At 36.0% G+C, this 72,089-nt stretch overlaps 1 pseudogene; it reads right to left on the bottom strand.

Moving 5' to 3' along the window:
* Nucleotides 1-39,279: 39,279 nt before the first annotated feature.
* Nucleotides 39,280-39,398, bottom strand: LOC112850645 (U4 spliceosomal RNA; annotated as a pseudogene).
* Nucleotides 39,399-72,089: the final 32,691 nt, after the last annotated feature.

Here is a 72,089-nt window from a genome sequence, read left to right as displayed (position 1 = left end):
CAGCACATTCAGTGACTCAAATCTTTCTGGAAAAGTATGACACTAAAAGGATAAGGGAGAATACTATAACCTCATTTTTCTCTCACTATCTAGATATAACGGTATGAAGGGAAACAGTCACTATTAGTGAAACACAATGATAATTTGTGTGGCATGTGAGTAATTAGTTGATCAGAATCTTGTTTCATCAGTTACCTCTGCTTGGGAACTGATACAGTGGAAGGTATCTGAAGTAATTGCCAAACATCACACCAATCAGGAACTTCTACAGCAACCATCTGAATCTTGTAGCATGTCTACCATGAAGGTTTTCCCGTCTTTTTTATGAGGATTAACTCTATCTGTTGGCAGCTCTGCCATATCTGAGCACACATATGCTGAGATAAATCAACACCCTATCTCTAGGCAAAGGCAGAATAGCTATTTAAGAGACATTTGACAGTTACAAAAAAAAAAAATCTTTGGTACCCAGATAAATCTAGTGAGTAGTATGTGCCAGTTCACTCATTTGGAATGGCATTTTTCTCCTAAGAAGTAGACAGAATATTGGCTTCGGAGCTGTAGAGATTTGGGCTTGGATACTGACTAAGCTACTTATGACGTTAGTGACATCAGACAAGTCACTTCAACTCCTTGAAGCACAGTTTTGTCATCCATAAAATGAGACTAATATAACTTATAGGATGTTATGACAACTGAACATAATAACACATGTAAAACATTGAGCAACATATGTGACATATGGTAGATGTTAAATTTTATTTAAAAATAACCTGCAACCAGACAACTGTTTCAACTGGATTACAGATAATCACCTTGGACCTAGAAAGGATCATAGTATAAGGACATGGATTGCTGTCAACTGCTTATCCTCTGCTACTGCTTGGATAACCTGAGGCAGACGGCAGAATATATGCTTAGGGAAACATTTTTGTGTTCTCCTGAAAGCAGAGTGTGAGACAAGAGCTTGGCTGCCCTAAGAAGTAGGAATTAAGGAGTGGAGAGAATGAGACATGGAGGAAAGATAGGCTAAAATTATCAATATCCTGGTGTGTTTTTGAGGTTGCCACTGTGGATATTGGGCACTGATTCCCCAGGATCTCCTAAGAATTGTGGAGAACCCCTCCCACAACAGACCAGCTGCGAGAAAAGGTACCGGGGACATAGGGTAAGGCTGGTCTTGGGAGCTTTAACCCACACTTCTGGGTAGAATTTACATATGAATTGAGGGAGTTCCCATAGCCTTGGAGAAGATGCCTAATAGAAAGTGGAAAGATTCTCAAAGCATCCTTTACAGTGTTCTTCCTGTAAAGCTGTAGAAAGATGTAGATGAGCCTGAACTCTAGCTGACGTCAGATGTTGGCTGAAGGACTGATGTGGGGGAAGCAGAGACATCTACTACATGAAATTAAGGTAGTTTTGTTTAGAATTATATAGGGTCAGCATTTTTCACAATTCTATGGCTACAATAGGTCTACCCTCTTTTCTGTCCAAAATTTCCCAAAGTCACGTTCAAATCGATGAGTATTGCCTTATTTGAAGCATAAACTAAAAGAGAAGTGTATACGTGACTTCATACATTTTATTTTTTTTAAAAAAATTTGTTTTCAACGTTTTTATTTGTTTTTGGGACAGAGAGAGACAGAGCATGAACGGGGGAGGGGCAGAGAGAGAGGGAGACACAGAATCGGAAACAGGCTCCAGGCTCCGAGCCATCAGCCCAGAGCCTGACGCGGGGCTCGAACTCACGGACCGCGAGATCGTGACCTGGCTGAAGCCGGACGCTTAACCGACTGTGCCACCCAGGCGCCCCTATACATTTTAAAGTACGGGCATAATGTCCTAGGCATAATGACCATGCTAATAGATGTTTGTTTTTGGATAATGTAGTCCTTAGACTACCTATAACAGAATTACCAGTAAGTCTTTCTACATTAAAATCTCTCAGAACAAGATATCTTCTTTAATAAGCTCTGTATTGGGAGTCTGGGAATCATTATGCTATATTCTTTTGAGCTTTGGGTTCTCTGGTTTCTTTTACATTCATTGCCTTACAATTTTCTTGTTAATCCCTTGCATGGAAGTAGAATATAATTTGAGTTCTTTTTCTTCCCTTTTTTGGGGAAGGTATGGGGAAATCATTCCGGGACAACATGTTTTGGTTATATTGTGTGCAGAGTGTGGATGAGAATTTTTTCATCTGCCACTTCTACGTCATTAAACATGCCCACCTCAGTGTAGCCCCTGCATACCTTAGAATCATCCCATCTCCCAGGTACAAGAGGGACAGTAAAGTTGACTATATCATTAGAGGAAACAGGGGCTCATAACACTTGAATGTTTTATTTCAGTGCAGGTGCCAAAGCATAGCTCGAGCTGAGATTAGAGCCTTGTACAATGCCCTAATATTGTTAGAGCAGCAGCTGCCTGTCTGGAAAACTGGCAAGGTAAATGGCTCATAGGTTTGCTGTTTCATCTTTAAAAGGAGATAACAACCAAACACATTTTTCAGGACACTCTTTTCTCAGACAAGTATAGTTTTCCTTTCAGACATTTTATAAAACTACTAAATCTTATTGAGCATATAGACAGTGATATCTGGACACAATGAACTGATTTAAGAATAAAGAAAATACTTCAGCGCAGGATTTACTTTCTTGTCAGCTTGTGTCACCAGCTAGTTTCATGTAGGATTTCTAAAAAAAAAAAAAATTCTCTAGCTGGAAATGTGCCATTCAGTGCAGGATGGGCAAAAGTATGAACTGTGACTTCCAAATTCTCTTTTATTAAGTGCCCTCAGAATGTCCTTCTATCACTCCAGGTTCTCAGGACTCAAACAAGTTTGCTAATAAGATCAGAGTGAAAACTTTATTAAATACTGGTTCATTGCAGATTTTATGGTTTTATTATACAGTTTGATGGTACTATCTTAAGACTGCATTGAATAGCTCCCTGAATTCCATGCTTTTGATAGGTTCTCTTTCCAAAAGGGCATCACTATAATGGCAATGTAATGGCAACAGGAGAACTTAATGATTTCAGAACATTATATTTTATAACCATTACCTGTAATAGATAAGACAGGGAATGTTTAGAATTTATTATGTCATAAATGGGTAATCAAATATTTGGGTGGTGGAATATATTGGATAAGTGAGATGAAAGCTATTGGAGCTGAAATTCCTTGGTATTTTTGGGGGTGTACATGTGGCTAGGTGAGGGAGTATGGGATGTGCTTGTGGGTGCGTGAGGGGGTATAAATGACAGCATAGCATTACTTTTTGAGTTCATATACGTGATAACTATAGTTTTTCTACATTTCCTTTCACGGTCAGACTATGAGCAACTACTTCCCTCTGCCTTAATTTCTTTATTGATAAAACAAAGATAATAATAAGAGTTACCTTTTAATAGGATGAAGGCATACACATACACACATACATTTACACACATTATGTATATACATCCTGCCTGACATCTCACTGTTACAGAGTCTACATAATCATTTAGAGGTAATTTGGTAAAATTTCACACACAATGCTAACGATATTGGCCATTTTACTAGTCCTTGGAAAATTTGATTACAGGGGATATTGCTAAATAAACAATTGGAACTGCATCAAACTAAAAAGGTTTTGCACAGTGAAGGAAAATCCCAACAAAATGAAAAGGCAACCTACTGAACGGGAGAAGATATTTGCAAATGATGGAACCTATAAGGGGTTAATATCCAAAATATATAAAGAACTCATACAATTCAACAACAAAAATACCCTCAAATAATCCAATTAAAAATGGGTAGATAACCTGAATAGATGTTTTTCCAAAGACCTACACATGGTCAACAGACACATGAAAAGATACTCACCACTAATCACCGGGGAAAGGCAATTAAAACCATAATGAGATATCACTTCACATCAGTGAGAATGGCTAGTATCAAAAAGACAAAGATAACAAGCATCGATGAGACTGTGGAGAAAAAGGAAGGAACTCTTGTGCATTATTGGTGGAAAATTAAATTGGTACAGCAATTATGGAAAATACTGTGGAATTTCCTCAAAAAATTAATAATAGAAATGCCAAGCAGAAACAGACTCATAAATACGAAGAACAAGCTGTTAGTTACCAGAGGGGAGGAGGTGGGGAAATGAGCAAAATGGGTGAGGAAGAGTGGAAGATACAGTCTTCCAGTTATGGGATGAATGAGTCCTGGACATGAAGGGTACAGAATAGGAAATGTAGTCAATGTTACTGTAATGGCGTTGACTGGTGACAGAATGTAGCTACAGTTGTGGTGAGCATTGCATAATATATAGACTTTGTCAAATCATTGTACACCTGAAACTAATGTAACATTGTATGTCAACTATGCTTCAATTAAAAAAATCGTATGCTATATAAACTAGTAATTCCATTTCTGGGTATTTACCCAAAGAAAATGAAAGACACTAATTCAAAATGATATATGCACCTTTATATTTATTTAGCATTATTTACAATAGCGAAGATATGGAAACAACCCAAGTGAATGAATAAAGATATGGTATATATACACAATGAACAATTACCCATAAAAAGAAATGAAATCTTGCTATTCGTGACAACATGGATGGACCTAGAGGGTATTATGCTAAGTGAAATAAATCAGACAGAGAAAGACAAATACCATATAATTTCACTTACATGTAGAATCTAAAAATAAATTAAAAAAAGAAAGAAAACAGAAAAAAATAAATACAGAGAACAAACTGGTGGTTGCCAGAGGGGAAGGGATGGGAGGTGAATTATACAATTAAGAGGTGCAAATTTCCATTTATGGAATAAATAAATCATGGAGATTAAAAATACAGCATAAAGAATAATCAATAAGATTATAGTAATATTGTACAGTGACAATAACTACTTCATTATGGTGAGCATGTCATAATGTACATAAATATGAAATCACTATGTTGTATACCTGAAATTAACATAATATTGTATTTCAACAGTACTACAATTAAAATTTTCAAAAAGGGGGATATTGATATATAGAGGCTAAACACAACAAGAATTACAATATCATTAAAAATAAAAAATATATAGCTTATAGCTGATACATACATAGTGCTTACTATGGGCCAAACACTATAAATGTTTCACATATAAATTGATTTATTCATCACAGACCCATTATGAAGTAGTTTTATTATCATCTTTATTTTATAGATGAGGAAACTAAGGCAGCAAGAAATGATTGCTCCCAGTGGCAGTAAGAAGAGGCAGAAAAAATATAATTATTTTGTATATTAACTTAAAAAGCAGAAATTTGTAGTTATTTATTTTAGGTTCAAGGAACCTGTCAGTAATCTCTTCAGGCAACATACTATGGCAGCCAAGTAAAATTATGTGGGGTTCATAGAGACAACCCTGAAATACATTAAAGAAAAGAAGTCATTTGCTATGCTCTTTAAGACAAAGAAGTATCTAATCTATTTTAAAATTATTTTCCCCTAAAATAAAATTTTCAAGTTTTGGAAACTAAAAAAAAAAAATTTTTATGGCTCAGAATATAAAGAAAACATCTCTCCTTAATTTTGCCCAAAGTATAAAATGATATTTGTTATAACTTTCATAGGTTAAAAAAAAAAAAGTAAAGACAGGGGCGCCTGGGTGGCGCAGTCGGTTGAGCGTCTGACTTCAGCCAGGTCACGATCTCGCGGTCCGTGAGTTCGAGCCCCGCGTCAGGCTCTGGGCTGATGGCTCGGAGCCTGGAGCCTGTTTCCGATTCTGTGTCTCCCTCTCTCTCTACCCCTCCCCCGTTCATGCTCTGTCTCTCTCTGTCCCAAAAATAAATAAAAAAAAAAAAAAAAAAAAAAAAAAGTAAAGACAAAGAACAGCAACCACCACCCTACCCCACCCCCCCACACACGATATATTGAAATTTAAAGAGATAATCCGGAAATCCTATTTCTAATTAAAAAAATTCTTTTTTTGTCTATTTTTGAGAGAGAGAGACAGAGAGACAAAGTGCTAGCAAGAGAGGGGCAGGGAGAGAAGTAGACACAGAATCCTAAGCAGGCTCCAGGCTCTGAGCTGTCAGCACAGAGCCTGACGCGGGGCTCAAATTCACAAACCTTGAGATCATGACCTGAGCCAATGTCAGATGCATAACCAACTGAGCCACCCAGGCACCCCAAGGGACACCCTGCTTCTAAAACAGGGGTTGTAAGCCCAGTAAAATTTCCTCTTTGTTTTTCAGCCTACTGTACTATGTTAGAACCCTGTTGCTCTGCATCTAGAATACATACAACCATCCAAACCTGTTTCTGTTCATAATGCCATAAGATAATTCATATGTTTATCTAGATTAATATTCACTTTCTTCAAGTGGATGAATAGAAATTTCATAATTTGGAATTAATCTGATCTACTGATGCTGAACATAGAGGAGACACAAGGATAGGCCAAGGATGGTTTTTAAAGCAAAGACCATTTATGCTTCTGAAATGAGGCTTAACACTGAGTTCTCTCAGACTTCTTGATTGTACTCTGACCCTATTAAAAAATGGAAACTTTGATCTCATTGAAATTTAAAAATTTCTGTTTAACAAAAGCCACCATAGAGAAGTATACGGAAGGGTATCAGGAGAGGGTATATGCAATATCAAAATAAGGTATGAGATGTATAGTTATCAAGAATGTTTAAGGAACATTTTTAGCAGTAAGTTATTAGAGTGAAGAGAAAACTTAGAAAATCAACAGTAATTCAGAACCTTGGAAATCAGGAAGACCAGGAAGCATTTGAAGAGATAGATGTTTATTCTTATTATTCATCAGGAAAATACAAGTTAAAGAACACTTTGCATTCTCTAGAATGGCACAAATTAGAAAGTCACATGATATCTAAGCCCACTGGGGATATGGCAAAATGGGAGCCTAAATGCATGATGGTTGGAGGTATAAATATTGTGGTGAAATTTGATTTAGCTAATGATATTAATTTGCCTGTGATCCAGCATTCTCATTTCAGGGTATATTCTTTCAAAAATGTATACATGTGGTGAGATGTTCATATCCACACTGGAGTGATAGCAAGAAAAGGAGGGGATGCATTGACTATCACCACATAAAAATAGGGGGAAAAATAGAATGGTATTAGAAGCACAACACAGTTTAAATAAACACTCACCTGCACTACTACAATATGGTTTCAAGCATATAACAGTATGCAAAAACATGCTTGAAAGATAGATATATGTAATATAGCATATGTAATATAGAGGAACCTATATTACCTACGCTAAAAAGTGCTTTTTTTAAGCATTTATTTATATGAGAGATAGAGAGAGAGAGAGAGAGAGAGAGAGAGAGAGAGAAACACAGGTGCATACGAGTGGGGGAGGAGAAGAGAGAGAGAGGGAGACAGAATCCCAAGCAGGCCCTGCGTTGTCAGCACAGAGCCTGACATGGGGTTCAAATTCATGAACGGTGAGATCATGACTTGTGCTGAAATGAAGAATCAGAAGCTCAACCGACCGAGCCACCCAGGCGCCCTATCAATATGTGTTTTAACGGGGAAGTAGAAACATTAATGAAGGCTACAAGGATCAGGCAATATACAATTTATCTTAACAGAATACTAAAAAGTGCTTTTGTGAGAGTAGTGGCTTGAAAGGGAACAAAAAATTATTTAATAAAAGAAAAGCACATGATCATTATCCAGCTCAATTATTGGATGAGAATGATGAACTCAATTCTGTACATGAGTTTCAAAACAGTAAACAAACAAACAAAACCCCTCTACAGTATAATATTCTCTGTTCATGCAATTTTTCTGTGGATAGGCATGGTGGGCTAAAATTGGGGTGGGTTTTGGAAATAAAAGGAGGAATTCCTGTGGTCTGTAAAAGCCTAGTCCAAAGGTTGTTGGTGCTATTCATAAGTGGCTTTCAGGCCTCAGGGTGTTACTGGCTTCAAAAAAAAAAAAAAAATTAAAATATTCCAAAATACTAAACTAAGATTGGTCTGTTTAAACCTTCTATTACTGTGGTGGCTCCAGCTGCCATGATTTCTGATGAGTAACCACCATCACATGGTACAATGCAGAATAATATACTTTTGAATAATATACTTATTTGAATAATATACTTAACCTGAGGAAGAGGTGGGGATAGTATTGGCCACCAAATGTATTAGAGGTTGATTATAGTCACAGGTTACCAGATGTGTAATTAAATACAGGAAGTTTGTTTGTTTTTAAAGGGTAAAATGTTGCCACCTAGTTTATTTTCTACTAAGTTTGCTCTTGATCATGGCATTTGCAGTTCTAATTTGGAAATGGGTAAACTTAGCAAGTAAAGTAAGCTTAATAAGCATATCTTATAAAGAGAAAAAATGTATTTCTAAAGCACCCCATGAGAAAATTCAAACAGCAATTATATTAATATATTCATTAAGATATTAATATATTAAATATTAATATATTAGAACTTATATTTTTAAATGAAAGTTGTTTTTATTTTCATGAAGCCAAATCTAATTTATTATTGAGGAGAAATGGAAGAGAAATGTATAGATCATGTTGAAACTTTACATGTTTGGTAATTGTGAAAAGATTCTACATAGGTAGGTATACACGAGAAAACTTTTTTTAAAGAAATGCAGTTGCGAAAAAGCTAACATTGAATTACTTAAAAAGACAACATTTATGACACTGTAATATATCAGACTAGTTATGAACTGATGTATAGAATCTTCAGTAAATCAACACTGATGGGAGTTGACAATGAATACAATCAATGACTGAAAATAGGTTATATGAAACTCTTTAGAACAAGTGAATATTATCCACCAAAGGAAGAGAAGCACTGGATATAATCCAAGATGAAATGATTATACTTTCAGAACTAATATTAACCTAAGTTCAAAGATGACTGATGATCCATAATACTGCTTACCATGCAATAGGGCCAACACTTGATTCCTGGACTGTCAGTCTCCCTTACTCGGTGGTCAAGAATCTTTCAAGATCTTTCAAGCTGTGTATTTTATTTTATTGAATAAAAGAATGAATGTACAAATAAAAGTATGAATGTGTGAATATATAGGTGAAATGATGAAAACAAGAAGGAAAGATTTAGAATCATCTTAAGTTGAGAAGACATGATTTACCTAACATAAATTGAAGAATTTAGGCTGCATTGGTATTTGGACATAATTTCACACTAAAATTTTAGCTACCACTACATATAAAGTTCAGAATCTTACTGTAAATATGAAACTTAGAACCAACACATTTCCTAAGATAGAAGTAACAAAATAAAGGAAAACTGTAATAAAAGCTGAGAGCCTTGCAGTAGTGTTCTCATAATTTGTAGTCACTGCCAGAAATAAGCTGTGTGAGGTGAGGGTGAGTGTCAGAAGGGGCTGTAGCTAATTTTTTTTTAAATAATGGTACTGGAAGCATTTATGACATCTATAAAGGTGTTTTATTTTTGACCAGTGACAGAGGTCAAGGTACAGAACAGATTTGGCTATGCTATCCTATTTTGGCTAAACATCAAATGGGAGACCTAGTCTCTTATCATTTATGTAATGCAGCAAAGAATATCAATTTGATCTAATTTGCTCCTTCAGATTGAATATTATGAAAAAATGCTGTTGATAAAATGCTTATGATCCTTAATTTGTATTTCAAATAAATAGGCCATGACAAACATTCTATATTTAATCTTGCACTCTGGAATGTACATCTAAGAAGATATCCAGGGTAAAGATTTTTTAAAGTATTTTTCTGTGATTTGCAACATAGTACATAATTATGAGATTTACTTATAAAAGTTATTCCTTATCTTGTTTTACCAAGTGTTTAAATTCTCTTGCAAAGTGTATGTAATAAAAGATAAAACAAAATTTTAGATTAGAATAAGATGGAGATGGAAAAATAATAAAGCCATGTAAATGCAGACCATTTTGTGTACTTGCTGAAGATAGATTTTAGAATGACTGTCAGAATGACTATGTTTAGTTGCCACAGCAAAAGAAAATATATAAGGTTTTTGTTCATTGGATTAAAAGCATTTAAAAGTAAGGTTAATCTTTAATTGCACAGCTTTGCTTAATATTGAAATCTGATAGGAAATTCCCTCATGACCTCCAAAATGGGACATCATAGTTAATGATATCTCTAAACTTATAGTAAATATCACTGAGTCTGTGTGCACATGTATTCTAAGTCCATCTATACATTACATATATAGATACATATGTAAAATGTAATATATATATATATGTAAAATGCTATAATGGAAATTCTATTGGAGGGACTTGTAAAATTAATTAGTACAGATAGATAGATACTCTGGCCTCTGATAACCTGACTTCTTAATCCAAGGAAATAATTCAGACTCTTTTTACAGGGATTCTTACCCCAAGAGGTGTATTATCATGGGGATTCCTAGTTATGGAATGCAGGGATTTTGTGAACCACCCAAAACTCTATTTAAATAACCACATGCACCTTTTGTACATTTGGTCTACTGCCAGTATCACATAGCATTCTCAAAATCAACTATACCCTCAAAATTTAGAGAACAATTGCATATGATGTGTTTTTTTGAATTATTGTAGCATTCTTTTTGTATAAGTGTGTATGGTTATGCCCTTCAATGATTTGTTATTTGTTCATTTTGTTGTTAGTATTTAAGTGATTCACTATTGATATCAACAATGTCAGAAATGAGGACTCCTCTAGTTTGTGGTATTTAGGATATTTCATTTAAAATGACTGTTTTAGATAATATATATGATCTTCCCCTAGAATCTTTCCTTATAGAGTTTAGCATATGTTTAGAAACTTTTAATTATCAAGATGATACATTTGTTACAATAAAAGCCACCGATGAATTGTTTATGAACCAGTATTTGGATAAGAGTTTTAGTTTTTTAATATTCATATTGTCTCAGTGAATGAAACCCACTGAATCCATCACTTTATGTAAAACCTAGGTCTCTACCTATGTAAATCAGCAATACCAAATAATTCTTAGGGCATTAACTATTTTTTTCTCAGCTCAGAGTTTACACCTGCTACTTTGGGGGTTCTGGGATCTTAATCCACATACAATCCTGGAGGGAATGTGGGATGACAGCAGTGGAGGATGAGGACAATTGCTATCAGGTGAGGTCACTGCAAATCATCAGGGTAGGCAGAACTTCTGTCACTAGACAGCCAAAACACTTTTCCTGCTCTTAAAGAGACTTTTTGTGATTTGTGGGTTAAAGTCCTTATATTCATCATAATTCATCCAAATGCCCCATTCCACTTTTGTGAGTCCTAGTCAATCCCTTAAATTTTGTGAGATCTGGCAGGGCTGATAAATCCATTTATGTTACAGTTTAAGCAACCTGTAAGAGAAGTTTCTGCTCTGCTTTTCAGTTTCAGCAGCTCGACCTGTATCTTCAAGAGCTATGATGAGATTCTTTTAGGATAAACATGGGAACTTGCTTTCTTTCTTATTACTTAAGCTAAGAATTTAAAACTTTGAACTTACCTTTTTTTTAATTAAAAATCTCCAATGCTATCAGAATAGCCACCCCTCTCCACATTTTGTATTACTCAGCCTCATCATAACAATATGTCCCAGCAGCCAGCTGGTCTGCAAGAGGTGGCCTTCTTTTTTTAACTTTTAATTTATTTTTCAGGCTTATTTATTTATCTTGAGAGAGGTAGAGAGAGCACAAGCATGGAAGGGACAGAGAGGGGGCAGGGTGTGGGGGAGAAGAGAGAATCCCAAACAAGCTGTCAGCACAGAGCCTGATACTCAAACTCGCAAACTGCGAGATCATGACCTGAGCCCAAATCAAGAGTTGGATGCTTAACCGACTGAGCCATCCAGGCGCCCCTAGAGATGGCCTTCAATGAGCATTCTATTCCAGGGATTTACAGAATAATAATTTATGCAACTATTTAGGCACACATCTGTGGATAGTGCCCCATTTCCCGAATTTCAAAACAACCAAGTCAAATAAACCAATTCTGTGAGTCATTTTCCTGCAACTTCTCCAGTTATCTAATACTCTCTCAGGCAAAGTTCTAGGTATTTTAAACAGAGAGGGATTTAATTCAGGTAATTTGGTGGCCAAATATCACCAGAAGTGTTCAGTTAAAGGACAGTTAAAAAAGAATCACTAGGGGCGCCTGGGTGGCGCAGTCGGTTAAGCGTCCGACTTCAGCCAGGTCACGATCTCGCGGTCCGTGAGTTCGAGCCCCGCGTCGGGCTCTGGGCTGATGGCTCGGAGCCTGGAGCCTGTTTCCGATTCTGTGTCTCCCTCTCTCTCTGCCCCTCCCCCGTTCATGCTCTGTCTCTCTCTGTCCCAAAAATAAATAAAAAAGTTGAAAAAAAAAATTAAAAAAAAAAAAAAAAAAAAAAGAATCACTAAACCTTGATTTAAAGGCTAAATTATTTTAGCTGCAATCCAGAAGTTGCAATCCAGCTGCTGCTGTTAGCAACGTTGCTACCTGCACAATTACCTTTTGTTCATGACACTGGTAACTAGATACCAGAACAGGAAGCTTTACAAACGCTCATGCATTTTAGAACCTGTTTAAGAACTGTAGAGAGATGACTTCTATTTCCGTTCCTGCCTTTCAAATCTTGCATACATCTCAATGGCAAACACTAAATTGTACCCAGCACTTTAGCCACTAAAGGGTATAAGAAAAGACCTTTTAGGCCTTGCAGCACAGGGTGGGTGGCACATGGGAGGGTTTTGTTTTCCTCAGCCTTTTTGGTATACTTTACATAGTTTAGTTTTTTCTTTCTTTCTATTTTTCTTTTTCTTTTTTTAATGTTTATTTATTTTTGAGAGAGAGAGAGAGAAAGCAAGTGTGAGCAGGGGAGGGGCAGAGAGAAAGAGAGGATCCAAAGTAGGCTCCAAGCTGTGAGCACAGCTGGATGTGGGGCTTGAACTCACCACTGGGAGACCATGACTTGAGTCTAAATCAAGAGTAGGCCACTTAAAGGGCTGAGCCACCCAGACACCCCAATTTTTTTCTTAGAGAACTTCTCTTGCTTTCCATATAATGATATTTTTTCCCTTTTTTTTCTTTTCTCCTCATGCATTGCCTTCTGTCTTTAAGGACCCTTTTCTGAATGAAGAAAAATGGTAACAGATGGATAGGTCCATTATCTCTGATATGAAAGCCCAGAAGACTTCTCTGAATAGGTGCCATTTAAATGGAAACTAGAATTCTCTGTGTGTGTGTGTGCATGTGGAAGTTTAGAAAGGTGGGGTAGTTTTTAGGCATAACACCAACTTTTTTTGTTGTTTTTCCTTCTTTTCTCTCTTCTTTCTCTTCTGTGGCCCCCGTGGAGACCATATGCTGAAGGTAACAGCATCACAAGAGGAAATTCCTTGGCATCCTTGTGTAAGTTCGTCAGAGGAGGCCACACAAAAGAAAGCAACCCTATTATGAAGAACTGTACTGATTGTTGTATGAAAATCAAATAATTTTCACATTGTTTTAAGCCACAAAACAAAAGAGAACATTTGGCCTGCAGGTTCCATGAAGATTTGGGGTTTATCAGAAAGTAGTGCTAGATGGAGAGAAGAAAAATGCGGGCATGTCCTAGAAAGGAATTATCAGGATGGACAATGAATTTTAGGTTGAATAAGAACAGATGGCATTGAGGGGCACCTGGGTGGCTCAGTTGTTAAGCGTCCCACTCTTGACATCAGCTCAGGGCATGGTTTCACAGTTCATGAGTTTGAGCCCGGCATCGGGTTCTGCGCTGATAGCATGGAGCCTGCGTGAGATTCTCCCTCTCTCCCTCTCTCTCTGCCCCTCCTCCACTGTCTCTCTCTCTCTCTCTCTCAAAATAAATAAACTTAAAAAAAGAACAGAAGGAATTGATGGGTGGTTAGAAAGTGCTAGTTTCCATATATTTACAACATTGACAAGTACAAAGATTGTGAAGCTATTTGAACAGGGGAGAAAAGTATGGAATGTTATTGTATTTATTTACTTATTTTTAATTTTTTTAACGTTTATTCATTTTTGAGCGATGGAGAGGGACAGAGTGCAAGCAGGGGTGGGGCAGGGAAAGGGAGACACAGAATCCGAAGCAGGCTCCAGGCTCTGAGCTGTCAGCACAGAGCAAGAGGTGGGGCTCGAAATGCGAGATCATGACTTGAGCAAAAGGCTTAACCTGACTGAGCCACCCAGGCGCCCCTGGAATGCTATTTTAAGGTGTATTTTTGATAACAAGAATTGATGGGATGTTCGTTTCCTTGTGATCTCAAGATGGACGGTGTGATCATAGAAGTGAAAGACTGAGGAGATAAAAGGTCAATAAACTGAGAGGCCAAAGGTGTGTGGAGCACCGTTTGAAAGACATTTAATTTACCCATTGCAATATTTTAAATATTCTAGTTTTGTTAATAGATGAGGCCAAAACTGCAGAAGACTGGAACTGCAGTACTGGAATTCTCTGGACCCTTTTCTCTTTACACTTTACGGAATTCTCTTTGGTGAGACAAAGACAGTGTTGCATATAAAAACATGGCTTATTGGTGTCAGACTGTTCGCCTTCTGTTTCTGGTTTAATCACTCACTTGTTAGGGGGCTTGGCAGCTGGCTCACTCTTAAAAACTAATTTTTTTTTTCCCGGTGAAAAAGAAAATCTGAAGATTAAATAAAGTCAATGATTTTGAATGTCTTGGCTATTAAATTATTGTCATTATTGTGAAATATGGCTTGTAATTTTGCTTGATGACCTGGCATTAAAATTCACTACAAAGGGGCGCCTGGCTGGCTCAGTTAGGTTAAGTGTCTGGTTTTGGCTCAAGTTATGATCTCATGGCTGCGTGGGTTCAGGCCCTGCATCCGGCTCTGTGCTGGCAGCATAAAGCTTGCTTAGGATTCTTTCTTCTCTCTCTTCTCTGTCTGCACCTCCCCCACTTGTGCTATTTCTGTCTCTCAAAATAAACAAACTTAAAAAAAAATACTCACTACTAAATTTACTGTAGGGACATTGGCGAGGACAATATCCAAGATATCATTTCTTGTTACCCACATAACTCCTTATTTTACACACACAAAAAAACCCAAAACAAAAACAGAAAAAGCCTTCCAGATTGATATGCCAGGAGAAATTTGCCTCCATGGAGAAGCTGTTTGTGTATTTTCAAATTCCCCACAACTCATGTAATGGAAGATTAATCCCTTTTAGCTTAGGTGCCTAGGTATTTAGAGTCAAAAGTAAGGCTTAACTTTAATACAGGGAAGAGTTCTGTGAATACCATAACCATACCCTCTTCCCTGCACTAATTATAACATTTTAATTTACATTTAACATTTGTTCATTTTTTTATTTTACAAGTCACCTCAGTCCCTTTACGTGTGTATGTGTGTGTCAGGGTAAATTCCTCAATATCCTCAATTCTGAAACCACAAGCTGTTGAAGAAAAACAGAGGTCTAGAAGAAGATTTCTACTGCTATAGAGAGGTGTTTTTGTTTTTGTTTTCCTTCTAATAGTGAAGGGTTTCCCATTTTGGAACTAGGATGAAGCAATTCTTTTGTGAAGTATGGCTTGAGCCTGTGTTCCAATATACCCTTTTCTACAAGGCTTATTTTGATATAAAAGTTTAGTTGTGCATCATCTATTGGCTTTACATTGCAACTGCTAGAGTCTAAGGAGAGCTTTAGAACTCTTTCCTCAGTTACATTTATGTGGTTAGGTTAGTGGTAAAGTGAAATCAAAAAGGTGAGGTATTATTACCTACTATACCATTGAATCAAACAGATACCATTTTAATGATGTCCTATTTCCATACCTGCCAAATGAAGCTTGCTGCACTGTGGCTGAGACACCACGTTAAGTAGGACAACTCTGAGCCTCTTTGAGAAATTGCTCAGAGTTTAAATGTTTCTTATTTTTCATACCGGCAAATGATTTCATCTTTGACCTGTAATTTGACATTCTAAGCATAGGATGTTCTGTGTTTTAGTATCAAGTGTGATTAAGCCAATTGGATTTCTTCCAATCTCCTACTTATGTTGACACAGGGAAGGCTGAAGATACATCATTGAATTTCAACCCTACATAACTTTCAACGAAGGCAAATACACAAGAAACAAATGAGGAAAGTGCAGTTGCTATTAGTACTGACAATAGCTCTGCTAAGTCTGGAACATGATAAACCACATAGCATGCTCATAAACAGCTCTTTTCTGGATAGATTTATATTTAATTTTAGGAGATACTTGTTGTGTAACTACTGTGTGGAAAATGCTAGGTTCTTAAAAGACAGGGAATGAAAACAAAATTGCTCAGGCTTTAAGGAGTAGCTCTTGATTGCAGGGTATGGACCAAGTTCAGAGAAAAAAAAAATGTGTTCCTTATAATGTGTACCCAATGAAACAGCTTTTTGGAAATTTATAAGTAACAGAAAACTACAGGTATATAACACTTGGCACTAAGTTAACTTTAGAAAATAAGAGGTCTAGGGCTGAGGAAGCCTATGTCAGGTCCAAATTCCCAACTCATTTGCTTGATATTTGAGTTCTCCAAAGCTTGCCCCTATTTTATATTATTCAATCTGATTTTCCACTGTGCTTACACAGCTTCTGCTTTATTTAGGCTGATATCATTTGATTTACTTTCTAAAAATGTGTTGAAATCAAAGAATTAAATAAATCCTGAGGTATTCCATGTTCATTGATAGGAAGACTCAATATCAAGATTCCAATTCTTCCCAACTCAATCTACAATTTATTGCAAGCCCAATAAAAATCCTAGCAAGTTATTTTTTTTAGATATTGACAAACTGATTCTAAAGTTTAAACGGAGAGGTAGAGAATCCAGAATAGCCAACTTGGTGTTGAAAGAGAACAAAGTTGGAGGACTACTCTTTAACTTCAAGACATACTATAAAGGTACCGTAATTAAGGCAGCCTGGTGTTAGCAAAGGAATACACAAATAGATCAATGAAACAGAATAGAGAGTCCAGAAACAGACCTCCATAAATATAGTCATCTGATCTTTGACAAAGGAGCAAAAGCAATACAATGGAGAAATAAAATCTTTTTAGCAAAAGATTCTGGAATCATTAGACATCCATATTAAGAAAAAAAAAAGGAATGTAGACATAGATATTACAACTTTCATAAAAATTAACTCAAAATTACAGACCTAAATGAAAAGGCAAAATTATAAAACTAGAAGATGACATAGGAGAAAGCCTAGTTGACTGTGTTTGGTGATGACTTTTGAGATACAACACCAAAGACAAGATCCAGGAAGAAGAATTGATAAGCTGGACTTCATTAAAATCAAACATTTCTGGTGTGTGAAATATATTGTCGAGGGAATGAAAAGACTCATTGCTGACTGGGGGAAAATATTTACAAAAGACACATTTTTTGAAAGGCTATTACTCAAAATATACAAGAAGCTCTTTAAACTCAACAATAAGAAAATAACTCAATAAACAATTAGGCAAAAACTTTAACAAACACTTCAATGAAAAAGATGTACTGATACTATATAAGCATACGAAAAGATGCTGCACATCATACATCTATCACCCGAGAAATGCAAATTAAAACAACAGTGTAATACCACTACAATCCTATCCGAATGGCCAAAAACCAGAACAGTGAAAACACCAAATGCCAGCAAAGATGTGGAAAAGGAACTCTCTTCATCGCTGGTGGAAATGCAAATGGCATAGCCAGCTTGGAAAGATACTTTGGCAGTTTCTTACAAAACTAAATATACTCTTTCAATATGATCCAGCAGTAGTGCTTCTTGGTATTTACTCAAAGGAGTTGAAAATTTATGTCCACACAGAAACCTGTACAAGGATGTTTATAGCAACTTATTCATCATGGCCAAAACTTGGAAGCAACCAAGATAACCTCAGTAAGTGAATGGGTAAATAAACTGTGATATATCCAGTCAATTCATATAGTCCAAGAGTGTGATTTAGCACTAAAAAGAAGAGCTATCGAATTGTAGAAAAAAACATGGAGGGACGTTAAATATCTATCACTAAGTGAAAGAAGCAAACTAGAAAGGCCACAAACTACATGATTCTATTTGACATTCTGGAAAAAGCCAAACTACGGAGAAGGTAAAAAGATTAGTGGTTTCCAGGGACAAGGGTGGAAGAAGGGATACATAGGCAAAGCACAGAGGATTTTCAGGGTGGTAAAATTATTCTGTATGATACTATCATAGTGGATACATGTCACTATACATTTATAAAAGGCCATAGAATACACAACACCAAGACTTAACCTAGTAAACTATGGAATTCGGGTGATGACATACCAATATAGGTTGTTCAATTGTAGCACATGTACAAACTCTAGTACAGGGCATTGATAGTGCTGGAGGCTGGGAGTGTGTGGGGCACTCTCTGTATTTTATGTTAGATTTTGCTGTGGACCTAAAGCCATTCTAGAAAAATAATGTCTGTTTAAAAAGAAAAAGATACAATAGCAAAATAAGCAAAGTAATAAAAGCAGATGATAAATATATAAGAAGAAATTCATGAACTGGGAAACATTCAATTGAGAAAACTAAGAAAGCCAAAAATTGGTTCTGTATGAAACCTAATTAACCCATTATAGCAGAAATACAAAATATCAGTGTAAGTAATGCTGAAGAAGAGTTATACTGACTGACAGTCATTGCAAATAGAAGGCAAGACTGTTAAAAGTGAGCTTACGTGAATAAATTAAAAAATTTAGATGAAATGGACAATTCCTAGAGAAGTACAACTTAGCAGAATTATCATAATGAAGATAATTTTTTTAAAATAAATCCTATTCTTTGAAGAAAATTTAATCCATAATGTAAAGCTTTTCCTCAAAGAAATTCCTAACCCACATACTTTTCAGTTTTGGTGGTGTCTGTTAAGTTGCCCTTAAGCTCAGGAAATCTTTCCTCAGTTGTATCCACTCTATCAATAATTCCGCCAAAGGCATTCTTCATTTCTCTTGCTTTTGTTTTCTTTATCTCTAGCATTTCTGTTTGGTTCTTTGTTAGAATTTCCATCTCTTTGCTTACCTTGTCTATCTGTTTTTCCTTATTGTACTTTATCCACTGGAGCCAACTTAAATTCTTTTATTTTTTCTTATTTTTTTTAAGTTTATTTGTTTATTTTGAGAGAGAGAGAGAGAAAGAGAGAGAGAGAGAGAGAGAGAGAGAGAGAGAGAGAGAGAGAATCTCAAGCAGGCTCCACATGGTCAGTGTGGAGCCAGGCTCAGGGCTTGAACCGATGAACAATGAGATCATGACCTGAGCTGAAAACAGGAGTCAGATGCTTAACTGACTGAATCACCCATGCGCCACCCCCCCCCCCACCCCCTTCACATTGTTTTAAATTGCTGGTCTGATAATTCCCACATCCATGCCATATCTTAGTGTCATTCTGATGCTTGCCATTTCTCTTTAAACTTTGGTGTTTGATTTTTGGTATGTCTTGTAATTTTATCTTAATAGCTAAACATGATGTACTGAGTAAAAAGAACTGTTGTAATTAGCCCCTTTGTGGAAAGGGATGGGAAGTGTTCCATAGTCTTATAAGTAGGTCTCAGTCTTTTTATTTTTTTATTTTTTTATTTTTTTAAAGTTTATTTATGTGTTTTGAGAGAAAAGGAGAGAGAGAGAGAGAGAGAGAGAGAGAGAGAGAGAAAGAGTTCAGGCCAGGAGCAGAGAGAGGGAGAGAGAGAATCCCAAGCAGGCTCCATATTGTCAGTGCAGACGTGGGGCTTGAACCCATGAATTGTGAGATCATGATTTGAGCCAAAACTAAGAGTCAGATGCTTAACTGACTGAGCCACCCAGGTACCCCGATCTCAGTCTTTCAGTGACCCTGAACCACTGAACTGTGAACTTCACACATGCTTCTCAGTTTTTGTCTCCCTTCTTTGGGACAGGGTGGCTAGAACGGACTGGCGTTGGGCATATCCCTTCTTCCATATTGAAGGAGTGGGGGCAGGAGTCAGGTTTTCTCTTCCCTCAGGTCAATTAAGTTTTGATTAATCCCAGGAGGTTAGTCTGTAGTGAAACAGTTTCACCTGATGGCAGACATTTTAAAGGATGCAATGCTCTGGTGTATTTCAACAGATTCCACTCTCCCCCTGTGAGAAGCACAAGAGGATTTTCCTCCACGTTTCCCTATAAGAACCTGGTCCAGCTCCAGGAGGAAAGACACCTAAATGTGTGAATCCCCTTGTATTAATGGCCACAGACAGCCTTTTTACTTCAGTGTCCTGTTTTTCCTTTTTACAGATAACCGGAGATGCAGGTAAGTTTTGTTTCCTATTTCTTTTATATGAAGGATTTCCTTTAGTGTGTTGTAGTAAATAGTATCAAATTCTGTTTTTGTCTGTAGAAGTTGTTATTTAGCTTTCCTTTTTGAAAAATATTTTTACTTGTTACAGATTTTTTTGGGTTGAAGGTTTTCTTTCAGAACTTGAAAGATGCCATTCAGTTGTCTCTTGGCTTGCATGAAAATTGAGCTGAGTTGTGAGTTTCCTTGTAGCTGTCCTTACCCTTCTTTTTCTAATTCAAATTCCTTTAGTGTTACCTATGCATCCGGTACAAGTTACATTGGCAGAAGGATTTTTCTCCCTGTTCCTCTTCTGTGATTACATTCACACATCCCCTATGTGCTTCCACATCAGACTGGGTCTCTCTCCATGCCCTCACCCTAGGAACAGACAGCAGCAACTTGCTAGGGGGTGCAGGAGACTGGTGGTGGGGACAGGGAGGGCATTCTCTGTTGTTCTGGTTCAGTTTTGTCTTAGTTTGGCTTGGTGTTCCTGGTTCGTGGGGATGGGGCTTTCTCTGTGATCCTGTTAGATGCTCCTGCCAGATGTAGGATACCTCTAATAGCCAGGGTCTGAAGAGCCTCTAACCCTCCTTTCAAGGTTAGGAAGTTTTGTTTTTGTCTTGTTTTTTAATTTCTTCCCTATCTGCGGCTATTTGGTCCTCCCCACCCCAACCAATGGCTCAAGAATTTTGTTTGTTTGTGTTGTTTTTCCTGTAGAGGAGAGTTTCCAGGTAGAACTCTGCTTTCCTGCAGTGGCTGCTGCTTTTCTTGTAGAGGCTTGCACCACAAACGGGGCCTTGTGCAGTCTCTCACCCTTGCCACAATTGTCCTTTTTACCTTGTGGGGAAAACTCCCCGACTGAGTATAAAACCCCTGGAGTCTGTGGCTCTTAGGAGTTCTACAGTCTCAAACTATCTCATACTTGCACTTTACCAATTTATTTACAAACCTGAGCTGAGATTTTCTTAATGGCTTGTAGGACAGCCCAGTTTTCCTCCTGTCCTGCCCCAGACAATCACCACTCACATTTCCTTGAAGGTACCTTTCCTTAAGTTTTAGCCTATTTGTTTCCCTTGTGACCTCAGCTGTCTGGTTATCTAACAACACAGTATAACTTTGTAGACTGTTTGTCTTTCTCTTGTTGTCTGAGATGGAGCAACGCTCTTTCTCCCTTTCTTTATACCAATTAGAAGTCAAATCTTTCTGGGGAAGGGTGTTCAGGTGAAAACCATTAAATCTGGTGCCTGCTTCCTATTGCAGAGTTGCTCACACTTGTGTTGGGCTATTGGGATTATTACTTCTATTACCAATTGTGTTGGCATCCCCCTTTGAAAACTTTGTTTTTAAAAAGGCCAGAGCAGAATTTTTCTATGACCAAAGTATGTATGTAACATACTGTAAATGTGATGCCTCTGGCATATCGTTAGTAAACTGTAGGCTTTGCATTGCTATTGATTTAACTTTTTACTAGTAAAAAGATTAAACGGATGTTGATAAATATATACATAGAAATATCAGAAATCAGGAAAATGACTATTTTAACAATCTCACAGTAAGCTTATTTTATTACCTGTTCTTTAAAAATTTTGGAAAGTTTTATTTATCTTTGGAAGACTGCAATATTTTAGTACAGTGCTTCCTTAGACAATCAAGCACTTAATTTTGTACCTCAGAATTCTTAATTCTCATGTATTACATCATTTCTATTAAATTTCATTTCATCACTCTTCCCATTATCCCATCTTAACAGTGTGAAAACTACTTCTAAGTACAGTGTAAATAAAAGATGTTAATAGACTCTTGACTTGCAATGAATAGGGTAGTAATCTAATGCACTCAGAAAAATGTTTTTTCAGAGCGGTTATGAGTAATAGATAAGAAGTGTTCTGTATTTACTCAGATCAAAAAGCTAGAAGCAGAGTGACACTGCAAAATATAAATAATGGTTGTTTATCATGAATGTGTTAGGGCCTGACATTATCTTCTTATACTGTCATTGTCAATAACTGGATGAAAAACTGGGAGTAATGTAAAATCAGTTTAACCATGTGGCCTTTATTTTTGAGTTAGATGTTCATTAATTCCATAAAAGTTCATTGAGCGGCTATTATATGGCAAGTGCTGGATTGGATTAAAGGAACTGTGGATTTAGCATCAGCCATCAGAAAGAATGAAATCTTGCCATTTACAACTGATGTGGATGGAGCAAGAAGGTATTCTGCTAAGTGAAATAAGTCAAAGAGAGAAAGACAAATACTATTTGATTTCACTCATGGAATTTAAGAAACAAAACAGAGGAACATACAGGAGGAGGGGGGGCCGGAGAGAGGGGAAACAAACCATAAGAGACTCTCAACTATAAAGAACAAGCAGGGTGGATGGAGGGATGTGGGTGGGGGATGGCCAGATGGGTGACGGGTATTAAGGAGGGCACTTGTGATAAGCACTGGGTGTTGTATGTAAGTGATGAATCACTGAATTCTACTCTTGAAACCAATATTGCACTGTATGTTGGCTAACTACAATTAAAAAAAAAAGAACAAGCCCCGCTTTATGTATAACTCTCCACCTTTTTCAACAGAATTATAAGTACTTACTGCACCTTTTATGTTAACCTTCCTGATAAGATCCTCAGTGGGTGGCTTCAGTTTGCATATTGTTAATAAGTTTTAGCGGTTGACTGCAAATTCAACCATGATGTCATTTGTCTATCACACATAATGCTTTTTGTTTTCATTTGAACAATTTATATATATATATATATATATATATATATATATATATATATATATATATAAAATGTATTTTCATGAAGGTTGTCAATAAAACTGAAAAATTAAGATAGAACACAAAACATTTGGTTCTAATTTAAGGGAAGTTTGCAAAGTGTCATTCACTGATTTTTCTTTTTTTGGATGTAAGATACCAGTGTGTCTCTTCTCAGCACCCTTTATGCATGAGATGATACTAGGTTCTTGGCAGTCTTAGCAATGTAAGGAACAGGAATTTCTTTACCAAGTCTAGAATTAAGGTTGCATATACACTGTATTGGTTATTGCTTGTCCTGTGGTGCACTGGAGCCAGATCTTGTTAGCTTTGTGAAAGCCAATTGTTAAATTTTCAGGAGTTTGGAGACCATTGTTTTTGTTTTTGTTTTTGTTTTTTTTAACAGTTGGTGGCTTAAAATCTGACACAGTGGAGTATTTTATGAAGATGGAGGCATTTTATTGTGTTTGGGGGTCCCCAATACCATCCCCATGTTAAGACATTTCCTAAAATGACTCATGAGACTTAAATCTTAGGAGTAAAGCTATATTACCTAGAAGTAGTTAGGTTAGAGCTAGATCATAATGGAAAAAGAGGAAAGTAGAGTGTGGATAAATCCTCTGCAGGCTTCCTTAATGTCTCTTCCCCTCATGAAGTGTCACACGGAGCTCACTACTCCCCAGCTATGAAGAGGCAGCATCATGCATGCAATGTGTTTTTTTGTGTTGTTTTTGTTTGGGTTCTCTGGAAGCTGATGAGAGACAAATGGCCAAGGTTTTTACTGGGAGCTGGTCACCTAGGCACCCTCTGCCAAGCACATACCAAAATCCCAGACTCCCAGAAGGAAAGCAGATATAGAATTCAATCAAGTTTCTAATGATCTATGTACGTGTATTATAATAACCAGGTTAGAATAATCAGATCCCACTAACCAGGCTATCTTACCTTCAGCATTCTACTTCAGTTCTGATAACTAGATCTCTCTACTGCCTCCTTTGTGCTCATCCCATTATTCATTTTATGCATTTGCTCCTTCAATAAACATTCACTGTTCTATATACCATCAACATAACTCAAAATAAATAGCACAGAATAGTATAAAAGTTTTTCTGTAAAGGAACTTCTACTTGCATGTGGTGAGTATGTGTAATCAGAGTCCAGGGATTGCCAACTTAGGCTAAATACTAGGGAAACAATGTAAGGGGGATAGAGAGTGACAGCAGAATTTGAACTAGTTTATATGTTGTTTTCAAGAAAGGACTCTCTGGTAGGAGACATTTGAACAGAGAAGCGAAAGAAATAAGGGTATCAATTACACAGATACTGAAAGAAATTCCTTCCAAACAGAATCCCATGTTCCAGAGGCAGGAAGTGATAGAACAGGACAAGTAAACAAGATAGAGAGTTAGCTAATAGATGACCCCAAAGAGTCAGGACAAGAATGGAAAACTGATATTTTAGTGACTTGTAGTTCCTGTTAAAATCTTTACTTTCCCTTCTGAATGAGAAGGGATCTGGAGGGATTTTGGTAAGAGGAGTGATATGATCTTGTGGATATTTAAGAAGTCGGAGCAAAGAATAGGTTTAATGGGCAAGGGTGGAAGCAGAGAGAATATTAGTATATTAAAAATAATCCAGGAGAGAAAAAAAAAAAAGATGTTGGTGAGGACCAGAATAGTAACAATGGGTAGAAATGGTAAAAAGATTTGGGCTGGGTATGTTTTGATATCAGGGCCACTAAGAACAGGACAGAACAAAGAGTATCTTCTTTTGGATGGTACTTTAAGATTTGTGGTCTGAGTAACTGGATGGGAGGTGTTGATATTAACTGAAATGAGGAAAACTGAGAAAGAAGCATGGTTGGAGCAGGTATCCAGAATTGACGTATGGCTGTGTTCTGTTTGGGATATGTATGTGATGACTAAGTGAAGCTGCTGAGTACAGAGTTGGATATACAAGTCTGAAGATAAGAATTTGGGAGGCACGGGGAGCCTGGGTGGCTCAGTGGGTTGAGTGTGCGACTTCCGCTCAGGTCGTGATCTCTCACACTGTGAGTTTGAGCCCCATGTTGGGCTCTGTGCTGACAGCTCGGAGCCTGGGGCCTGCTTTGGATTCTGTGTCTCCTTCTCTCTCTGTCCCTCTGCCTCTCATGCTCTGTCTGTCTGTCTGTCTGTCTCTCTCTCTCTTTCAAAAATAAACATGAAAACAAACAAACAAAAACCTTGGGAGTTGGGGCACCTGGGTGGCCCAGTGGGTTAAGCTGCTGACTTTTGATTTTGACTCAAGTCATGATCTCATGGTTTGTGAGTTCGAGCCCTGTATCCGGCTCTGTGATCACAGATCCTCTGTCTCCCTCTTTCTTTTCCTCCCCCTCTGCCCCTTCCCTCTCTCCAATATAAATAAATGTTTAAAAAATTAAAGAAATCTTTAGGAGCCAACAAGTTAAAGATGATATTTAAAGCTATGGGAATGGAAGATACCACAACACGTAGGAAAAAAACTGTTACGAGGGCAAAGTCATGGGGTATTTTAATTGTTATAAGTCTGGAAGATGAATGGATATCTGAAGAGGAAGCTGAAAGTAGTTAATGAGGTAAAAGAACCAAGAACAAGTGGTTTCCAGAATCAATATGAAGAACATCTTTCAAGAAGGAGGAAGTAATGGGGCACCTGAGTGGCTCAGTTGATTCATTGTCCAACTCTTGATACCCACTCAGGTCTTGATCTTGTGGTTGGGAGAAGGAGCCCTGTGTCAGGCTCTGTGCTGAGCATGGGGCCTGCTTAAAGCTCCCCCTCTCCCCCTCTCCCCCTCTCCCCCTCAAAATAAATATCAAAAAAAAGTGATCCACAGTATCAAATGTTGATGACTGTTTGCATTAGATGAAGTTTGAGAATTGACTAAATTTGTTAAAATGGATGCTCCTGGTGATACAGCCAAGAGCAAATGATATAAATTATATTATCCTAATGATATGTTAGTATGGGTTCAAGAGAGAATAGGAGAAATGAAAAAATGGCCTGTGAGTACAGATGGTAGTTTGAGAAGAATTGGAGGGGTCAAGAGAATCTTTTCATAGGTAGTAATATAGCATATTTGATTATAATGAAAATTATTCAAGAGAAAAAAAACTGATAATGCACAAAGAGCACAGTATCCTGATTAAGTGAGATAGGATGAAATCTAGTGCATAATTGTAGGGATTCACTTTGGGTAGGAATACTGATACAAGCAACAGCAGGAGAGAAAGCAGAGTATATGAGAAAAAAAAGTATGTGGGTTGATGAATGGCAGATTAGGTGCTTCCAAATGCTTTTATTTTGTCAGTGAAATATATTGAAAAGAAGGAATGCCCTAGAGCGGGGAAGGTGGGGCAGTAGGAGGAAAGGTTTTGGTAATTTGAGGAGAGCAGAAAATGGATACACTAGTTATCCAGAAGGGCAAGTGACTGAATGGACTAAGGAAATACAATGTAATTGAAACGAAGAACAGATTTTGCCTGAGATTTATGGTGAGGATTTAAGTTAATGAATCAGTTCAGGTCCTTCAGGAAGAGGATGTCAAGTTGGTATTAGACATGCAAGAAATTTTAGGGGGAAATGCCTGTGAAAGGTAGAGGGGAGAGTCAGGCATAGGTGAGAAGAATCTTCAGATGGTGATGCAGGTCTGATGGCTGTGAAATGAAAGACAGGAAAAGTGGGTAAGAGCTTCAGACTGCAGTGCAGATCTAAGCATGTCCTGGCCAGGCCAATGTGAGTTCCCCCAGCGATGATGGACTGCTGGGAGGGTCCCGTATTAGGCAGCAATTTAACTATTGGCTGGAGGTGTCCTAGGGGGAGCTCAGCTTTGGATGAGAGTCTTAGAGAAGTGGTTGGTGCTGCCACTGGGGGCGTGCAGTCAACTGTGCTCACTGCAGCAAGTTCTCCTGAAGGGAGACCCGAGCTATGTGTGTGCATGGCTAGCATGTGCGACGTGGCCATACATTTTAGTCCAGCAATGTTTAGATACTCTGATGAATTTGAGGAAAAAGTGGAATGTTATATTTAAATAGATCTGAGAATTTCTGAGGTCATAATATGAAGGGAAAGAGGAATAATAAAAAAAGTGAAGTATAAGCAAGCAGGTAAAGAAACATAGATTTTAAGCTGGTTATGGAAATGAATACCCCAGGGTGCTATAGTTCTACCTATGCAAACAAACTAAAAGTCCTCTTATGAAGGTAAAAATATTTAATTCTTTAACTTTCTTTGCAAATTTGATTATAAAAATATAAAAGACATAATGTCATATGCATGTATTTAGAGAGAAAAATTTTCAAATGTTATCAATTTAATCATACACCTATGACTTAGATGTGAAAGATCAGAATTTGTTGCTTCCTAGGTAGATTTAAAATTTCTGTATGTTCCTTATATTCTTAACCACACTGAGTTAGGTTTTAATTTTATATATCCATTGCAACATTGGTCTCAAATTCCATTGAACTGCTTCATCATGTGCTCAAATGAAGAGGAGAGATTAAATGCATGGGGCTTGTGATATTGGGAGATGATACCCAGTTTTACAAAGCACTATCTTGCTGTGAGAATTTGAAGGACACTTTGGACTTTAGGGAATTTAAGGTTTATTGGCTGGCTTTAGGATTTAACCCCAGTCACAGCTATGCTCAATACCTGCATGGACTCCCTCTTAACTTTCCTCTACTTGTCTGTTTAGAGACTCTACACCCTGAATGAATGTTGTAAAATTAGAAAATCCCTATTCATGGGGTGCCTGGGTGGCTCAGTTGGTTAAGCATTTGACTTTGACTCAGGTCATGATCTCACGGTTCATGAGTTTGAGCCCTGCATTGGGCTCTCTGCTGTCAGGGCACAGAGCCCGCTTCAGATCCTCTCTCTCTGTTCCTCCCCTGCTTGCTGTCTCTGTCTCTGTCTCTCTTTCTCAAAAATAAACTTTTAAAACAAAGAAAATCCCTAGTCATCTGTGACTTTGCTCACCAGATGCTATTTTTTAAAGTTTGTCTTATTTATCTTGAGAGAAATAGCAAGGGGGGTGGGCAGAGAGAGAGGGAGAGAGAGAGAATCCCAGGCAGTCTCCATGCTGTTAGCACAGAGCGCAATGCGGCTTGAACTGTGAGATCATGACTTGAGCTGAAATAAAGAGTTGTTTGCTTACCAACTGAGCCACCCCCGTGTCACTACTTTATTTATTTTTTTTTTAATTTTCGAGAGCACACATGCACACACACACAGAGAATCTTAAGCAGGCTCCATGCTCTGTGGAGAGCCCAGTGCAGGGCTTGATCCTATGACCCTGGGATCATGACCCAAGCCTAAATCAAGCCATCACCCTTAATTCTCAACCTACTGAGCCACTGAGCTGCCCCAATATACTAAATTCTAACTGCAAGAGTGGAATTTACTCCCATCTGTCATCAAGTCCCTCCCCCCAGTTCTTTTCATACTTCAGGCAGGTCTGGTTTCAGGTCTGAATCTTCAGGAAATCTTATAATACTCCAGATAACAAAGGCTGGCTATATCAGGTATATTAATAAGTGAAGAATAATTTCAATCATGACCACTGTCATTATTAAGTGTGTGGAAGTAAGTCCTGTTCTGAAAGCCTTAAGAAATACTCACATTCAAACCTTATAACAATACTGTATTTTATTATTATTGTTATCTCTATTTGGAGATAAGAAAAGTGCAGGTAATGTAACTTGCTGAAATTTATACAACAAATTGTGGAGCCACAGAAAAACCAAGCTGACTTTTTAAAATCACTATTATGTACCTTTAGTGCTCAACATAAGTGTCTGATAGTTCCCATTTTCAATACATCCACAGATTTATCTCCTTTTGAAGTTATTTATATTAATAGATACAGAAACCATACTGTCTACTTACAGGAAGAATAATAATCCTATGTCTATACAAGGCCATCATTAGACACTTGTTGATTTCTTTCAGACCCTGAACACATGGCTTAGTGCTTACATTTATTGATGCTTCAGGGTAACTGTTTTTGGTTATAGCTATAATCATAACCCTCAAATAGAAGTGTGTGTAATTTTTTTCCTTACAGTTTCAAGTCCTCTTTTTATCAGAATCATTGCTTTGGGCTTGAGGCTTTTCAGATCATAAAACTGGTCTCCTAAATCAGAAACAGAAAGGACTCTTCCACAGGATGATAGATGATTCCAGATGTGCATGTCAAAATAAAGCAATATCCTTGTTAAAGGATGATTTTACCTATTTCTCTTTCTTGGCCTAAGAGTTGCTTTCCAAAAGCATATTGGAAAATTAATTACCTAAAAGTGCAATGGCTAAAAAGCAAATTGAAATTTTAGTAAAGTCAATGACAGTTTTTTACTACTGAAGTAAACCAATTACCTGTTGGAAACATTGTTCTGTTTCTTTAAAAGTTTTCTGTCCATCAATCGTAGCCTCTGTTTCTGAATGTTGTCGGGAAATGGGTTATAGCATTTAAGTCAAGGATTTCATTTTAAATAGAGGATTTTATTTGGTAAAATTAAACCTAGCCTTTTTCTTGCTTTTCTTCTTAGTCTTTGCCACAACTGAGGGTCTGTTTTGCTCTACACAGAAGAATTTTATCCCACTGAATTAAACATAGTATATTACGAGTATTCATTTCACTGGCAAACTGTTGAAAAATTCAAAGCATCACATGAATGTTTCTGTTACATAGGAATCTACATAAAGCAATTTGAGCAAATCATGTTTGGCATAGTTTAGGAATTATTTTTGTAGAAACAATAAACACCTTAAACTTTAATATTTCTTATAGTATATATACTTTTTACAAACACCTTTAAATTTGATATGAATAGTCTAAGTAGGGAGAAATAACAATTAAATGGGGGGAAAACTTTAATATTTGTATTCTATGTCCCTTACATATGTACCTGCTCTTAAATTGGAAAAATAAGCAAAAAAGGAAGATGGAATTGATAATTCATATAATATAGGCATACTCAAAAGTAACTGCACTGTTGGGAAGATAGTTTTACTTCCTATATACAATAAATTGTCAATAGGATCTCCCTTTATAGTCCTTCATATGTGTTTCTTCCTTTACATTATTAATATCAACTTAGTCAGACTTTGATAGCATTGCATTGATAAAACTTGAACAGGCTTATGATTATATTTACTGCCACCAAACTCTTGCTACTTTCAAACTGCTCCCAGGTGGGTAGTTGAAACACACCCCATCCCTTGGTTGTCCCTGTTTTAAGTTATTTATCCCTTAGTACTCTTACTTGATTGTTCTGTGCCCCATACGTGTCAGCAACACCAGGTTGCCTGTGGATAACCGCAGATATTCTGACCAGTTTACTTGTTACTGTTTAGCTGTTCCTCAAATGAGCCAAATGCTGCCTTTGCTTTTTGTCCAACATTGAGTGTATCCATTTTACTCCATAAAGTCTCACCCAGTTGATTTGTCTCTGCTATGATTTTCTCTGTTCTGAATTCTTAAACCCATCTTCGTTGAATAGTCCCAAAATAGACTCTAGCTTATATTGTTTCCTGGTCACTTGCTATATTCTCCAAGTAGGTTATCTTAAAATGTTCCCTAACAAGGCTTGTTGAACACTAAGAAACAAATAGGTATTTAGTAATTATAAAACATTCTAATACAGGATCTACCACAGTAGTAGTAGCATAGTGTTAGTAGATAACACTTGTTGAAATCCAGTAGCATGTGGCTTAAATGTTTAAGAAGGTATCCACAATTTTTTGAAGACCATCTCCTTCTAGAATGATATACATGAAATTAGCCCCATCTTATTCTCAAGTTTCTTCCAGGTACAAATTGGCAAGACAGCATCCTGAATAAAACCTCAAAAAGGTTTACACATCACATGTCTAAAATCTTATAAGCTGATTAAAATATTTTCAACAATAATTTTTAATTATGTTAATCAAATAAAAATATAGCTTTTATTTTTTTTATGTTTTATATATAATGTGAGAACATGACAGTAAATTATGGACCTGCCCATTATTTTCTCTCCAAATATAGTATACATAAACACAATAATTTCATGATATTTGCTTTGGTTTGTATTGGAAATAGATTTCCTTTGTAAAAAGTATAAAGTCGGTTTGAAAATAATATTGCCATACTCTAAGTTTGAAATGAAAGTAATGGCTTCCTTAAAAACAATAAATGCAAATTGGACAAGTAAAACCCAAAGGAGGAAAGTTAATTTTGTTTAAAAATACATTTAAATGAGCCACTGTGGAAAATAGTATGGAGGTTCCTGAAAAAATTAACAATAGAAATACCATATACCCACTAATTCCACTACTAGGTATTTACCCAAAGAAAAACACTCTAATTGGAAAGCATATGTACACTATATATTCATTGCAACATTATTTATAAAAGCCAAGATATGGAAGCAACCTAAGTGTCCATTGATAGTTGAAGGGTTAAATCACACACACACACACACACACACACACACACACACACACACACACTCACATGCACACGCAAATATTTCACAGCCATAACAAAAGATGAACTTGTGCCAATTCTAACAGCATGGATGGACCTAGAAGGTATTAGGTAAGTGAAGTCAGACTGGGAAAGACCAATGCCATATGCTTTTATTCATGTGCGGAATGCTTAAATGAATAAACAAAAAGCAGAATCAGACCTATAAATACAGAGAACAAACATTCTAGAGTGAGGGTGAAAGGGGGATGGGAAAAAGGGGTGAAGGTGAGTGGGAAGGTACAGGCTTCCAGTTATACATGGGAATAAAAGGACCAACATAGGATATATAGTCAATGGTATTGTAATAGTGTTGTATGGTGACAGATGATAGATACACTTGTGGTGAGCGCAGCATAATGTATAAACTTGCCAAATCACTATGTTGTACACCTTAAACTAATGTAACATTGTGTGCTGACTACACCCAAATAGAAATATATATGTATATTTTTAATGAGTAAATTGCTGGTATTTGACTTGAATGAGAAGTTGGTCTTCTGATTTGACTTGGACGTGGCAAAGCTCATGTCATCTTTAATATCCATTTGAACTTATAAACGTTTCATTTTGGTGATAATAAAAGTTGGTGATCTGATAATAAAAGTTCAGAATCTGATTCTGAAACATGTCAAATCAGAATTTCTATAGTTTATGTCGCCAATAAGGTTAGCTTATGTTAAGGAATTCTTGATTTGTTTTTTTCAAGGTTGTCTCAGATTAATTTTAGATTAATTATTTTTCAAATAAATGAGGTCTGTGTGTGTGTGTGTGTATAATGCAATGTGGCATTACTTATGCTACTTTAAAAGGAAAATATCTAAATCTATAATCTTAAAATGTTATGAGAATTAAACTTCAAAAATCCTGCAGTATTTTCTCTATTTTCAGACTTCTGCTTATTAAGAAACTGACAACACTGATTTCTAATTTTATCCCAGAGAAGTCCCTCTCCCAATCCTGCAGAGTTCAAGTAGTTATTTCTGTTAGATCTTTACTAATATTAATAAAGAGATTATTTGCCTCTTTCATTCTCATTTTTACTTGTCACCTCAATATTTCCTTGGTAGCATCGACAATCAAAAGGACGGCAATAAAAGCTAAACCCATCAGGAGAATGGGCTTTCCAGAGATTTGTCTGTATGGTGATGGCATCAGATACAAACAATGAGAAGAAGTCAGGGTTTCATTGCCACCTGGTCTATTCATTTTTACAATAACCATTTTATCTGAAATATTGACAGATGACAAAAGCCATTAAAATATTTTTTACTGGCAACTCCTATACATCACTTTATAAAATCTTGTTCTTTCTGTGATTATAAAAGATCAAACTTAAGACTTATGGAAGTGGTATCATGTAGTTTGGTTTAAGTCCAGCTTTTTTTTTTTTTTTTTTGGCCCTGCTCTGTGGTCACACAATCATAAATGTGCAACCTCCTCTCTAACTCACTCCTCCAGAATAAATTATTGATCAAACATGCTGTCTTAAGTCCACTAACTTTGCACAAATCATTTCTGACACATTATAACATATGGTTTGCCTAAAATATACTTAATAAAATAGAATTTCTTTATGATCAAATGTACCCAAAAAAATGTTCTGCTCATATGTCCATGTACTTACTTAAATTTCCATTATCCCTATTTAAAGCTCACCTTTATTTTCTTACATTCTTCTTTTCTTACAAATATTTCCCATCAATGTCCTTATAAATACTCCTCTATTTTAGCCAAAGATTTTCTGAAGCATCAATAAAGATGACAGCTGAACCTTGTTTTGAAAGATTTACCTCATTTCAATGGCAAATTTATCTGCCATTTATAGCCAGCCAGTCGACAAATGTGCTTTTCTCTGATAGATTATTTTGAGAGTTAACTTTTGTATTCTTTCAAAAATATTAAGCTCCATGCTGTGGCAGCTGAATGTGGGTTCAGGAAACTTGCTTCTATAGGATCAGTCGTACCCAGCTCTGAAATCCACTGGCATTGAATGAAACAGTGATTCCTAAGGCATTGTCCAGGGGCTCCTTGGCCTTCCCTGATACGCTTTCAGTGAGTCTACGATATGAAAACAATTTTCACAGTAATGCTGAGATACCATTTGCCTCTTTAACTCTCATTTTCTGACGAACGAAGAGTGCAGTTTTCCAGAGGCTATATAGTTTGGTATTGAAACAGAATGAATGCAGAAGCAGGTGGGAAAATTCAGCTATTTCCACTAAGACCTTAAGGAGAGCTGTAAAATGTAAACACTGACCCTCTTCACTCTAAGTTTGTGTTGCTTTTCCAAGTATAGGTATCTTTGTATGAAGCATATAATTTGTTAAAATGTAATGGCTTTATTGTTTTTAAACAAGGATTTTTTAAATTTATATATGAAATTTATTGTCAAATTGGTTTCCATACAACACCCAGTGCTCATCCCAAAAGGTGCCCTCCTCAATACCCATCACCCACCCTCTCCTCCCTCCCACCCCCCATCAACCCTTAGTTTAAACAAGGATTTTTAAAAAGGTCTCCGTTTTAATTATTATACAGTAATACAGTAATTACATAAATTACAGACGTGCATAAACAAAAGCTGTTTGGGATTCTCAATATCTTTTAAGAGTGTAAAAGGGTCCTGAAGTCAAATGTTACAGAAACACTACGGTAGAGGCTGTCTACTCTTTTCTCAAATCTTTAAGCGTGTCTTCTGGATACAAATAGGAAACAGCCTGTAAAGCCAGCTCTGGTCAGTACCAGATCTCCTGTTTGTCCAGGACCTATGGCTAGCTGGGTTTCTTAATCATCTGATCTACATTCTTACTTTCCTTGACTTGTGACCTTGGTTGAATCCCATGTGGTTTGAAAACTCATTAGTGTGCCCTTCTTGATCCTTGCTTTCTAGTTTGACTCTCTTGAATCCATTGTTAGCAAGGTTTCAGAAGGAGCATACTCCTTGTACCAAAGAAAACCTCAGGAACTCTTAACTGGTTTCAGCTAAGAAGATTATACACATCTGTGCCTGTATTTGTACCGTAGGTGTTTGGAGTAATTGGTACTGCCACTGATTATTATATCTACAAATGTCAGATATACAAAATTGATAATTCCCCACCAACAGTATCCCTGTTGTGTTTGACTCTCATTTTCCCCTCCTGTCCAGGTTCCCACATGCCTCTAAGATTGAGGTCCTTCCTTGGCTTCCTTCTTCAACTCCTTCTTTGTTTGCCCTCATTTTCCAGCACTTTGACTGATTGGTGTCCTGCCTCCAGTGTCTAGTCCTTGCGACAGAAACTCATCCCCTATAATGGGATGTCCTTGATGGTCCCTTGCTTAGCCCTCTCTCATTCCAGCCTACTACTGAAACACCTAATCAATTCACCTGGATTTCTTTGGTTGCAATTTTTAAAAATAGTTTTATTTATTTTTAAGTAAGCCCTATACTCAACATGGGGCTTGAACTCCTGAACCAGAGATCAAGAGTCACATGCTCTACCTACTGAGCCAGCCAGGCACCCCTCTTTGGTTGCAATTTTTAAAAATTTTCAAGTATAATATACATTATTTATGTACACATGTTATAGTCACTTAGGATAATAGATTTTCATAAAATGAGCTTATTAAAACAAAAATCTAGATCAAGAAACAGAACAATGCTTGCATTCCAGGATCCTACTTTGTCTACTTCTGGTCACTATTCCAAAAAAACCCCACAACTTTCTTCTCTATATATACATGTATATGTATGTGTGTGTATGTGCATATACTCACATATATATCATCTCTGGATCAAACAATATACATTCTCTTCTATATAGCTTCTTTAACTTTTATCATTTGTGAGTTACCCATATTTTTGTATATAATTACAGTCTTCATTCTCATTGCTGCATAGAATTTCATTGTGAGAAAAGACTGCAATTTATTTCACCATTCTGACATTTTTCAGCTTATTGGTGTTCTTTGAATAGTGCTGCCACAAACACTTTAATATTTCTTTTTCATGAACGTATCATGTATTTCCATTGGTTGTACGTTTAGGAATACAATTGTTAGATCCTAGGATATGCTTATGTTCAGCTACAATAAATTCTATCCCCAGCATTTCAAAGTGTTCACAAACATGAATTTGTGTTCCCATAAGTACTAAAAGAATTCTGATTGCCATATCCTTCCCAACTTGCTGTTTTCTGTCTTTTTTTTATTTACTGTAGTGATAAATTATGATATAATTTGCATTTCTCTGAATAATTATATTGAGTGTCTTTTTAAATATATTAGCCATTCAGATACCCTTTTTTGTACTTGTCCAAGTATTTTGTCCATTTTTTCTTCTATTGCCATGTCATTTTCTTACTGATTTATAATGCTTTATATATTCTGGGCATAAGGCTTTTGTTATGTATGTGTTAGAAATACTTAGTCTCATCATATGATATACCCTTTCATTCTTATGAGCCTATTTTTTATTGAATGAAAACTTTTAATTTTCCTATTGTCTAGTCTATTATTTACCTTTAAATTAGGTCCCTGTTTTAGAAATCTTATTCAAGGGCCAAAAAGATGGGTTTTTTGTTCATGTTCTTAACATTGTTGTTTTACTTTTTACTTTGTTTTCAGTAAATTTTAAAACTTACTAAAATTTTATCTTCCTGTTCTTTCAAAAATTTATTAGATTTTAATCTGTGTGGAATTGATGTTTGTATATGGCATGAGATAAAGGTCAAGATAACTTTTCACTGTATGGAAATATAATTAAAACAGCAATGTTTATTTTAAAGATAATTGTTTCCATTGTTTTATAGTATCTATTTTGTTATAAACTGGTTGACTTTGATTTCAAACTTTTTTCTATTTCATTATCCTATGTGTCTATCCTTGTGCTAATCCCATACTGTTTTACTAATACAACTTTTAAATAGGTTGTTATAATAGGTAGTATTCTTATAGTTTTGCTCTTGTTTTTCTTCCCTTTGTTTTTTTTTAATTTTATTTATTTATTTATTTATTTATTTATTTATTTATTTATTTATTTATTTATTTATTATTTTACATGAAGTTAGTTAGCATATACTGCAATAAGGATTTCAGGAGTAGATTCCAGTGATTCATCCCCTATGTATAACACCCAGTGCTCATCCCATCAGGTGTCTTCCTTAATGCCCCTTACCCTTCCTTAATGCCCCTTATCCCCCCTCACAACCCCTCCAGTAATCCTGTTTATTCTCTGTATTTAACAGTCTCTTACGTTTTGTCCCCCTCCTTGTTTTTATATTATTTTTGCTTCCCCCCCTTAAGCTCATCTGTTTTGTATCTTAAATTCCTCATATGAGTGAAGTCATATGATATTTGTCTTTCTCTAATTTCGCTTAGCATAATAACCTCAAGTTCCATCCATGTAGTTGCAAATGGCAAGCTTTCCCTCTTTTTGATTGCCGAGTAATACTCCACTGTGTGTGTGTGTGTGTGTGTGTGTGTGTGTGTGTGTGTGTGTACACACACACACACACACACACACACACACACACCACGTCTTCTTTATCCATTCATCCATTGATGGACATTTCAGCCCTTTCCACACTTTGGCTGTTGTTGATAGTGCTACTATAAACATTGAGTGCATGTGCCCCTTTGAAATGGCACACCTGTATCCCTTGGATAAATAACTAGTAGTGAAATTACTGGGTCATAGGGTAGTTCTGTTTTTAATTTTTTGAGGAACCTCCACACTGTTTTCCATAGTGACTGCACCAGTTTGCATTCCCACCAGCAGTGCAAAAGAGATCCTCTTTTTCTGTATCCTCGCCAATATCTGTTGTTGCCTGAGTTGTTAATGTTACCCATTCTGATGGGTGTGAGGTGGTATTTCATTGTGGTTTTGATTTGTATTTCCCTGATGATGAGTGATGTTGAGCCTTTTTTCATGTATTGGCCATCTGGGTGTCTTCTTTGGAGAAGTGTCTATTCATGTCTTTTGCCCATTTCTTCACTGGATTATTTGTTTTTTGTTCAGTTGGATAAGTTCTTTACAGATCTTTGGATACTAACTGTCTAATATGTCATGTGAAAATATTTTCTCCAATTCCATTGGTTACCTTTTAGTTTTGCTGATTGTTTCCTTTGCTGGGCAGAGGCAGGTCCCAATAGTTCATTTTTCCTTTGGTTTCCCTTGCCGCCTGAGACTTGTTGGGTAAGAAGTTGCTGTGGCCGAGATCAAAGAGGTTTTTGCCTGCTTTCTTCTCTTGGATTTTAATAGTTTCCTGTCTTACTTTTAGGTCTTTGATCCATTTTGAGTTTATTTTTGTGCATGGTATAAGGAAGTGGTCCAGGTTCATTTTTCTGCATGTCGCTGTCCAGTTTTCCTAGCACCATTTACTGAAGAGACTCTTTAGTCCATTGGATATTCTTTCCTGCTTTGCCACAGATTAGTTGGCCATATGTTTGTGGGTCCATTTCTGGGTTCTCTATTCTATTCCACTGATCAATGTGTGTGTTTTTGTGCCAGTACCATACTGTCTTGATGATTACAGCTTTGTAGTACATCTCTAGATGCAGGTTTGCGATGCCTCCAGCTTTGGTTTTCTTCTTCAGGATTGCTTTGGCTATTTGGGGTCTTTTCTGGTTCCACACAAATTTTAGGATTGTTTTTTCTAGCTCTGTATAGAACGCTGATGTTATTTGGATAGGGATTGCATTGAAAGGGTAGATTGTTTTGTCTAGTGTTTACATTTTAACAATATTTGTTCTTCCAATCCAGGAGCATGGAATACTTTTACGTTTTATCATGTGTCTTCTTCATTTTCTTTCATAAGCTTTTTATAGTTTTCAGTGTATAGATTTTTCACATCTTTGGTTAGGTTTATTCCTAGGTAATTTATGGGTTTTGTGCAATTGTAAATGGGATCGATTCCTTTATTTCTCTTTCTGTTGCTTCATTATTGATGTATAGGAATGCAACTGATTTCTGTACATTTATCCTGTGACTTTGCTGAACTTATGGATCAGTTCTAGAAGTTTTTGGTGGAATCTTTTGGGTTTTCCATATAGAGGATCATGTCATCTGAGAAGAAAGTTTGACTTCCTCCTTGCTGATTTGGATGCCTTTTATTCCTTTGTGTTGTCTGATTGCTGAGGCTAAGATTTCCAATACAATGTTGAATAATAGTGGTGAAAGTGGACATTCCTGTCTTGTTCCTCACCTTAGGGGCAAAGCTATCAGTTTTTACCCATTGAGGATGATATTCGTGGTGGATCTTTCATATATGGTTTTTATGATCTTGAGGTATGATCCTTCTATCCCTACTTTCTTGAGGGTTTTTTATCAAGAAAGGATGCTGTATTTTGTCAAATGCTTTCTCTGCAACTATTGAGAGGATAATGTGGTTTTTGTCCTTTCTTCCATTGATGTGATGTATCACATTGATTGTTTTTGCAGATAATGAATCAGCTCTGCACCCCAGGTATAAATCCCACTTGGTCATGGTGAATCATTTTTTTAACGTATTGTTGGATCTGGTTGGATAATATCTTGTTGAGGATTTTTGTATCCATGTTCATCAGGGAAATTGGTCTATAGTTCTCCTTTTTAGTGGGGTATTTGGCTGGTTTTTGAAACAAAGTAATGCTGAATTCATAGAATGAGTTTAGAAGTTTTCCTTCCATTTCTATTTTGGAACAGTTTCAAAAGAATAGGTGTTAACTCTTCTTTAGGAAAAGTTTTCAATTAGCAATAATCGCGCCTCGGATAAACCTCATTGGCTACGATACTGCCACTGCGCAAAGCTAACTCTTCTTTAAATGATTGGTAGAATTCCCCTGGAAAGCCATTTGGCCCTGGACTCTTGTTTTTTGGGAGATTTTTGATTACTAATTTGATTTCTTTACTGGTTATGGGTCTGTTCAAATCTTCCATTTCTTTCTGTTTCAGTTTTGGTGGTGTATATGTTTCTAGGAATTTGTTCATTTCTTCCAGATTGCCCATTTTATTGGCATATAATTGGTCATAATATTCTCTTATTATTGTTTTTATTTCTGCTGTGTTGGTTGTGATCTCTCCTCTTTCATTCTTGATTTTATTTATTTGGGTCCTTTCCTTTTTTCTTTTTGATCAAATTGGCTCTTGGTTTATCAATTTTGTTAATTCTTTCAAAGAACCACCTTCTGGTTTCATTGATCTGTTCTACTGTTTTGTTTTGTTTTGTTTTTTTGGTTTCCATAGCATTAATTTCTTCTCTAATCTTCATTATTTCCTGTCTTCTGCTGGTTTTGGGTTTTATTCACTGTTCTTTTTCCAGCTTTTTAAGGAGTAAGGTTAGGTTGTGTATCTGAGATCTTTCTTCCTTCTTTAGGAAGGTCTGAATTACTATATACTTTCCTCTTATACTGCCTTTCCTGCATCCCAGTGGTTTGGGGTTGTGGTGTTATCATTTTCATTGGCTTCCATGAACTTTTTAATTTCCTATCTAACTTCTCGAAAACTTTCTACCCCTTTTCTCTCTTTATCTTCTGGGACCCGTTATGATTCAGATGTTATTCCTTTTTAATGTGTTCTCTAATTCTTATATCATGCTCTTCTGCCTTAGTTTCCCTCTTTTTTTTTCCTGCTTCATTATTCTCCATAAATTTTTCCTCTTTATCACTGATTGCCTGCTCTGCTTCATCCATCCTTGCCACTGTGGCATCCATTTGAGATTGCAGCTCAGTTATAGCATTTTTAATTTTGCCCTGACTAGATTTTACTCCTTTTATCTCTACTGAAAGGGATTCTATGCTTTTTTTCAACCCCAGCTAGTATTCTAATTGTGATTCTAAATTCTTATTCAGACATCTTGCTTGTATCTAAGTCCCTGGCTGTCATTTATTCCTGTTTTTTCTTTTGGGGTGAATTCCTTCATTTCATCATTTTTAAGGAAGAAAAATAATTAATAAAACAATAAACAAAAATTGAAAAATTAAAACACACAAAAAATTAAAGGATTCTAGATCCTAGGTGTGTTTTGGTCTGGTTGTTTCAACATGGGGTGCCTTGGTGGCTCGGTCAGTTAAACATCCGACTTTGGCTCATGTCATGATCTCATGGTTTGTGAGTTTGAGCCCTGCATCGGGCTCTGTGCTGACAGCTCAGAGCCTGGAGCCTGCTTCAGATTCTGTGTCTCCCTCTCTCTCTGCCCCTCCCCTGCTTGCTCTCCATCTGTCTTTCCCTCTCCAAAATAAAATTAAAAAAAAACATTAAAAAATATTTTTAAAAAAGAAGCTTAACAGAATAAAGGTGGAAAGAAAAGAAAAAAAGGAAAAAAGAAAATGTTTGAAAATTTAAAAAGTGAACACAATAAAATAGAATAAAATGAAATGATGAACGTAAAATACAATTTAAGAATTCACAAAAAATTAAAAAATATACTTGAAAAATTAAAAATCTTTTCTATAGAAATGGAAAATAAAAGTAATTTTTTTGTGTTTCTGTATTTAAGAATAAAAAAAGAAAATTAATTGAATGGATGGACCAGTGAACAGAAGGAAATATGATTGAAATTACATCCAGTTTTCCCTAGAATTCAAACTATGAAACACTTTGTAGTCCGTAAACTAAGCAGGTGGATAAACTTGTGGTGTTCCTCTAGAGCATAATTGGTTCAGTTGGACCAGACATGGTGTAATGGCTTCATTCTCCAGTAGACATTGCTGCTTTGTTTACTGAGGTTGATTATTATGACACATGTAGGCATGTATATGTGGAAGGGGTGAAAATGGAGTCACCCAGCTACCTGCTCTCTAGTGTCAGAAATCTGTGCTCTTGCTTACTGGTAATCAATCAAGCACCCCTCTTTTGTCTCTGGCTTCCATCCACTCCCCACTTCTACACCCTCCATGACCAACCTGTCAGCCTGCCAGGCAGCACCTCCCAGCTGAGTTTTATCTCAGATGGAGCTGTGTTCCCAAACCCCTCACTTTTGAGGGCCCTGTAGCTTTGACCTGCTCATATCCTCTGGGGGAGAGTCTCCCTGAGCAATGGCTGGTGCTGGCCCACCCCCAGGAATGTTTGCATGACCATGCTGCTGCAGATGCCCAGAGACGGTGGCCAGGTGCCAGCCCACCCTTGAAAAAGTTTGTGCGATTGTATAGCAGTAGTGTTTCAGGGATTATGGTAAATCACAACACACATCTGGCACCAGGCTTCACCCTTAATATCCTTATTCCAACACCAGCAAATGTGGCTGTTCTCTGGAGTCTGCTGGGACCTTTGTCTATGGGGAGGCCACACAGTCTCTACCAAACATCCCCCCCAGAAGAGGAACCGCCTCTCCCCATATGGCCCTTGGATCCCTAGTACATTGCTGTATTCTCCTAGGGATTTGGCCTTCCCACCAGAGCTCTGCCAGGTATTGAGCTGTGGAGTTTCAGACTCTGTGCTCTCCTGTTTATAGAGTCATTAGTAGTATCTAAACCCTCTCCTTTCTCCTTTCTCCCTTTTTTGTTCAGTCCCTTGCAGGCGTTTCCGCTCTTTCTTTTTCTCTCCAGCTGCTTTTGCGGGGAGTGCTTTTCCTGTACTCTCCCCTCTCTCTACATCCTCTCTCCACAAGCAAAAACAGCTTCCAACACTCCAAGGCTTCTCTCTTCTCCAGTTCACCTCTCCGTGCCACATACCTGCTGAATTCTGTGGTCAAGTTGTACATATTGTTAATCCAAAAATCAGTTTTCTAGGTGTGCAAGATGGTTTGGTGTTGACCTAGTTGCATTTCAGGGATGAGAGAGGCAAACAACAACAACAACAAACTTCCATGCTGCTCCGCCATCTTGGCCCCTCTGTTCTTTGTTTTTGCTTTATGTATTCTTGACCCTTCATATTTCTGTAAAGATTTAGAATGATCTTGACAATTATCATAGAAACAAATGCTATTTGTAATTTTGCTTGGCATCATTACAGATTAATTTGGAGAGATTTGGCATATGTAAAATATTAAGTATCTGAAGCCATGAATCTAAGGAAATTCTATTTTACTCCAAGTTTGATAAAATGCCTTATAGATGAGTAATACATTTTAATTCTGCATATGTTTAGAAGTCCATTAGACATTAGATTTATTATTTATGTTCAGTATGTATGTATATCTGCCTGTCCATTTGCCCTTTGTGGTATTCTTCATTCCTTCCATTTAGTATTTTTTTTTTCAGTGCAGACCTGCCTGCAACAGATTCTCTCAAACTATTTTTCTACAAGTGTCTTTATTCAGTCCTTTATTTTTGAAAGATGTCTTTTTTTGTGTATAGAATTATATGTTCCTTTTTATTGTTTTCAAAGATTCATTCCACTGCCATCTTTCTTTCAAAAATTTAAATCTTAATGTTTCACCCTGTAAGTCCATCAACCTAATTATAGGGTTAATACACTGGACCATAGGGAGTTGATTAGTATTAATTCCCTGCTTTCTTTATTTCTTTTAACAAAAGTTTTTCTACTGCCTTCTATGCCTTCTATATTCCTAAAAGCATTTATCAGAAAAGGTGGTTGAGGAAATTGTAATATTTCTCATTTTACATTTCTAATAAATATTAGACAAAGTTGACACAGCTATTACTCACACATACAATTATATACTTTTATTAGGATGGTGTTACCCAATGGTGTATTTATCTTGTTTCCTATTTCTCCTTTTATCATTAGCTAGCTGTTTTTACCTCTGTGTTTCCATAAATATTCAGCTTTACCTGGGGCTCTGTAGTGTGCCGTGGGGTCATTGGTACAGATAACCTTGCATGGAGTTCTTTCATCAACAAACCAAGGACAAACTTTTTCTACTTCTACCACATGAGGGGCATGCAACCTTGGATTTTCTACCAGGTTTACAGGAAAGTTCCTAGCCTTAAATTATGCACTTCAATTATTTTCTGATGGAAATGATTTCTGTAGCATGTTCTAGTAGTCTTTTCCTGATTCTTTTTCTGATTTGCATGTTTTAGACTTATTTGTTTTAGACTTATTTGTTCACTTACATGAACTCACTTACGTGAATTCAGTTATGTAAATTCATGTGAATTCACTTATATATACTTATACTTACTTATTTATATTTATTTATTTAGACTTAGTCTTATTTATACTAGGATCAATACCTGGGTGGTGTCCTTTTAGGAGGAATGATGATGAAGTAGATATATTTTTGCCTTCTACACTTTAATGATAACATTGGACCACCAAGTCTTTTTTAATAACTCTGTTTTCATACATTTTTAATCTTTTTACCAATATTAACATTAGGCTGAGAAATGATTTTTCCCCGTGTACTCCTTTTCGGAATTTTTTACCAGCCATAATCCAAATGTGAAGTAATAAATGAATCTGGACTGAGGTATGGATGCTTTCTTGTCTTCCAAGTGGGAGCACAAAGAATGATGTATAATTACTGTATCTACCATATCTGGGTTAGTGGCACACTGGAGGAGACTGTTTTGATTATCATATAATCCGTTCTAAGCCATTGTTACAATATCTAATGTTTTAGTGTTGCATACCATATTATTGTGGCAGAGAGAAGGGAAAATTTCTCCTGTTTATATTTATCTTTCACTGATATTTACTGAACCTAAGAAGATACTACATTCAAGCTGTTACTGGATTCAATACCAAAGAATTCACCTAATTGTGAATCAGCACCCATAACTAACATTCTCAACTGAATGATATAACAGTTGAATGGGATTTTCTCCAGGTAATTAAAAGAGCAGTGGGCTGACAATGTGAGTCAGAACTTGTTATAAAAACAGGCCACAACTTCTCTAGTCAGTCTCCCTCCTCCTTGCTTAATAGATTCACTATTTCCAAAGCTGTTATCAGGTTTTTATTTTTTTCCCCCCAGTTTTCCTCACTTTTTCATACAGTAGCTGTTGATAAGATTAGTTTCCTGTTTCATGATACAAAACTTTTGCTAGACCAAAGTATGGATAGGTCAGCAACCATTTGAATATCAAAATTTCAGCAGTTTTTCTTTGTTCATACTTTTTTGGAACCAAGACTGTATGTGTGTGTGTGTACACTGATATTATTATTGTTATTTATGGACTCAAGGGTCTTTATCTTGATTATACTTCAATAAAACCAGTCTGCTTGCTACAGGAGCTATGACTCAATGTCAGTTCAGCCTAAGTATGAAACTGATGGAAAGACTCATGAGAAACACTATGTTCCCACCATTGGTTTAATACGTTTTCTTGCATTAGATGTTTTTTTTTTTTTTTAATGCTTTGTTTTTCAGATTCACAGCAAAACCAGTAGATACAGAGATTTCCCATATAGTTCCCCCCTCCACTCTCCCTGCCCAATAACATCCTTTACCAGAGCACAGGAGAAGTGTATTAGTTCAAATTAGCAAACTGACATTATCCAAAATCCATAGTTTACGTTTGGGATCACTTTAAGTGTTGCACATTCTGTGGCTTTGAATAAATGTATAATGATGTATCCACCATTGTAGTATTATATAGAATAGTTTGGCTAAAAATCCTCTGTGTTTCACCTATTCATCCCTCCTCCTCTCCTAACCACTGACAATCAATGATCTTTTTACCTTCTCCATAGTTTTGCTTTTTCCAGAATTTCAGATAGTTGGAATCACAGTATACAGTCTTTTTAGAATGACTTCTTTCATTTAGTAATATGCATTTAAGTTTCCTCTATTTTTCTAATGGCTTCATAACTCATTTCTTTTAGTGACAAATAATATTGCATTGTTTGGATGTGTTCCACTCACCTAGTAAAGCATATTTAGGTTTGCTCCCATGTTTTGGCAATGATGAATAAAGCTACTGTAAACATCCATGTGCAAGTTTCTTTGTAGGTCTAAATTTTCAATTCCTTTTGGTAAACACTCAAGTATGGAATTGCTGGATCATATGGTAATTGTTTAATTTTGTAAGATGTTGTCAAACTATCTTCCAAAGTAGCTGTACCATTCAACATTCCTATCAGTAATGAATGGAGTTTGTGTTTTTCTGCATCCTCACCAGGATCTGATGTTGTCAGTGTTTTGGATTTTGGCCATTCTAACAGGTGTATAGTGTTATCTTACTGTTGTTTTAGTTTGCATTTCTCTGTTGACAAATGACATGAAACATCGTTTCATGTGTTTATTTGACATCCACGTATCTTCTTGGTGAGATTTCTACTCAGGTCTTTTGCCCATTTTTTAATTGGGTTATTTGTTTTCTTATTCAGTTTGAAGAGTTCTTTGTATATTTAGGATAATAGTCCTTTATCACATAGGTCTTTTATAAACATTTCTCCCTATCCACGGCTTGTCTTTTCATTCTTTGGATAGTGTATTTTACAGAGCACAGGTTTTCATTTTTAAGGAATTCCACCTCCCTGTCTTTTGTGTTGTATCTAAAAAGTCATTGCCAAGCCCAAGATCATCCAGATTTTTTCCTATGTTCCAAAAGTTTTCTAGTGTTGCACTTATATTTAGATACATGATCCATTTTGAGTTACTTTTTGTTATTGTATTTGATTTTTGCATTTAATTGGCTAAGTTGTAAGAGATAAAATTTGAGCATGGATGAAAAATATCAAACTGGTGAAATTAATGCCTCTATTTCTTAAGGTCTTAGTCCAGCCATTGTATCTGTAACTTATACATTAGGGGTTTCACAATAAGCCATTAGGATGCTTGGACATCATGGCATACAGATAGTATTCCTCATTTATCTGAAGCCACTGCATTTCAGAATTGTCAGTTTTTAAATTCAGGGTCATATTCATACATGTCCTTTATCAGGATACAAGTTCAAACCCTGTGTTGACCTTTTCTCTGAGCATCTCATTTAGTATTTTATTTTTTGAAGCTGTTTTATGTTTTAAAAGGCTGATAGTGCTTGTTTTTTATTTCAGAGGCTTACAGCTCTGTGTCTTACCCCAGCTGCGTATTTTTCTAATAGATATTGAAATAGGCATTTTCTTCATTTCCTTTAAGGATATTCTATAATATAACTCACCTAGGATATTCAAGAATAATATATTTAAAAACTTCAAACCCAATTTCCATTCAATTCAATATGCCAGCTGATAAATATTTATTTTGAAAAATACCATCTAATATTATTTTAACTGGCTAAAACAGTGCTTTTTGTTTCTTCCACAAACCAGTGTGCATATGAGTCAACAATGTGCTCGTGGAGATGCATTGTGATAGTAAGGTTTTACTTGGTCCTACCAGTCTTTTGCTTACTTGTGAACATTCAGTCACTCATCCAGTAGGTGCTGCACAAGGCTTCATCAATGTGGCTGAGGAGGGTGGATATGGAAAAATGCAAGAGCACATATCTAAAGAAACAGAATACATTTGCCCTAGAGACCGTTTTAGACTATTGCGAATGTCTTTGCAATGCACATAGAAATAACCTAGGAATGTGTTCTGAATAAAAACACTTACTTTTCATTAAAATATTAATATCCTTCTTTGGTAAAGGGGAAGGAGACAAGTATTTTCTACCTTCACCAGGTTAGACATCATATCAAACATTTTACATAGAGTATAATATTTACTTATAATTCTCTCTATAGGTGTAATTTTAGTGATGACTGTAAGTATAATTTTAGAACTGAGTTCAAGGTTACAGGTCCAGAAAAGCTGTCGAGCTATTACTTATTCTCAGATCTAACTTAACTCAAAGCTTGCGTTCTTTATACTATAGGAAAAGGCCAAAAGTTATTCAATCACATTGTGAAAAAAGACAAAAGTCTTTTAATATACATTTATACTTGCATATTTAGTATACATATATATTTAATATACATATGTATTGCTAACAGTGATATGAGCTGAGAAGAATTATTGGAAATGGAAATATGTATTCAATGTACATATGAAGACATTTAAAAACAAGGCCAAATCACCAAGGTTACACTCAAAAAATAGACATAGATAAGTCTTATTTTTCAAATAGTAAAGCCAAAAATACACCAAGCCATTTTACAATTTTTTGAAAATTTTTTAGCATATTTATAGGATTACTCAATTAGTTTGCATCAAAGATAATTTTAATCTTAAGTTTACTGAGTTTATCACTAAACAGTTAAATACGTAAACTTTGAAGAACCAAATATGCACCAATTAAAGTGCTCTGCAAAATCCTTCAGACATGTTACTGAAAATATAACAATTAGCTCAGTGCTTGGGTCAAGATTTACCTTTAAGTTTTGAACTCAATTGTAGGAATCACATAAATATAATTTCCCCCCGATTCCAAAATCTATCGAAGAACTTTACTAAATAAAACTCTCCAACCAGGATGTAAAATCCATAAAAGGAAAAATTAAACCTTGTTGATTTTCTTTTTATTTCCATAGCATAGCACATTTATTTTTTTCGATAGCACATTTATTTTTTTTTCCCCTTAAGAGCGATTTTGGAATTTAATCTATGCTATTTGGGTCTTTTCATCCCACAGACATCTAGTTGACTAGTTTGATGGAACCATTTTTTAAAAAGTCATTTCTAATGGCTTTCATGGAGGTTGAAATCTATACATAATAACCATTTGGTAAAGAATTTGATGCAATAACCTTTGGTAGTTGACCTCAAAAATACTCCTCCTGCAGATACTCTTTGCAAGGAAAGGAGCACAAAACTCCTATTCTTTTGTGCAGCCCAAATTCTTTTTATTTAATAAAAAGTTCAGGATTTTAGGAGAAGTTAGAAGATATCCTCCTGGAGACAAAGGCGTATATGTAATTTGTCTCATTAAGGAAGCCAATGCAAAATCCGAATGGGTAACCTGAAGCAAAATAGGATACTGAAATGAGATTATGTTAAATATTCATTTGTTTTATTTATTCATGCTCTGTGTTTTACAAAGAAAACAGAAAATGTGAAAATATGAAGAATGGGTCTGGAGATTTCAGTTGGACAAACATTTATTGTTTGGCCTATGGGCTGTCAAGTTGCCTCATGACAGACTTTTCAACAATTTTGTTACATGTAGTTACAGTATATGAATCTCCTTTGAATATAGAATCTGCATGGATTTTAAATTGAAGTCTATTGCTTTTGGGAAGAAAAATCATTTTAAGTAGTAAATAACAAAGCATCACGGAGAAGAATCACCTCTGATTGAGCTGCCACATATAAGATGCTGATCTTAATTTTAAAGTAGATGCAGAAATCATGGACAAGGGTATTTCTAAGAAGTAACAGAACCAAGAAAAACAACTTTGATGTATTCATTCTTCTGATTTTTCGATTGGCAAATTGGTTTTCTGTCCTTGTTTTTTGTTTGCTTAAGTTGTAAAGCCAGATGATTAAAATATTCATTAAAAATGAACTAGAATTCGTTAAAAAAAAAAAGGGGGGGGGGTGGTGCCTGGGTGGCTTGGTCGGTTAAGCATCTGACTTCCGCTCAGGTCATGATCGCACGGTCCGTGAGTTCGAGCCCCGCGTTGGGCTCTGTGCTGACCGCTCACACCCTGCAGCCTGTTTCAGATTCTATGTCTCCCTCTCTCTCTGCCACTTCCCTGTTCATGCTCTGTCTCTCTCTGTCTCAAAAATAAATAAACGTTAAAAAAAAATAAAAAAAAATGAACTAGAATTACATAAATATACTTATCCTTATTAAAAAGTTTAAGGTACGTATGTGTCTATGAGCCTGGTGAATACTTGAGTAACCTGATACATCATTTGAATGGAATCTCAGTGGCACAATTAATTCCCTTTGAATGAATAACCGAGAAGGAAAAGAATTGTTCCAGGAAATGACAGTCTACCATTGGCAACTTGCATCAAATTGCATAGTCTTTTGGAAACTTTCTTCTCTTTGATTATTACATGAGCATGTTACAGCCAATTTGAAAAAGAAAAAACAAAAATTACACTTCACTGCCCTAACTTAAATTGTCCACAAATTTGCGGTGGCACTCACTGCTGCACAAGGAAGACCACACAGGAAAGTTTACTTGTGTAAAAATGTAATAATCAGGAGCACCTGGACGGCTCAGTGGTCTTCAGCATCTGACTTTGGCTTAGGTCATGGTCTAGTGGTTAATGAGTTTGAGCCCCACATCGGGCTCCATGCTGACAGCTCAGAGCCTGGAGCCTGCTTCAGATTCTGTGTCTCCATCTCTCTCCGCCTCTCCCCTATTTGCATTCTGTCTCTTTCTCTCTCTCAAAAAATAAATAAACATTAAAAATGTTTTTTTAATAATATTCATATCTATATTCATGGAAGTAGCCTATAAGCCACCCAATGATAAAACAGATTTTTTTTTCCTTAACTCTTCTTATGAATGGATTTAGGCTTTAGATAACCTGTGTAAACCATCTTAAATTCATTGCTTTATTTAATTCACCTGCATAGACTATAAACATTATTGAAGAAAAATAGAAGCCAATAGGCACAGAAATGTTATTGAGTATAAATACCAAATTTTTAGTAAAAGGGTTCCAAATGTATTCTGTGGGATTTAGGCTGTCTTTTGTTTTCAGATTATTCTCCATTATATTGTTGGTTACCTATTTATATTTACTCATTTGGCCATAATGGATCTTCTGTTATTTAAAATGAAATTTATATCCTGCCCATCCTTATATTCCTGCTCTCCCACATCAGTAATAACATAACTAGAAGAATGGCTTTTATACCATAAGTGCTCAATCAGTGTATTTCACGTAGAGATGAATTTCAATATAAATGAACATGTCGAATTTTGTTTTAGGCTTTATGTTGAAAAAAATTTTTGTAATACAGTTGCAGTGAAAGGGGTAACATAAAACATAGGACGGTAATATAATTTAGTATCAAGTATAATTCAATATCAAATCAAAACAACAGCAGAAATTTTATAGAGCAAAAAGAAAAATTTAACAGGGCAGTGTTTCTGGCAAATAGAAGAAAAAAATATTAAGGTGTTCTCAGATTTAGCTAAGAACATTCTGTTCTGTTATTTATCATTGATAAATGGTTAAAATTTGATGTTCACAGGAAGCAACTTACCTATTTGCGTTTCAAATAGTTATTTGACACCTCTTTTTCCATCTCACATGAATTTTCAGTGTATCCATAATGAAGACAGCTATTAATAATTTTCTTATGGAGTCAAATAACCTAGAAGTTGATTGTCTATTTCCATTTTGGTGACAAAACCCATAATTCAGGCATGCTGAACAAGTCCTGCAACATGTGGCTATTTTGTACTTTGTATTGCCAACAACTTTCTGGGCATATTCTGCTGGAGCTTTCTGACTGCCTCGGTTAAAAAACAAACAAAAAAGCCATTATGAGCAGGAGTAATGTTGATGCATTTGGAAATGCTGAAATGAAGACTTGCTGAAGGATAGCTTATGTGGGCACAGCTTGCAGAACAGCTCTCTAGAGTAGTATTAGAAAAGATGGAAACTCGGGCAATTTCTCCTATAAATGTTTTAATACTAATGAAAAACAATCTTGAAATGTGTCTGATATTTCCTGAGCAGTAGTCATAAGTACGGCACATAAGAGAACATAATTCAAGAAACTGTCAACATAAATTATGTTACCATAACCCTAAACTCATGATTGGATAGAAATCTAGTCTTAAATTGTGAAGAAAATGACTTTTATTTTATAAAATGTATCTCTGTTAAAGAGGTAAATTTCAAAGTGTGAAACACCATGAAATCAGGGACTTAAAATTTACAACAAAAAAAGCCTTTTTTTGCATTATCATGAATTATTATAACATAATATTCCTCTGCTTTTATTCCCTGTATGATGAAGTATTTTCTATACCTGCTCCTAGTAATATAGTCATCATCTGTCTTTTCACCCAGGCTAGTAGACTGGGCATAATTTTTTACTCCCCTCCCCTCAATCCTCAAATCTAACTTAATAAATATATATCTTATTTTCCCTTTAAATTATTTCTCAAATTTTCTTTCTTATTATCTTCCTGACTTATCAAGTCCCTTTCAACTTGTATGTATAATACTACAGCTGTCTCTGCTTTTTCTCTTCTTTTGTGAGATGTAATTGACATAAAACAATCGTTTCAGATGTACATAATGACTTGCTATTTGTATACATTGTGAAATAATCACAATAAGCCTAGTTAAAATTTGTCACCATACATAGTTAAAAAAAAAGTTTTTTTTCTTGTTATAACGACTTATAAGATCTACTCTTAGCAACTTTCAACTATGTAGTACATTATTAACCATAGTCTCTATTTTGTATGTTACACCCCATGACTTATTTTAGAACTGGAAATTTGTACCCTTTGACTCCAACCATTTCATCCACCCTACCTTCCTACACTTCACTTCTACCTCTGGCAACCACCAATTTGTTCTCTGTATCTATGAGGTGGATGTTTTGGCTTTGTTTTTTTCTTGTTGTTGTTGTTGTTGTTATTCAATTCTACACATAAATGATGACATATGGTATTTGAGCATGAATGTCTTCAAAATCCATCCATGTTGTTGCAGATGGCAGTATTTCTTCTTTTTTATGGCTGAATAATGTTCCACTTTATATACATATATGCCACATCTTTATCCATTAATCTGTTGATGAACACTAAGGTTGTTTCCATATCTTGGCTGTTGAAAATAATGGCAAACGAACATGGGTATGTATGTGTGTGTGTGTGTGTATATATATATATATATATATATATATATATATATATATATATATATTTTTTTTTTTTTTTTTTTTTTTAACTAGTGTGTTCATTTTCTTAGGATAGTCCCCAGAAGTAGAATTTCTGGATCATATGGTAGTTCTATTTTAATTTTTTTAGGAACCTCCATACTGATTTCCATAGTGGCTGAACCTATTTCCATTCCCAGCAACAGTATACAAGGGGTCCCTTCTCCACATGTTCACCAACACTTATTTCTTTTTGATCATCTCCATTCTAACAAGTATGAAGTGATCTTGTATCTTGTATACTTTATGTAGGCTATTAGTTGCCTTTCCAATTGTTTTTCCTCTTTGAATCTTGCCTCCATCAATGAACAAAATATTCCCTTTTGATTGTTCTGATTCAGTGTTTCTCAAAATTAAATGTGCATAGAAATCACCAGGTAATCATTAAAAAAGCAGATGCAGATTCCACAGATCTGGAATGGAACTTTGAGACTTTGCATTTACAGGCTCATATATGATGCTGAAAACATTCTGCAGCTCACACTTTTAAATGCCGTCAACTTAAGCATAGAATACAAAGTTACTCAAGTTCTTCATCATCCTATCCTTGATATACAACCACTTTTAAGCTCTCCTCTTTCTCAGTTACAAGTTTTTTTTAAAATGTTTTTATTTATTTTTGACAGAGACAGAGCATGAGCAGGGTAGGGGCAGAGAGAGAGGGAGACACATAATCTGAAGCAGGCTCCAGGCCCTGAGCTGTCAGCAGAGAGCCCCATGTGGGGCTTGAACTTACTGAGAGATCATGACCTGAGCTGAAGTCAGATGCTCAACCAACTGAGCCACCCAGGAGCCCCTCTCAGTCACAAGTTTAACTATGTAATCAATATACAATTTGAGTAGTTTCTCCCAAAATGAAGTTGGGTCATATTTATATGACTATTGACTTACACTCTTGTCCCATGCAGATGCTTTCATTGCCATTATCTCTTGTCCTTCAAGATCCACTTTGTTACATTTTTTTTTTGGTTTTACCTTTATTTCTATTGTTACCACAAGCCTTTATTGGCAATCTGAAACTTGGGTTGACTATTCTTATGCTCATTTACTACTCTAGGCTATTATAACAGCACATAAGATTGTCTGAAATTATTCAAAAGTATTTATCACATTGGTTTGCTAATTTGGAGGCAATGGTATTTCCATCTTCATGTCTCACAGGCTTACTCACAGTATTGATGCATAATTGCTAATAAATATTTGCCTAAAAACTGAAGTTATGTGAGATCACTTCTGAAATTTGTCCAAATTATACATCTAACTGAAAAAGTGCTGGAGCAAGCAGGACATTTCATAAGTATTTTTCAGAACATTAAAATTTCCATTTTCTGTTTCTTTTTTTTTTTTTAGTGGTCTTTAGTAATAGCCTTTTATTCCTGATTATTGGCTATCTGGTGTTGTTGTTGTTGTTGTTTCCCAGGAGTATCCATTCAATTAGTATATCTCCTGGGTCTGTAGTTCACCTTTGTTGTTTTCTACAAAAAAATGTTAATTTCTACAGTGGGGCAATGTTGATTTTTTTCTTTTGAAATAAAGTAGCCTATGCCCTGACCTTGAATATTGTAAATCAATAGGTTTGAAATGTGCCTCAAGTGTGTATATTTAGCCAAAGACTCTTCTGGTAATTCCAATGAAACTCTAATGATCACTGCTATTGATAATTTAATTGTGGAAAGGATTCACTGTTTGATCTTTTAAGTAACAGAGTACTTGGCACACAACAAGTACTCAATTATTTAACTAATAAAGAACACTCTATTGATTTATTAACATGTATTTTATAATCAGCCACCTTAATGTTTTTCCAGAAGCAGTTATTGTAATTAATTTTCTCCTTTCTATTTGCTTTTATACTTTGCTATTTAATTTTATTATGAAATTACATTTACTAAGAATTCCAGAACAAAGGTAAATTATATTAACATGAGTACATTTTTACCTTGTTTCTTACATTATTTTTCATCTATTTTCAGTATTTTATATTTTTCTCACTTCTATTGAGATAATTGGCATATAACATTGGGTAAATTTAAGCTGTACAACATGATGATTTGATATATGTATGTAATGCAAAATGATTATCACAATAAACCTTACATAGTTACTATTTGTGCGTGTGTGTGTGTGTGTGTGTGTGTGTGTGTGTGTGTGTGTGTGGTGAGACCTTTAACAATTTACTCTTAGCTGCTTTCAAGTAAACAGCTTGATGGTATTATTAACTATAATCACCATGCTGTACATTACTCCCCTTGAATTCATTCATTTTATATCTGGAAATTTGTATACTTTGACCTCCTTTACCCATTTCCTCTACCACCCAGCCACTGCTATTGTTGCTGTGAGTTCAGGTTTTTTTTAGATTCTACATAAAAGTGATAATCATGCAGTATTTGTCTTTCTTTGACTAGTTTCACTTAGCATAATGTACTCAAGTTTCATGCAATTTGTTATAAATGACAGGATTTCTTCTTTCTCATGGCTGAATATTTCATATATGTCACATTTTTTCATCCATTTATCCATTGAAGGCTACTGAATTTGTTTCCATGTCTTAGCTGTTGTAAATAATACTGCAGTGAATTTTGGGGCAGGGAAGTGCAGATATTTGAGATAGTGCCTTCATTTCCTTTAGATATATGCTCAAGTGGAATTGCTGGATTATATGGTAGTTCTATTTTTAATTTTTTGAGGAATCTTCATGCTGTTTTCCACAATGCACAAAGGTTCCCTTATCTCCACATCCTAGCCAACATTTGCTGTCTCTTAACTTTTTAATGATAGCCATCCTAACAGGTGTGAGGTAATATTGTAGTTTGTTTTAGCATTTCTTTTATGATTAGTAAAGTTGAGTACCTTTTCGTATACACATTGGGAATTTGAATATCCTCTCTGAAAAAATGTCTAATCAAGCCCTTCACCCATTTTTCAGTTGGATTATTGGGGCTTTTGCTCTTGAGTTGTTTCAGTTCCTTAAATATTTTTAATGTTTATTTATTTTGAGGGGGGGAGGGAAGGGGGCAGAGAGAGATGGAGAGAGAGAGAGAGAAAGTAGGAGAGTGAGGGGCAGAGAGAGAGGGAGAGAGGGGATCTGAAGCAGGCTGTGCACGGTCAGCACACAGCCCTATGTGGGCTTGATCTCACTAACCCTGAGATCATGACCTAGGCCAGAATTAAGAGTCGGTGGCTTAACTGAGCCACCCAGACACCCCCAATTCCTTAAACATTTTGGATAATAACCCCTTATCAGATATATGGATTACAAAATATTTTCTCTAATTCCATAGGTTGTCTAAGTTTGTTCATTTATTTTACTATGCAGAAACTTTTTAGTTTGATATAGTCCACTTATTGATTTTTATTTTTGTTGCTTGTGCTTTTTGTGAAATATACAAAGTCATTGGCAAGACCAATGTCAAGGAGCTATTTCCCTGTGTGTAGGTATAGCAACTGCTATACCTGCTTTCTTTTGGTGGTCATTTGCTTGAAATACTTTTACTTTTTCTTTTTTAATGTTTGTTTATTTTTGAGAGAGAGGGCAAGTGAGTAAGTGCCAGTAGAGGAGAAGCAGAGAGACAGAGAGAGAGAGAGAATCCGAAGCAGGCTCCAGGCTCTGAGCTGTCAGCACAGAGCCTAATGCAGGGCTTGAAACACAGGAACCGCAAGATCTTGACCTGAGCCAAAGTCAGACGCTTAACCCTCTGAGCCACCCAGGCACCTTTTGGAATACTTTTACTGTCACTTCTCTCTCAATCTATATAGGTCCTTAAAGGTAAAGTGAGTTTTTTGTAGGCAGTGTATTGTTAGATCTTGTGGGGGTTTTTGTTTTGTTTTTGTTGTTTATTCTTATCCATTTGGCTATTCTATATCTTCTCATGGGACAATTTAATCCATTTTTACCTTTAAAGAAATTATTGATGGATAAGGACTTTTGTCATTTTAATTATTTTCTGAGTGTTCTATAAATCCTTTGCTTTTTTTGATTCTCCTCTTTCTGTCTTCTGTGATTTTGTTACATTTTTGGTGTGTGCTTTTACTCCTTGAATTTATTATAGGTCTTACATGAAATAACATAGTTTAAGCTGGTGACTTTCATAGCAGAGATTTACTCTTTTACCTTCCCCTTTTCTCATATTTTAGGTTACTGATGTACATTTACATTTTAGGTTACTGATGTACATTTACTGATGTACATTACTGATGTACATTTACCTCTTTATATTGTGCATCCAAAAATAAATTAGTTATGGTTGTTAATATGTTTAAATTTAAAACTATAGTTGTGATTTATGTGCCACCAATAAAATATTAGAGAATCTACTTGGATTGTAATTTATCTTTACCAATGAGTATATCTTTTAGTTTCCTTTGGTTCCATGTTTACCTGATACTTAGTGATTCTTGTATCTTTGCATTGGTATCTGTACATTTGAGGAAGCAGTCTTTTCTTCCAGACTTGACAGATTCACTTCTGCAAGGAAAGACCATCACAAGTCAGATCAGCTTGGGATATTGAATGGGTCAGCTGGTAGTTTCTAGGCAGGCAGGTTTGCTATTGGGGTTTCTAGTTGGGCAATCCCACTACCTTTGTTTTGATATCTGGGAGGGGTACTGTTGCCTGGGCTTTGCAGTCAAGTAAACCAGCTGGCTGGGCTGCTGGTTCAAGCAGGCGCCTTTGTGGGCTCCCCAATTGGTTGTGACTGCTGGCTAGACTGTATGATTAGAGGGGGCCCACTTGCTCTGCTCTGCATTTATTTCTGGTTGGGCAGGGTCTGAATCCAGGTAGGATTCAGAATTCACTGGTTGAATTCTGCATTTGAGGAGTACTGAGGGCTGGGCTCTGCAGTTGTTCCTGACAGGGTGAGGCCTCAAAAACTGTGTTCAGCAGGGCCATAGATAGGGCTTTGTGGTCATTAAGAGTCTCAGGCTATGCTCTGTAATCTGATGGGGCCACAGGCTGTGCCCTGAAGTTGGGCAGGATCCAGAGGCTGCGCTTCATGATCATGTAGGCTGCTGGCTGTGTTTTATTGTTAGGTATGGTTGCTTGCTGGTAGGGTGCAGCCTCCTACTGTATCCTGATGTTGGCTGGGGTTAGAGACAGTGCTCAGTGGTTGGGCATAGCCATTGGCTGGGCTCGCTTCCTGGTCTAAGCCACAGCCTGTGTCCAGTCATCAGTCAGGCCTGCAGGATGTGCTCAGAGGCTGCCTAGGGTCACTGTTGAGACTCCCTGGTAATGAAAGGCCAGATGCAATGCACAACACCTTGGCAAGGCTCCTGGCTTGGTTCACTGCCCAATGGGGCTTTATAATGTGTTCTGCTGCTATCCAGGTTCTCTGGCCAGGTTTCCTGATCCAGTGGGATGGGAGGCTATGCTCAGCAGTTAAATGAGGCTATGAATTTGCTTCCCTGACCTGGTGCAGACTTAGAATAGTCTCTGTGGCTGGTATGGCCTACTGGCTGAGAATCCAAATCAAGCAGAACTGCCACCTAAATCCTCTATCCAGCCTGGGCCACCAGCTGCAGAGCTGTTGTGCAGAGCTGCTGGCTTAGATCGCTGCTTGGGCACAGCTGCAAGCAGTAATGCAGTCCACCAGGATCTGAATGCTGGGTGATATAAGGCTCTCCCTCCTTTTCATCTATCTGATCCCTAGTGGTTAAGTCCTGCAGATTCACCTGGGGATCCCCATGAGGCAAGACTTGCGTGGACCTCCAGAAGTGTTTCACAATACTGGGAGGGAGCTCGAGGTCCACCTTGGGCTCTCCTTACCGTTGGAGAAAGCCCTCTTGATGCAGCACTGTTCTGACTTGGGAGAGAGGTGGTGTGGTAAAAATGGAACTTTTCCTCTTAACCTTCCTAATGCCATCCTTCTTGGTCCAGGGAAGTGCTTCATACTCATCTCTGAGTTCTGGGGTTTTCACAGTAGTGTCTTGTCTGGATAGTTGCTAGTTGGTCTTCTGGGGGAAAAAAAAAAGACTGAGGCTGGGAATTGCCTATACTGGTACCTTGATGATATCATTTCCTTCTCTTGTTTCTTACTTTAATTGGAATACAATGTTTCACCATTAAGTATCATAAGACATTGACAATTATTTGGAAATTTGTATTCTTAAACCATTTTAAAGATATTTGTAGTCTTACTTTACTAAGGATTTTTTTTTAATTTTACTAAGGACTTTTTTTTTACTTTACTAAAGATTTTTAAAAAATCAAGACTGAATTTTACCAGATCCCTCTTGTATACTCTGTATATCTGTGTACACAGGTGAATCCTTTCTCTTTTTCATGTATTAGGGTAAAAAAATATCTATATATCTATACATCTATATATCTATATCTATCTCCCCATACTGACTGGAAGGAAGAGGTTAATAGATAGTTCTGTGGCTCTTTCTATAGTTTCATGAATGGCTGATGTTTTAGCCTGGCCAGATTGTTTTTGCAACATTAATTCAAAGAATCTACAAAAAATAATACAGCCAACATAAATGGGAATCACATTAAGAACTATGTGCCAGAACAACAACGTGTACTTCATCACCGATAATGTTTGAGTAACTAGTAACTAGTATTTATGAGGTGTAGTGGCCCTGAATATGAGTTGGTCATTATTCTTGAGGGGCTGCTTTGGGACGAGCAACATATAATAAAACCATGAAGCTTATGGCTTCCCTGTACTTAGGTGAATATGTGTATTTCAAGTGTGAAATGATCTGTGGACACAGAAAACTGTGCCTGAGAGTCCTAGAACCTTCACTTTGTTGTTTCTGTACACACTTCATTCTTGCCTTTTACCTAGCTTTAATTACGAATATATTTATTAGAGGCACCTGGGTGGTTCAGTCGGTTAAGAGTCCAACTCATGATTTCTGCTCAGGTCATGAACTCACAGTTTGTGAGTTAGAGCCCCACATGGGGCTCTGAGCTGACAGCGCAGAGCCTGCTTGGGATTCTGTCTCCCTCTTTCTTGCTCTTCCTCCACTTGCTCTCTCTCTCTCAAAAATGAATAAAAATAAACTTTAAAAAAAAATAGGGGCGCCTGGGTGGCTCAGTCAGTTGAGTGTCCGACTTTCGCTCAGGTCATGGCCTTGCCGTTGGCGAGTTCGAGCCCCACGTCGGGCTCTGTGCTAACAGCTCAGAGCCTGGAACTTGCTTCGGATTCTGCCTCCCTTGCTCTCTGCCCCTCCCCCACTCATGCTCTGTCTGTCTTTGTCTCAAAAATAAGTATAAACATTAAAAAAAAGATTTTTAAAAAAGAATATATTTATTATGTGAAATGTACTGTCTTGTGAATTTTACTGTAATTTGATCCCAAGGTCACCAGTGCTTATTGAACAGAATGAACTAACATGGAATATCTTCATATCCTGGAATAAATCCTTTTGGGACACCATGTATTATTCGTATATTGCCAATTTGATCCTGTATTTTATTTAGGAATTTTATAATTATATTTCAACAAATGATCTGTATTTTTACTTTTTTTCCTCTTTTCTATCACATTCTAGTTCTAATATCACATTAGTTTAAAAATTGTATTTTTTGGGGCGCCTGGGTGGCGCAGTTGGTTAGGCGTCCGACTTCAGCCAGGTCACGATCTCGAGGTCCGTGAGTTCGAGCCCCACGTCGGGCTCTGGGCTGATGGCTCAGAGCCTGGAGCCTGTTTCCGATTCTGTGTCTCCCTCTCTCTCTCTGCCCTTCCCCCGTTCATGCTCTGTCTCTCTCTGTCCCAAAAATAAATAAACGTTGAAAAAAAAATTGTATTTTTACAATCTTAGATTTATTCATAATTTCTACTGATTCCTTTCCTATTTTTATCAATTTCTTACATTTTTAAAAAATTTTTTAATGTTTTATTTATTTTTGAAGGAGAGAGAGACAGAGCATGAGCGGGGGAGGAGCAGAGAGAGAGCCAGACGCTCAACCGACTGAGCCACCCAGGCGCCCCTCCATTTCTTATATTTACATTAATTTCTCATATTGCGATTTAGATTCTCCTTTTTTAAAAAAAAGTATCCAAAGTAAAATACTGAGCCATTTCATCTATTCAGTTATGATCTCAAATCAATGATAGACACATACATATACACTTTGATGCTAAGATACAGTTGGATATTACACAAACAATTGCAGGTCATGATGGAGTTAGCCTTATCACACGTGGAGATAACTAAAGACAAATGTCTTTTTGTTGAGTTAATGAGCCTTCTGGTTTTGAACTAAGGTCTGCTAATGGCTGCCTGGGTCACATGTACATGAACAAAAAAATCTGAAGATCCCTGCTTCCAGATATGATGGAGTATTACACTTTTCTTAATGTTGTAAATCATTAGGAAACTGGACAAAATACATAGAGCAGTTCTTTCCATGTATTAGCTAACTAGCAGGGTGGGACTGTGATCAATGAAAAAAGGATAAGCAAATGAAGTTAATGCAACAACAGCTCCTGCTTTCTCTGGGGAAAAATGGAAGACATAAAAATAGGCAAAAAGGAATTTGTAGAGATAAGAAATAACTAAAATAAAAATTGTTCTAGATGAGCTAAACAGCAAATAACATTAGAAACTATCTGCAGAAGATTAGCGAACCTGGAGACCTAGCAATAGAATCCATCCCAATGGAAGCACAGGGAAAGAAAAAAAGGGAAAAAAATAAAAAATAGAAACTGGGACTGAGCGACTTGAAATAATATCCAGCAATGTAAGTTTCATGTAATAAAACATATCTTGTATAGAAACTGGGCAAATAATGGGGTGCCTGGGTGGCTCAGTCGATTAGCGTCTAAGTTTGGCCTAGCTCATGATCTCGCAGTTCCCAAGTTTGAGCCCTGCATGGTTCTCTGTGCTGACCAGTAGGAGCCTGGAGCCTGTTTCAGATCCTGTGTCTCCCTCCCTCTCCCTGCCCCTCCTCTGCTCATGTTCTGTCTGTCTCTCTCTCTCTCTCTCTCTCTCTCTCTCTCAAAAATATATAAAAGTTAAAGAAATTTAAAGAAACTGGGCAAATAAGAAGACAATGGAATGACCTGCTAAAGGGATTGGGGAGACAAGTAAGGTGTATATATGCTATAAAAACATTTTTTAATAAAAAAATTGCAAGGTTGCTTCATTTTCATGGTGTGACTAGTGTGAGGAGGAGGACAGAATGAGAGGGAAAGATTCTGCATATAAGAGGAATAGGTATTAAATAATATTCTTTAATATGTTACAACTTGATAATGAAAATGGGCAGAGGAACAATTGGTATACGGGTTACTAATTCATCCCACTTATGTAAGTTACTTTAAAGCTTCCAGAGAAAACTGTAATATTTAAATAGAGAGCTATGAACTCATAATCATGTATCATATGAAGTTATTAATTTTTAATAGCTCAGAGATAATATTAGGTAAAATGTGGTTGAAAAGAAAAATCTTTCAAAGTAACACATTAAAAATGTTGGATTTCCCTTCCTTTCTCTGGCTGCCTTACATCTGACCTAAAGCTTCCACTTTTACAAAATTCAAAGGAATTTCTGTTTTAAGATTACCAATAAAGAAACATAATACCTACTGTGAAATATATCTAGAGTTACACATTTTTAGCATTTTCTGTAGTTTTCTTTTGTTTATGGAACATATATATAGTCCAGTAAGTTTACTCTAACATAGTATTTTTACTAGTTTCCATTTTAAAATCTGATAATCAAAGTTAGATCCAGATTTTGTGGTATCCAAAGCTTATAGAGTTGTGGGGGAAGGGAAAGGATTTTTTTTTTAAAAAAGTAAAAAATTACAAATAAAATTGCATATAGGGGCACCTGGGTGGCTCAGTCTGTTAATCATTTGACTCTTGATATAGGCTCAGTTCATGATCTCCAGTTTGTTAGATCGAGCCCCATGTCAGGCTCTGTGCTGAGTGCAGAACCTGCTTGGGATTCTCTCTGTTCCTCCCCCACTTGTGCTTTCTCTAAGTAAATAAATAAATAATAAAAATTTATATATAGAAGACAATATTAGAATGAGAAAAAATTAACACCATACAATTTTGATAAAAGCTAATAAATCCATTATAAAATACAGCAATGTGATTCTAATTACATAACATCTTTTTTTTTCCTTTCTAAGATTTTATTTAATTTCAAAAGTTAACATATAGTGTAGTATTGGTTTCAGGAGTAGAACCCAGTGATTCCTCATTTACATATAATACCCAGTGCTCATCCCAACAAGTACCCTCCTTAATGCCCATGACCCATTTAGCCCATCTCCACCCACCCACCTCCCCTCTAGCAACCCTCAGTTTGTTCTCTATAGTTAAGAGTCTCTTTTATGGTTTGACTCCCTTTCTGTTTTTATCTTACTTTACTTTTCTTTCTCTTCCCCTATGTTCATCTGTTTTGTTTCTTAAATTTTACATGAGTGAAATCATATGGTATTTGTCTCTGACTTATTTCACTTAACATGATACACTCCAGTTCCATCCACATTTTGCAAATGGCAAGATTTCATTCTTTTTGATCACTAATATTCCACTACTACACACACACACACACACACACACACACACACCACATCTTGTTTATCCATTCATCAGTCGATGGACAGTAGGGCTCAAACTAAAAATATGAGGAAGGGATTCTACTTGTGGTTATATTCTCATAGTTGATAGCATTGTGGGGTGCACAAATGGTTCCCAGTAAATTTCAACTTGCTAAAATCTAGTTTCCCATAAAATGACTCATGGTAATTTTTCTTATAAGGCTCCTCTGAGGAAAAAATTTGAGCATTTTATTCAAAATGCAACCATCTCTGTACTTCAGTACTCTTCTTTTTTTTCCTTAAAATTTACATTTCTTAAAAGTATTGTCTAGTACTATTGAAAAAAATTGATGTTAGGCTTCACTCTATATACATACTTTTATTTGCAAATGCCACATTCTATATTATGATACATTCCCTTTTTTTTTATAACAGTGTTTAAGATTTTAGATTATATTTTATTAAGAAACATGGTAGAATGTTCATATCATCTGCTGTATTCAAGTTTCTGCTATTAATTTTTAAACATATATTAGTTTCATGGACATGCACTCTTCTTGATTAGTCTTGAACCATAAGTTCCTAATTTACTGTATTCCTTGGCTGAGAAAAGACCAACCATGATTTAACCTAATTATGATTTCCAGTGGAACTCAACCTGTGTGGAGTATCAGGATGGTTCAGGATTGTAGCCTTAAGAAAATATTTGGCATTCAGTGTTTGACAAAGAAGCCAATTTCTGGAGGCACATTTTTGCTTGCCCAGGGTGAGTTTTAGGAAGCATTAGATTTCATTAACTAGACTATACCATTTGGACAGAATGTTCCTCCTTTATTCTGCTTGAGTGTTGGACTGGAGTGTTGGTTTTGCCAGAAGTGACCTAGTTGATGTAGTTCCCTGTCAATTAAGGTAGGAACCAGGTGTCTCATGTGGTGATTCTGTTTTGATTACCCTGTAACAATTCTGGCTTGCTCATGAGACTAAATAGCAGGAAAGGGCCATGTTACAAGGGAGATGCTTTTACTTAATTACAACAAAATGTCCTAAAAGAAAACCTTGGCATGGTAATTGAAATAAATTGGTTCCATATTTATTCTAAAAATTCTATGAATTTATTCAAAAAAGAAATTATAGACAATAATCAGGCCTACCTCCAGAAATGCTTTTATTAGCCCTTCTAGGAATGTGGAATAAATTTTCAAATCTCACCTACAACTTCATGTGGCTATTGTAGTTACCTGTGCCTAGAATTCCTAAATATGTCATTTCTCCAGAAAAGGCACATTGGTCATCAGAACTCTGTTGGTCGTGTAGTCTCTCAACCAAGCTCTGGCAGAATCAACACCTTTAGGCAAATTAGAGAGCCTCCATGTTGGTTACTCAGTTCTATAATTGCTTGTTCTCTAGACCTAACAGTGATACTTAACACACATTAGCAGTAGAAGACTTTAAAAATAAAATTTATTCAGAAATCTCAGTGTATGAAACAGACACTAGTGGCTTTCCATTAATATAAATTTCTTTTTAAAATTTAATTTTAGTTTTATTTCTATAAACTCAATTATTAGGGACATTGGAGATGATCCAATGTAAATGAAAATTTAAAATTAGTAGCTATAGCTTGTAGCAGATTTTTGCCTTCAGATAATTTCTGGTTTATTTTCTTTCATGACATTGATATTATCTTGTAATTGATATGATCTAGATAATTACCTGTAATTTATATCAAATTTCAGGTTGGGTTGTATTTTATTTTACTTGGTGGCTTCGAATATTTAAGTTGTACAAAAAATAGATGTCTTTTCTGTTGCTCTAGTTGTATATTCTTGGCACCTACAATAAGTGCTAGAAATACAAATACTTGGTATATTAGTTTGCTGAATATATTTTAATGTCAAAACTAATAATAATGTAATTGTTATTTTTTGAGCATCTGTATGACAGGTAGAATTATATGTGCTTTAAAAATGTTACTCATTTAATATTTATAATAACTAAGATAGGTACTACTACCCAAGATCCAGAAGTACATTCAAGAAATTAAATTTTCCAAGTTTCAGAACCAGTTTATATCAGAGCTGTAATAAATTCCATGCATCCTAACTCCAGAGCAAACACTCTTAACGATTAATGCTATATTACATCACTCAAAATGAGCTAAATAAACTTAAAATAACTAAAATGAAATATTCAAATGAGCTAAATTTAAATTAAAGTTAAATTTAGAAAATAAGTTTATCACAGTAGTTACATTTCAAGATCTCAATAGCTACATGTAACTAGTGGATACTGTATTCAGCAGAGCAGATATAGAAAATTTCCATAATCACAGAAAACTTTATTCAACAGTGTTGATCTGGAACAGGCATTGACAACCTTTTTCTGTAAAGAGCTGGATAGTCTTTAGCCTTTCAAGGCCAGACTGGTCTCTTGAAGCTACTCAACACTGTCATTACAATGCAACACAACCATAGACAATAATCAAAATATGAGTGTGGCTGTGTTTCACTGACCTTAAAATTTGTGTTTCATATAATTTTTCTATTTTATGAAATATTACTCTTTCCCAGTCATTAAAAGTATACAAGCTATTTTTTTCAAGTTTTTATTTAAATTCTAGTTAGTGAACATACACTGTAATATGATAGTTTCAGGAGTAGAGTTTAGTGATTCATTACTTACGTACAATACCCAGTGCTCATCACAATAAGTGTCTTTCTTAATATAAGCATCCTCCTTAATACCCGTCACCTGTCTAGCCCATCTCCTACCCTCTTCCCTCTACCAACCCTCAGTTTGTTCTCTATAGTTAACAGTCTGTTTTATTATTTGCCTCTTTTTTCTCCCATGTTCATTTGTTCTGTTTTTAAATTCCTTATGAGAGAAATATGGTATTTGTCTCTCTGACTTATTTTGCTTACCATAATACTCTCTCGTTCCATCCACGTCATGGCAAGATTTCACTATTTTTATGGCTGAATAATATTCCATTTTGTGTATACCTTCTTTGCCCATTCATTAGTTGATGAACACTTGGGCTCTTTCCACAATTTGGCTATTGTTGGTTATGCTGCTATAAACATCTGGGTGCATGTGTCTCTTTGAGTTAGTATTTTTGTATCTTTTGGGTAAATACCTAGTAGTGCAATTGCTAGATTGTAGTTGTACATTTTTTTTAACTTTATCTATTTAGACAGACAGAGACAGCATGAGTGAGGGAGGGGTGGAGAAAGAGGGAAGGAGAGAGGATCCCAAGCAGGCTTCATGCTGCCAATGCAGAGCCAGAGGCAGGCAGAGCCCGAACCCGTGAAACCATGAGATCATGACCTGAGCCGAAACCAAGAATTGGATACCTAACCGACTAAGCCACCAAGGCGCCCTGGGTAGTTGTATTTTTAACTTTTTGAGAAACCTCAAAATTACTTTCCAGAGTGGCTGCACCAGTTTGCATTCCCACCAACAGTGTAAGAGGGTTCCCCTTTCTCCAACTGCCAACACCAGATTTTGTTATAAAAACTATTCTTAACTCTCAAGTCAGATAGCAATAGGTGATGGGCTCAAGTTTTCTATTCCCTGGTTCAGAATTTCTCTAATATCTTATTTTTAAAATGCTCTGAGTTTTATAAGATCCACAGATTTGAACACAATTATCTATTATATTATGGAGCATTAATAAGGACTATTAAGACTCATTCTCCCATTATTTTAATATGATTTGAATATTACAGTATTAATTATTAAAGGAAAATGTAGTTAATTGTTTGAAGACTTGTCTCTGAAACTGGTTGGTGTTTCTCAAAGCTAAAATCTATGTCCATTGTTTGTTGTGTTATTCTCAGAACTTGGAAAATTTGTTGGCCATTAGTAGAATCTTGGCTCTTGTTCCTTGAATTAGTGAGTGAATGAACTTTAAAATTTGGAAATATTTTCACAAAGAGTCGTTTGTTCAAGATAATATTTCACATATGATACCCACATATCAAAGGTTATATAATATAGAGCATTTTAATACACATTTTTATAACGTGATAATAGCAAAATAAGAAAAAAGAAAAAAATAAGGTCAACTTTGTTTGAGATTGTCAGTTAACATGTCAGCTAACAGTTAACTACATGTAAGATTTTCTGGCTTTGTCATTTCTAAGAATAAACTAACAAGTGGTTTGCCATGTTCATCGACATAGGGGTATTTTTCAAGTCATTTGACAAACTTAATATTTATCAGCTGTAGTACATCATTGTAACATTCCTTTTTCATATCATCTTAGTAGATTGAAAGCCTATGTTTCTGACAATTTCCTGAAAATTCAGGGTGTAGTGAAGATTTTATAATTTATCTCAAACAAAAGTGACACATAAGTTTGGACCAGTTGTTTTCAATGCAGTGGTTACTTGGGCATCAAAAGTTACTTTCAAGTTACTAGGAGATTCGAATCTGCAACAAGGGTTGGAAACCACTGATTTGACATAACATACAATTAAGGGATATTTCTCCAGATTTTTAAAAATGGTATTAAAATTGGCATTTGTCACAGAACTGCCTGTGTCCCAGTGCATTGCACAGCATGACACTGGAAAGAGAATAAGGGGCCAAACAGTTGGCTGGTTTGATCATAAAGTGGTCCTCATTCACACAGTTTGGTCAGTGATACTATGAAGTGCAGTACTGACTAATTAGAAGGAGCTTGCCACATGGTGGTGGGCTTTAGAGAAGAAGCATGAAAATTCTAATAGCCTAAATCCTGGACAGAGCTGCACAACAAAGTATAAGAATATAAGCACAGATTTTAAGTCTTGGCACTGGCACTCTTGAGAGCTGATTTAAAATAATGTCATTCAATTATTATACAAATTATTGAGCAAGTTGTTTAATACCCTAAAATAATTTGTAATACACTATACATCAGATTCTGTAAAATAACTGAGCACTTCAATAAAATTAGAACTTCTAGAAGGAAGTATAAGACAAAGAATGTGATTACTTAATATAATCAAATAAAAGATGAAAGATATTCAGGATCTAAAAATGATAAGATTAATATGATGTTTAAATACAGTAATTTAAATATATAAAGAGCATTATGGATCCTTCTGAGAAGATTTAAATATTGGAAAAATTGAAGTTGGTGTTCTCAGAACACCATATAAGGGACTTATTAAAATCATTCTGAAAATATCAAATCTTGAACAGAAATAATTGTCAATACAAGATGAAATATGAACCAAGTTTTCATCTTAAAGTGTGTGAAAATGACCAATTTGTCTATGACTAAGAACATTTAATAATTTTTCACAGAAGACGAATGATAAATATTTAATTCTATGTTAAGATATTTTTCTAAAAGTCCTGTAACTAGTATTTTGACAAGTGATTTTATCAGGATCAATTAAGGCTATTTAGTTGTTATAAAATAGTTATTTCATGACAAGAGTATATAGAATAATTTTACATAACATGGTAGAGAATATGTATGTTAAGGTGACTGTACTTAAGGATAGGAAAAGATTTATAATGACACACAGTTTGTATATGTCTTTTTAAACTCATTCTTGTGAATATATTATATTGGATCTCATATGGACACTTGTTAGGATTTTATCTGTAGCAGGATTTTATGGAATGACAAGAAGGTGAATTACGTTGAAGTAATAAAATCTCCAGTAACCTAAGTTTGGATTTCCTGGTCTGCTGAGCTTTGAATTTGAAACTTTTGTATGTTTGACCTATTTTTATAGATGTGAAACCCTTACAACGTTAAAACATATAAAAGTTGCATCAATGTAAAACTAATAATATGAGTAAAAGTCATCAAAAAATCAATTCTGGTGATTGTTTGAGTTCTTTCTTGACATTACTGTCTTACTCAAACATTTTGAATGTGTCATTCAAGGATCAGTTGTTTTTAGACCTCAGTATTTGCTACGATGCACAAATGGTTCTCCTATCATGAATTTGATGTATGTAGACATAGTTCATTATTTGCTTTTAAATCTGATATATCACTCAGGTATCACTGGTATTGGAAGTCAAATGGAAAATAATATGGCATTGTCAAAGAAGCTCTAGTAATTGAGGCTTTCTGAAGCATAACATGATCTGTTAGTATTTTTTGCAACATAACAGATAACAATATAGCTTAATAAATCTAAATGAGCATGCATTTCTATTGCTCAGGATGTCACTGTGTATTGATATAGGTTAATAACAAATGTGCAAAAATCAACCTGAAACACAAAACCTGTGGAGGAGAGAAATGAAGAAGTGCTATCTTTTTTATTTTTTTTAAAGTTTGTTTATTTTTGATAGAGGGAGAGTGAGAGTGGGGGAGGGCAGAGAGAGAGGGGGACACAGAATCCGAAGCAGGATCCAGGCTCTGAGCTGTCAGCACAAAGCCTGAGATAGGGCTTGAATTCATGAACTGTGAGATCATGACCTGAGCCAAAGTCTGATGCTCAACTGACTGTCCCACCCAGGCACCCAAGAAGTGGTATTTTTAAAATGCTTAATGCATCATGTAATAGGTGAGCTTTAAGAAAGAGGAGAACTTTATTTACTTACCGTTAGATCTTGTATAATTTTATGGTTCCTGAGATTTTGGCCAACCTCTCACATACACAGACTTAGGTAAGCATAGTTGATGGTAAATCAAACCTGTTGCAATAGTGAATATTCCTTAGAGGATAATGATTGCTTTATACTCTAACTTTTTGATAAGTTCTTGTAAGTCTTAAATCATGTGGGCTTAATTTACTACAAAGTTGACACTTCTTTAATAATGCATATTTGGGGCACCTGGGTTGCTCAGTCGACTTCAGCTCAGGTCATGATCTCATGGTTTGTGGGTTTGAGCCCCATGTCAGACTCTGTGCTGACAGCTCAGAGCCTGGAGCCTGCTTTAGATTCTGTGTCTCCCCCTCTCTCTGCCCCTCCTGGCTCATGCTCTGTCTCTCTGTGTCTCTCAAAAATAAATAAATGTTAAAAAAAATAAAAATATTAAATTAATGCATATTGAGGGTGTTTGGGTTTATTATTTAAAGACTAGATAAAACATTATGTTGATGGATCGGATCCTCAAATATTTGAATATAGTTCTCATTACTTTTTCAGTTATTCTCTAGATTTTTAATTCCATTTCTCAGGCCAATTTCCACATACTTTATTTCATTTTAGATTGAGGTGTTTAAGGTCAGAAAACTTTCCAATAGTGATGGGAACCTGGGATTTTCACTACAACTGCACTCATATTTGATAATAGAGTTTCATATAAAAATTTATGGCAAATGTTCCAAAATCCTATGGTATTGATTGCAATGTAATTGGATTATGTCTACAACTTAGTGGATCATTTTCATGCCAAATCATCTAGTGCCCCTGTGATTTACTATCACTTAGAAAAAAATGCTCCTGAAGAGGTCTAGAATTTCTACAGAAGGCACAATTTATTTCTACCGTTTGGTTTTATGACTAAACTTTATTTTTTTTAATATTTATTTTTATTTTTCAAAGAGCATGAGCATGAGTGTGGGAGGGGCAGGGTGGGTGGCAGAGGATCTGAAGTGGGCTCCATGTTGACAGCAGAGAGCCTGATGCAGTGCTTGAACTCACAAACCGTGAGATAATGACCTGAACCAAATTCAGATGCTGAACTGAGCCACCCAGGTGCCCCAATGACTAAAGTTTAAATGAGCACTTGGCCCTTATCTTTCTAACCTGACTTAACACTGTATCAGTCTAAATCCTCTATACCCAACAAATCATGCTCCTGCTGTTCTCTTTCATTCCGTGAACCATGCTGCCACTTTCATTCCATGACTCATCCTACTTTTTCTGTTTGGAATTTCTGTCTGCTCCTCACTTTCCTCATTTCCTTTTATTTAAATGTTTCCTACACTATTGTCAGGGCCAAGTTTTTCTTCCAATTTCCTTACTATATCACCTGTAATGGATTTCTCCCTTCCCTATAAGCCTCAAAATTGCCTTTTCACCCTTTGTCTGGAACTTGATCTATGCTATGGTCAATTGTTTGATATATTTTTCATAGACCTATGTATCATTACTTGTATTGACACCAGACTTCAAGGGCATCCCTGTCTCAGAAGAATCATGATTCAACCCACATGAAATCTTGCATACAGCTTCTTAGTGTCAGTGTTTGTTCTGGGAGTTAATATTGGCCTGGAAAGAGTTAGGGTTCCGGGTTTTATTATTAGTTTTTTTTTTTTAAACCTAGATTCAAGTCTCCATTCCTGGAATAACCTAGAACAATTATTTATTCAACATATTTATTGAGCACTTAGTGACTGTAGAGCATAGTTCTAAGCTCTGGCAAGAAGATGATTTTGAAAAGCTGAGGTGTTTGTCCTCTAGGGAACTTGCATCTTAAGTTTGGAAAAGTGCCTGACTGTTGCAGTAGAAAGAACAGCTGAGAAATTCACACTCTTCCTATCACAAAATGAATTAAACACTCTGAAATTCACAAACAGAATCAAGTTCTCATCACCACACAAGCTGTTAAAAGCAGAGGCTTGATTTTGGAAGTATGATGGGTCAGCACAGCAAAGTAATTAAGAGCACATGGCCTAGAGTACTAACTCCTGGATTAAAAATGTGGCTCTGGGGATTTCTGGTTTCGGTTCTAACACAGAATTTGGACATGATCACTCCTCTCCTCACAACAAGAAAAAAACTGAACAGACTAAAAATCAATGACTTGGCAAACTGCCACCCTGAAAACAGGGGAAGCCAGGGAGTCACAAATAAGACTGGCTTATCTGGAATAGAACCCATTAGATCCATAAACTGGTAGGAACACTTCTGGTAATTTTAATGAATTGTTGGAGGATGAGTGTGGACTAGTATAAGAGTGAGTAACCCTGGGAACTGCAGCATTAGGAAGGCCCTGCAGTTTCCTAAGTTTTTACCTCCAAGAATCACGCCAGCTTCACAAATATTTATAGGGGGAACAAAGGTGAGAATTAAAGGCAACTTCTCATCAGAAACCATGTAAGCAAGAAGAGAGTGGAATGAAAGTGCTGAAGGAAAATCCACAAACCCAGAACTATATACCCAGAAAAACCCTCTTTGAAAAGTTGAGAAGTAAAAACTTGAGGGAACGCCTCACCAGAGGAACTGCCTTTCAAGAAAGAAATATTAAAGCCCTTTAAGTTGAGAGAAGATGATACAGATAACCAATTCAGATACATATAGAGAACTCTGAGAATGAATAAAATTAAAATGTTTTAATTATAACTGATCCAAATACAACCTGAAAATAACATCAGTGTTTTGGG

The sequence above is a fragment of the Puma concolor genome, chromosome C2, assembly GCF_028749965.1.
Source record: "Puma concolor isolate L17-30 chromosome C2, mPumCon1.1.hap2, whole genome shotgun sequence".
Classification (NCBI taxonomy): domain Eukaryota; kingdom Metazoa; phylum Chordata; class Mammalia; order Carnivora; family Felidae; genus Puma; species Puma concolor.
Note: the sequence above shows the minus strand (reverse complement) of the source record. Positions and strands in the feature narration are given on the sequence as shown.